Below are 72089 nucleotides of genomic sequence, written 5' to 3' on the forward strand. Positions count from 1 at the left end.
CAAGTCTAACCTGAATCAGCAAAACAGTCATGGCTCCTCAATTCTCAGACTTGAGCCAGTTTATAGACTCAGAATCCCTTGAGTGAAGGGGAGGCTGGGTTCCTTTGGGGAAGGATGTTGGTATACTGTGAAAAACACATACTGTTAATCTTCCTCTTGTCCTTCCCTAAAGGGATCTATAGCCTTTACCAGGGTAATAGTACATTTGGGCAAAGGAAATAAGTTGATTTTCAGGAATGACAGGACACTGACCATAACTGACACAACTCCTGGAGACCCAAAACATCACTGTGATTCACCAGTCAGAGTAGGAGTTTATTTATTTATTTTTTATTTTATTTTATTTATTTTTTATTTTTTTTCAGAGTAGGGGTTTAGAAGTCAAATGGCCAATGGAGTTTTAGCTTATGTCATCTCACAGGGGGCTCTGTGCTTCTTCAAACACTTCTTATGGTTATTTCCTCAGTTCAGGCATGCATGATAGAAACATAAATTCAGAACCTGAAAGAATCCCTTTATGGGCTCCTTCACCTGTGATGAGGACAATTAATGGTAGGAAAGGCCAAGTAGAGGCCACTAAAGGTGACTCTACCCAGGAAAATAGTAGGCTAAATGTGATATTGCTTCTTGGAGAGATTGTGCCATAATCAAGGACTTGAAAGAAGCAGAGATGGTGGTTTCCTTTATATCCCCTTAAATTCACCAACTTGATTTTCTTTTGCAAATATCATACTAAAAAAACAAATTCAGTAGATGTAGTATAATCTGGAATAAACACAGTAAAAAAAATAACTTGGAAGACAATGCTGTAGAATTTATTCAGAATAAATGTGTTAAGAAGACAACTAAATTGGAGTGACTTCTATTAAGGCCCGACATCAGTAAACCAAGATTTAATACCAAACCTACCTACAGTTTCAACCGTCTCAAGAATATAACCTTTAACCAATCAAATTGGAATTTTCTGGTCAACATTCAGAGGCAAACTCTGGATGACATTCTCCCCTTAGAAGAGTAATCTTGCCTAACCAATGCATTTCTTGTAAGAATGAATGAAATAAAAAAGATACAGAGACATAAAAAACAGATACATTATAACAAGTTTATCATTATCATCTAATACCAGAATAAATTGCCAAAAGGCCAACTGATAAAATGACCACTCATTTGGCCAATTGTCTCATGTGCCAATAATGTAAAATGTATTACTGCAGGTTACCTGACACACAATGATGAATGCCATATACGAGAAGAGAATGAAAAGTAAATATCTGCTTATAAGATAATTTTTAGAGGTTTATATAAGTATATTTTGGAGCTAGGCAATTTTAGTTTCAACAAATACTATGATTAAGAGTTACAAGTAAATATATAGTCAGTTAAGCAAGGTATTAAAAATGTTGGTTTTATTAAAAATGTTACTTCTAAGTTTTTTTCAATTGCATTTCAATTCATGTGAGGTATAAACTATTGTGGGTCAGGATTTATGTGATTCTAACTTATACACACATAAAAAGTTAATAATATTCAATAATAATCCTTATTGTGAAACACTAATGTTAAAATACTATTTTTCTTGTAACAGATTCCTAAGACACTTGCATTATTTATTTCTAAACAGTATTACTACATTGGGAAAATATATTACAAATAAAACCTATCCCAGCACTATTTAAATTATCTTTATGATCAGTCAATTCTTGTATTTAAATTAGTTTGAAAGACCAATTTCTTGAACATAAAACTCTCCTCCATTTTAATAATGTTTTAGTGAGATTTATTTTTATTTTTTAGAGAAAAAAAATCAAATTGCTCTGGTTAATATGCAATGATTGCAAAATACACAGGAAAACAAGAGTGTAGGGAACAATTTCAGCATGTAGCCAGGCCTGAGGATTGTGATAAAGTTGATTCCTCACATTTTAGGAATGCAGCAATAGGATGAGGTCCTATTTTAGTGCTAGAAGATTCTACCTTTTTGCTCTCTACTGTCTAGCTTTAGCTGTGACTTCTAGTGCATTATTCTTTTGATTGACAGTCCTCTCTTTTCATGTTTTGCTTCCAAATGTTGCTTTTATTTGGTTATCGCTGTTTATCTTAGATTCCAGGTCCCCAAAAGAGATTATTTAATTGGGTTAAGTTTTCAGGGAAAGGTAGATTTCACGACAGAGCTTCTAGGCCAGGTGTCTTACAAATGGCTATTGTTAGGTGAAGTGCTGAACCCTGGTCTGATCAGTTATGATCTTCACACAGTGATGTGCGACACCTTAGAAAGATGATCTAGGTGGGTCAGAACCACTTAGACTTTCCTGAAAAAGCCAGAATAATGCAAGCACCTTGAAGAGCTTCTCTAATACAAGCAGGATGTTTAGCTATACCAATGTCTAACCTATTGTGTATGTATTAGTAAGACTATTTTTCAGTATCCTACTCACATCAGATCCAGAAAAAGAAATCTAAGAATTGAGAAGAGCAACTGGACATAGTGACCTTCAATAAAAGTAATAGAAGAAGGCTTTGAAAACTTTCCAAGATCAGCGTGTGATTTTTTTTTTTTAATATATATGAAGAACTGGGCAGCCTGGTGGCTCAGCGGTTTAGCACCACCTTCAGCTCAGGGTGTGATCCTGGAAACCTGGGATCAAGTCCCACATCCCTCCCTCTGCCTGCCTCACTGTCTCTCTCTCTCTCTGTGTGTGTGTGTGTATCTCTCATGAATAAATAAATAAAATCTTTAAAAGTATATATATACATTATATATATATATATATATATATATATATATATATATATATATATATATTGTGAAGAACAAAGTTATACTAGAATGAGTGACATGATTCTTACAAGCAAGCACACACTATGGCTTCAGGCAAAAATTAACTCTCATGGGAAGAATTACATGGATTTTTAAATATTTCTCAGACACTAAGAGAAAAAGATAGCAATCTGAAAAACCGACAGTTGAGAATCATTTCAAAGCCTGTTATTCTTGTTTCTACTCCAGAGTCTTAAATTTTTCTCCTCCTTTGTATCTGAAACGGTATAGAATATTAGGAAGGGGGCAGGCTTAGTTCTAACTAATAATACTGTGAAAGGTGAAAACATTCATGTGACTGAAGAGGAGACACAGGACTGGCTGAATTGAGGATGCAGGAATAATGGGCCAAATACAATAGAACAGAGGGAATTCTAGGAAGGAGGACTGATTTTAAAGGATGGAAGATAATGAGGAAAAAGAGACAACATGATCAAGAATGAACATGTAGTACAGTCATAATCTGAATTTGCAATTGGTGATTTCTTGTGTTTTTACCTGGTCATTAAGTGATTTTCACATCATCCCTTGACTGCACGGCTTGAATTTGGTATTGGAAATATTTAATAAAGATGCTTAAATGTTCAATTTCCCCCATGCCATGTTTGTATCTTCCAGTGACCATAGAGAAGGAAATATTTCTCTCTTATTCCAGGTAATGGTTTGTAATAAAGATAACTTTTTTTTGGGGGGGGGAGGTAATATATTATGGGAGACCCACCAAATAAACATGGCTCAAGAAAGAAAAAGAATGGCAGTGCAGCTTCACCTTTCCATAACTGATGAGCCGATAGAAAAAGAGTCTATTGCACAGGTTCCATGAGCACAGAGAGATATAAATGAAATTAGGAATGCAACTTAAAAAAAAAATACATATGAAGAAAGCATGTTCTTTTAACTTTTACTTGTAGAAGGTACACATCTTCCTATATTGCCTATATTTTATTTTCTATATTTTATATTATGATTATAATATAATCATATATATTATAATCTATATTATGATTATAAAACCTCTTATCTTAGCTACCCTGATGCATCCTAATCATACACTCAAAGAAATACGCCATTTGGAAATTATAAAATCTAATTTCATTGCAACTGAAGCTTGCAATCCAGGCAGTGTCTGAAATGACTTAAAACATGTAACAACTGTTGGGGTGCTTGGATGGTTCAGCTGGTTGGGTGTCTGACTCTTGGTTTTAGTTCAAGTCATCTCTCTGTCTCTCAAATAAATAAATAAATCTTTAAAAAATGTAACAACTTTAGCTTTATATTCTATCATGTATTCCTTATTTCTTTAAGGTCCTTAATTATACTCCTAAAACAAATGTTTCCCCCCCCCTTTGGATTTAAGTATTAGAAAGTTCTGTATATTGAGTATATGTCTTATAGGAAATGCCAGCATTACCATAAGGGATTGAAAATCATGTTCCCAAGTGAAACCATAGCAAATAAATTCTGTGCCCATGTAGCCCTTGAGCACATGAAAGGGAATGTATGATTAATATACTCCCTCAGCATATACATTTGTCTGTAAGATGTACACAGACCTTTTTTAAAACAATGAGGAGCACCTGAGTGGCTCAGAGAGTTGAGAATCTCCCTCTCCCTCCCCCCTCCCCATACTTGTGCATTCTCTCTCTCTCAGATAAAAAAAATCTTTTTTAAAAATTATAAAATAAAACAATGATGAAACATATTTGGATTAATAAATACATGTGAAAAAGACTTTTTAAATATGAAATAAGGAAATGTTTTTATATTGAGACAAAAGGAAGATATACCATTATTTGGTGTTATAGGTGATTAAAATATGTTAATACATATACACATATACATTATATATATCTCATATACATTATATATATTCTCTCCATATACTATATATGTATATATCTTCTATATACATTATATATTCACCTTTATGCCTTAAATTTCTAAATAGCTAAAAATAGGAAAAAAGAAATCATTCATAGCCATCTGCAGCCATTATTGGTAACACAATCTGAAAGTTTAAATATGAAACCTTGTTGCTTTTCTGTCCCAGATCCCTAGGATTCAGTGTTTTAGAAGAGCTAATGTAGTGATCATAGACACTAAACCCAGAACCAAGGAAATTGAGCCTTAAAATCTGGTTTGGTTTTAAGCTGAGGCACCATTCCTCAATAATGCACCATTTGCTCTATGGGAGAAAATAGCAGGAAAAAATGTGTCTTTTAGGCCATAAATGCTAGGCATAATAGTCAAAACGTTTCACAGTTTTTCCACACTTAACAATGTTTATTACTACTAGAGCAACCCAATACACTATATATAAAATAAGAATACACTTCTCTATTATAGCAGTCAGTTTTGATGACTGATCCCTAGCATAGTTGTTTATACTTGGTTTTCTTCTCCTCCAGTAAAATTCTTTTCATGTGCTATAGATGGAGTATGTGTAGAGAATCAAGTCTCATTCTTTTCAACCATCTAATACTTGCATGTAAAGATACTGATTTAAAGAGAAATTTCTCCATTAAATATGTATTTCCACTATGATAAAGCTGAACTATAAACCTTGTTTTAAGAATTATAAGAATTAGATGAAATCGATGATTAGTATAGTCCTGTTAGTTTAGCAAGAGCTCTGAAAATAACATGCTTAGTTAGTGGACCCTTACATCTTAACAATATTAAATATGAAATATTCAACCTAATAATGGCCTTATTTGTGTGGAAATGATTTATTCACATAAAGCCTGGGAGAATAAAAAACAGCAACACTCCAGGGCAATGACAATGTCACACATCAAACTCCTGGGAGTGCAGACAAAGAAAGTAGAAAACACAGATGGGCAAAGGCTGTATCTAAACATATAATTAAAGCAAAAACGGATTTGAATTGAAGGAAAAAATACTTTTACTTTTCTGAGAATATCAGGTACCAAGGATAAGGAGAAAAAATTTCATTTGAATTATGGATGCATGCTTCATATTTTACCTATACACACAGCATCAGTCACCCCAAGGATATACTGCCTGGCTCTCAAAATACTTCTTAAAATATAATATTCTTCATATTTGAAAGAATTTGTTTTCATTTCTGATGTGAATAGTTCTCAATAATCATTATTATGCATTACATAAAAAGGAGCAAATATCTGGGAATCTGTAAGACATTTAAGGTCACTTTGCTCTTCTAAATAGCATATCTTCTTAGAAAAGTTTATGAAATTTTGAAATTTCTGATAATAGGTAGGAAATCATACTCTGAGTTTTAAATTTCCCAAGTATACTCAGTAGCATTGTTTACTTGCTGTTACAATGAAATTCTATCCAATAAAAAGAGCTTAAGCAAGAAATCACCTCTGCTAACACAGCTGAAGTACATGGCCTGCATAAACATCCAAAGTTTTAAAATGCTGCATCCTTGTTATTTCAAATTCCCTAGAGTGAAATATTTGTAGAATGATGTGTTAAAGGAAAGAGAAAATAGTACCCATCACATATTTATGAAAGAAATATTTAATTTACCAGAAATATATAAAATCAAAATTAAACATTTTGTTTGATGGAAAAGAAATAGAAATTTTTACCAACTATGGGTATCTACTTTTGCAACACCCAAATTACCCAACTTAAGGTTGTTTTTCTTTTCACCCAACTAATAAAAAAACAGATTTGATATCTGGAAGTCAGAGGAAAATAGTTCTGACATCTTTTGTTTATTGTGAAGATTTTCTCCTTTTCCACACTTACGGCTAAACTTCCATCATTCTTCTATAGATCTCTATTATGAGATCAAAATGAAATGTGGCTTTAAGATAAATCATCCTTAAATATAAAATTGTGTTTGGTCCTTCCTTCTCCTTATGTTAGCTATAGAACAGGAAACAAGACATAACCACAGACATATATATAACTTGCACCTACAAAAGAATTAATGCAAAATGATCATCTAGATTTTGCTTAGAGTGAAGGATCATTTTCTGATAATGAGCAATTTACTTGGTGTGAAAAAAAGAAAAGATTTGAGATGAGATGCACAGCATATACTCATGTTATTTTGTTTTCAGAGTCAACCAGAGCAGCATTGTATGAAGTTCATTTTTCTATGTACAAAAAAAGAAATTAGTCCAACTCATTGTATGATCCATTATGACCCTTATACCAAAATCAGACATGTCATAGGAAAACTATAGACAAATATCCCCTATGAATACTGAGACAAAATTCTCAACAAAATACCACTGAAGCAAATTCAGCAACATATAAAAATAATTTTACAACATGAGTAGGTAAGATATATCCCAGGAATGCAAAGTTGGTAGGACATCCAAAAATCATTTAATCAAATATATCAATAGTATGAAAAACAAAACTACATGATCATCTTATTAGCCACAAAAAAGCATTTGACAGAATTTAACACTGTTTCATGATTAAAAAGAATAAGCAAATTGAAACTAAAAGGGAATTTCCTTAACCAGATAAAAGACATCTATAGAAAATCTTTAGCTAACATCATATCTAATGGTAAAATACTGTATATTTCTTCCTATGACCAGGAACAAGAAAAGAACATATGCTTTCTCCACCTCTACACAACATTATACTACAGATTTTTAGCTAGGGAAAATTATCCCAGTAAAATAAAATATTTATTTGGGAAGAAAGAAGTAAAATTATCTCTATTTGCTGTGGACATGATCATTTATATAGAAAATCTTAAACTAATAAAAAATGATTAGAATTGATAAATGAGGTCAGCACATTTGCAGGATATAAGATTAATATATAAAATTCAAGTTTATATCAATACACTAGTAATGAACAATCTGAAAAGGAAATTAAGAAAAACAACTCTATTAATAATGGCATTCTTTTAATAATAGGCATAAGTTTAACAAAGAAAAATGCAAATAATATTGTGAAAATACACAAACCTTAAGGTTAGAACAGTAGTCCCACCTAACAATACATATTTGGCAGTAATTAGTGCAATATATATAAAAGTCATTAAACTGAATTACATTACCCTCAAGAGAATTAGCACAGACAAAAATTGGAATAAATGCAAGGATTGAGTTTTGGGGCTTTTAACTTAAAAGATTAAAGAAATGAAAAAAAAGAGTGAAGAATTAAAAAGAATTGAGAGTGAATAGTGTAATCAGGAAAAATGAGAAAACAATGCCTTTATATATATTATATATATAATATATATTATATATTTTTAATAAAGAGTTTTCAATAAGTGGAAAATAATCCACTGTTTCAAATGCCTTTGATAAATAGAAAACTAAGAATTGGACAGTATAACTTAGAAGTAACTCAGACATTGATAAAAACAGCTTTGATAGGGTAACAGAGAGTAATAGCCTAGGTGGATTGTGTCCAACTATGAATGGGACAATTTAATTGTAATTTTATTACATTACTGAAATTTAAAGTAAATTATACCTGTGTATATAGAGTAGGTGTGTTAAGCACACATGGAACAATTATTTCGAATAAATTTAAATTAAAAAACTTTACTGCACATGGCTATTGGAATATACCTTACCTAGAGTGGAACTGCTGTCCCATTTTACCTGAGTTTGATGGAATTCTAAGAACAGGAGAATTTCAGTTATAAAGTCTGAAAGCAGAACTTCCAATGCTAAAAATATAAAAGTCTCATAATAACAACCCCCCAAAAAAGCATAAGAAACAAATAAATAAATTTAAATGATGCTTTTTAGCAAATACTTACGAATTATATTAATACTCTGAATCTAAAAAGTTCTATTAACACCACCAGTGACCAGCATTTTCTTTTTCTTTTCTTAAGATTTTTTAAAAAAATGTTCATGAGAGACACAAGAGGCGGAGATATAGGCAGAGGGAGAAGCACGCTCCCTGCAGAGAGCCTGATGCAGGACTGGATCCCAGGAGCCCGGATCACTACCTGAGTCAAAGGCAGATGCTCAACCACTGAGCCACCCAGGTGCCCAGTGACTAACATTTTCAAGTAAGAAAAGTAACACTAATACGTAAGCAAAACCTTAGGTAAACACAAAATTCCCAAAATTGAGCTGAAGAATTTTTTTCTTTCTTAAAAATATAGCTGTTTAAAAGCATTCTGTATGTTGACAAATTGAACACCAATAAAAAATAAATTTATTAAAAATATAATAATAATAAAATAAAAGCCTCTGTTCATTGAAAAAGATCAATTACCAGTTTAGTAACGATGAGCATCCCTAGTGTCCTGGTTATGGATCTAAACCATATTTTGCAAGAAAAATAGCAAGATCTCCATAAAAAAAAAAATAGCTAATCCTAAAACTCTCATACCAGAAGGAAATCTGGTAGCATCTTTATTATAAAAAAAATGAAAAAAAAAAAAAAAAACTGTTAGTGGCTACTAGGGCTACTTCATAAGCACTTTGGAGCCAGCATGGAGAGTCTTCATTAGCCAATGTCAGGAGAACTGTAGTATCAGTGAGAGCAATAAATGCACTTGAAACATATCAAATCTTTTAAAATTCTTAAATTCATAATGATGCTCAAGAAATAATTACTGATGATCTTTTAATACTGCTAAAGACACAATATTTGTATACCAATAAATAAGGGAAAGAATCAACCAATAAATAAGGGAAAGAATCAATCATTTAAATTTCATTTCTTATATATAAATCCTAGAGTTCATTTATGGCAACCTTAAATTGATGGGAGACCATTTCCCTCTACGGAAGAAATCCAGTGAATAAATTAAGAAAAACTAACAGAATGGTAAAAATCAAGATTTTTTGCAAGCCCCTAAAAGAAACAGGGATGTAGGTAAAGGTCACTGGTGATTGACAACATAACAATAAGACTGATCACAATCTTAGATCTAAATACTACTTATCAGGAAATGTGTGACAGAAACCAGTTAGCACAATGAGAGTGAAAACAGCCAAATGAAGAAATATTTTGATGACTAAGTTGGGTTGTTTTTTCTTTTCTTTTCCTCTTTTCTTTTCTTGTCTTTTCTTTTCTTTTCTTTTCTTTTCTTTTCTTTTCTTTCTTTTCTTGTCTTTCTTTTCTTTTCCTCTTTTCTTTTCTTGTCTTTTCTTTTCTTTTCTTTTCTTTTCTTTTCTTTTCTTTTTCTTTTTTTCTTAATTAAGGAGAGAAAGAGAGAAACTATAGATCAAAAGATATAAAATTAATTTAAATGTGTAGGTCATTGTTAGATTCTAATTCAAACAAATCAAACTAAAAAAAGGCAGAAAATGGGATATTTAAACAGTGACTTGATAATTAACAATATTAAGATACTATTGGTCTTTTTTAAGCTGTAGTGACATTGTTGTGATTATATCTTCTGAATAATTGCTCTTCCTTAAAGATACATATAACCATATATTTGGAGATAAAATTCTGACCACTGAAGATGGAAATATATGGGAGGTATAATGAAAGAAGATTGGCCATAAATTAATAATTGTAAAAATACTTGTAGAAAATTTGTAGAAATGCTTTCAGCCTTTTTCTGGGTTGATTTGCACTGTGATGCAGTTTCCTGAATGTTTACAGCTTTGTATCCTAAGAACAAATCTTTTTTTTCATCTCAGCCTGAGAGCCTTCTCCCACATAGTAGGAGTTTTCTTGATCCTCCAATGCATAACCCTGAATTGTGTGGAGATAATGACTTTGAGAACAACCCTCAATCAAACCAATGAGAGATAGGAAGAGAGGAATAAATGCCAAGGCCTCCCCAAAAACACTTCTGAGTCCTAGTGGAAGAGCCAGTAGCCCAGAGCAGTAATTCATTCTACTACACATCCCTTATTTGCACATCCCTGATCTTTCCTGGATCTCTCATTTGTGCTTCTTGGCCTCAACTCCCAAACAAACCACCCTTGTTTAAGGCCTTTTTTGGAATATCTGCTTTAGAAAGACCTAAAAAATTTTAGACGGCTTTCTAAAATTACATTAGTTTAATGTAATTTTAGAGAGCAGACATGCCAGATGAGATTCTGGAATTAGATCAGTCACTACTCAGAAGGCAACAGGGACCCGACTGCTGATGGTACATGGGATGGTGATAGCCTACATCACAATATAGCAAGATTCTCATTCTTAGTAAATGAGATAAGATGTGGATGGAATAGAAAGCACTGGCTTGTGGAGTACCACTAGCATTTGAAAGATACAGAGGTAAACAATAATTATAAGGATTGTGGAAGTGCCTTAGCAGTTTTAAAGATGAATGAAAAGCTCAGATCAGACAATTATCAACTGAGAATGGTGCAAAAGCAAGGTGTCTTATATAGCAGCATATAAGACATTACTTGCAGTGAGGAATTTAGACCCAGAATTGGATCTTAAGTAACAAATTTACAAGGGAGAACAAATGGAAAGATTGGCAAATCTTTCATGCTAATGTTAGGTCCTAGATATGGAAGAAATAGGAAACTGAGACTTGAAATTGGAACTCTTAAGCACTCTGGTCCAGAAGAGCTCCATTTAGAGGAGAAAAGACTTCCTTTAGCTAGAGAACATGCAAAGTCTTCACCTGAGATAGATGCTTCATATGACAATGGTTAATCCTCTCACAATCTGTCCTTGCCAATTTTGATTTCCTCTAGGCCAGTAACCAGGATCAAGAGTCAACATAGGAAACATTGTCCCTCTTGCAGAAGAAAATGTATTACTTAGCAAAATAGCTGCAGGTCTTGCACAATATAAAACAGTAAATTTTTGGAGAATATAACTGGAAGTTGATCTTGAAGATGTTGGGCTCCAGCATTGGGACGTGAAATAAAAGAAGTAGATTGGGGAGAGTTTACTGATACAGTGACATTCTCCTATGATTCAGAAAATGATGTCCTAAAAAAAAAAAAAACACCTGGGGTTGACCCTATTCTCCTGCTGGGATGGCTCCTTGAAACTTAGTAATGATAATAGTTTACAGCAAATGAGGTAGAGATTACCAAAACTGCCTTCTTAGAGTACTGAAGAAAGGATTTCATGGCTCATAGACTTGAGCATGTTGGAAAAGATTCATTGGGGGACACTAAAATCCACTAGCTCATTATTTTCCCTAAGAAGGACCAGAGGACTCTTTGCTAGAGTAATAAGAAAAGCACTAGTAAGAGCATTTCATGAGATGCTTTTTGGTGGTCTTCTGAAGTCCAGGATTGAGACAGTAGATTGAAGATGGCACCTTGACATGAGGTTCCCTAGTGCCAATGGGATGATAGGACTATAGAAAATCTGATGCCAGATGGTGATAATTAACCAATGTAATTAATCTGCTCATAATTATCTAAATGACAGCCTAGATTACAATGATAACAAAGAGTTCTTGACCTGTGGCAATAATAAATTGACAGCGATATTCCTAAGGATAAAATATAAGAACAAACACCAAAAAAATTACTGATTTATGCAGAGCTCAGGAGTAGAAGGCTGACGTCAGTCACTGAAATGGAAAACATATGATCCTTTATCCAATTTTTAGACCTCAGCCATTGATTTGACATGGAACTCATCAAAAAGAATTAGGGAACTTTGTAGGGGGTCTCTACAACAACACGAGTGTCAGTTCGCCTAGTTCTTTGCACAAAGGGGCCTTTGGTCATTTTCTCCAGATTGTGCCTTGTATTTTTAATCTTCTACGGTACTTAAACTCATATTCGTAGAAAAAAATCATGAGATACGCTTTAAGTGGAAAGAAAAATACATTATTAAGTGTATAAGACCAGTCCTGGAAAACAGGACTGTATGGAAGATGTAAATAGTCCTAGAATTGTTGATTTTTATTTTCTTCTTTGTAAACTTGCTTTTATTTTAAAAACTGTTTTTACAAAGATCATGCATTCTTTTTATATTGTGTTGGCAAGTATCAAAATACAAATCTACTCCTATTACATTTCCATAAGGAAATAAAAGTTTCAGAGCTATTTCCAGAAGTGACTTCCAGAGTTGAAAATGAATGCTGAAAATTTAGCCAATGAAGAGTAATGATCACACAGAAAAGGCAGAAGCTGAGTTTCTCGGGGCTTCTCTGGAAGCCACTGTCCAACTTTTGGCTCTCATTTTGGCATCAGAACTAGAAATCGGAGAGCAAAAGTCCAGTCCAGCTGGCCATTTTAAGAGTCTGTAGATATCTTTTATTATTACTGTTTGGAAAAATATATGAGCTGAAACACTGTCCTTCCTGGAGATAGTCGGAATCTGCTGTATGTGTCTACTCTATCCATTCCTTTCTTTGCTAGAATGCCCAAATGTTTGTAATAATAACCAATGCTTGCCAAATATTAATCAAGTACCAGACAATTTTTGAGGGCTGTTTCCATGAATATTTAGTTATCTGTACATTTAATTATCTGATTTAACTAGTAGGCATTTTTCAGACGATAAGGTAGAAAGTCTAACAGTAGATTACCTCTGCCTACTAACAGACCTGATGACCAAGAGTTCTTATTCTTTTGTGGACATATATAGGCACTAAATTATGACGGGTTCTTTGTTTTATCACAATCTATGTAGTAACAGATGTTCACTCCAAAATTATAGCCTTTATTTTCTCCATTGCAACCACCTACAAATCTCTTATTACTGTCCTATTATGTGTCAGTGAGCTCTTTTATAAACATGAGCTATCCCAATCACCAGGATTCCAAATAAGATTATTAATTTATACTCCATTTTTAAAGGAGGCTTCTAATAGCACTCCGTGTTTTTAGCTATCTAATCATGACTTACGGGCATTTTCTGTCATGACTTAAACATTTTCAGTGTATAAAGAATATTTTAATACAGATCTAGAAGTATTTCTTTAGCAACTATTTATACTGGAATTATAGTTCTCACTTTATTTTTTCAGTATCTTATTATCACAGCTGTTATACTAGCAGCCAGATAAAATTTAGACTTATGGCTACACAAGTGGTTTTCCAGAATATTTTGTGTGTAGCAGTAGATTCCCATTGATTGCAGGTCCACTTCAGATCGGAGGAGAGAAAAGTGTCTTATTAGGGCCCATCACTATCAAGGATATCCAAAAATTCATGAAACTAGATTATTCTAAGTGAAGAGGGAATCAGAGGAATAACAGATACATATGTGATACTTGATGTGTCTATGGGTATAATTATGTGCCATCACTCCACAACACCCATCCACTGCCAACAAACTTAGCCTACAAGTCTGTACCCAGAGTTTATGAAAAATTATGAGTGTAGGGACCTCTTAAGTGGTATCTTTATCTCTTCAGTAAATGGTGCTAGGAAAGCTGGATATCCACATGCCAAAGAATGAAATTGGACCCTTATCTGACACTGTAAACAAAAATCCACTCACATTGGATTCAACACTTAAACATAATACCTGAACATGTAAAACTCCTTAGGGGAAAAAATATAACAGAAAAATCCTCTTGAATTGTCCTTGATTCTTGAATGATTTCTTAGCTATGGCATCAAAAACATAGGTAACAAAAGCAAAATAAACAAATAGGATTACATCAAACTAAAACACCATGAAAGTGAAAAGGCAATCTATTGAACGGGAGAAAATATTTGCTGACCATATATCTGTGAAAGGGTTAATATTCCATATATATGTATGTATGTATGGAACTCATACAATTCAATAGCAAAAAATATAAATAACCTGATTTAAAAATGGGTAAAGTGGGGATCCTTGGGTGGCTCAGCGGTTTAGCGCCTGCCTTCAACCCAGGGCGTGATTCTGGAGTCCCGGGATCGAGTCCCACGTCGGGCTCTCTGCATGGAGTCTGCTTCTCCCTCTGCCTGTGTCTCTCATGAATAGATAAATAAAATCTTAAAAAAAAAAATGGGTAAAGTATCTGACTAGACATTTCTCCAAAGAAGACACAGAAATAGCCAACAGGTATATAAAAATGTGCTCATAGTTATCAGGGACATGCAAATCACAACCATTATGATACTTGACATCTATTAGAATTTATTATCAAAAAGACAAAAGATAAGAAGTGTTACCATGCATGTGGAGTAAAGGAAGTCCTTGTACCCTGCTGGTTAGGATGCATATTGGTGCAGCCATTATGAATTTCTTCAGTTGAGAAGTAAATCATGCACCAGTTACTAATGCCAAGGGAATACTCCAACTACGGGAAGGATAGCAGAGATCATTACTGTACTGACTACTAGAGATAGAAGTCCAAATGTTTATGCTCACTGCATTTTGATATTGGAGTCACCAACAAAAACATAGCATAGTCAAGCATTAGATGGAACAACACTTTTACTCACACTGAGAAGAGACAGAGCAAATTCAGCTCTAATAGCACCTTTGGGCCACTCATGGCTATCAGGTCCTCTGGCAGACAACGTGGGACAACTGACCTACATGTTGCTATAGTAGAACCTCTCTTCCCCACCACTTCCCCAGGAAGTCTGAAATACTGAAAGCTCACAGCTTGCCAGAGACCCATTGATGCATTGATGTTAAAATGAACACAGTGCACTAAGCCTGAACAGGAAAGATATTCCCACATAAAGTAATAAGCCTGGCAAAGGCTATGTGGGCTCTCTACTTTTTGCATAAGAAATGTTCCAAGGCCAGGTCTTGTTCTTAAGCAGTCAAGCTGGGGCAGAAAGACTGCACACAGGAAACTGCCTTTCCCAATTTGCAAAAAATTAAAAATAGAACTACCATATGATCTCACTTCTGGATATATATTTCTAAAAATTTGAAATCAGAATCTCGAATAGATATCTATGATTCCTTGTTTATTGCTGCATTATTCACAGTAGCCAAGACATGGAAAGAACTTAAGTGTTCATTAATGAATGAATGGGTGAAGAAAACTTGGTACTTACATATAATGGGCTATTATTCAACCTTAAAAATAAAGGAAGTCCTGCCATTTGTGACAATGTGGATGAAGCCAGAGGACATTATGATAAGTGAAATAAACCAAAAGCAAAAAAAAAAAAAAAGCCATATGATCCCACTTATATGAGATATATAAAACAGACTCTGAGAATGTGGTTACCATGGTGTCTGGGGGAAAGGGAAAACAGTAGGTGTTAGTCAAAGAGGACAAAGTTGTAGTTTTATACAAGATGAATAAGTCCCAGAGATCTACTGTACAGCTTAAGTTAACATAGTGTACTTAGTGCTTAGGTTAACAATACTATACTGTACACTTAAATTCTGCTCAAAAAATTTGCTAAGAGGGTATGCCTTACATTACATGTTCTTTTCACACAAAAATAAAAGAAGGTCAAGAAGATGGTGATGGTTTCACAGGTGTATACTTGTCTTCAAACCCATGAAATTGCATACTCTATGTGCAGATTTTGTATGTCAATGATACCTCAATAAAGTGCTTTTTAGAAAAACAAACAAAATGATTCTGGCCTATACACAAGGGTAATTGAACAAAAACTGAAGAAATAGGGAAAAACCAGGCCAGGGACTACGGTCATTAATCTGGAAAAGAGCATCCAAAAAATGTGCAATGCAAGAAATATTACTTTACAAATATAAGAAAGGAGAAAATCAAGCTAAAGAATTATATTTCCATGTAGAATAAGGTAGGAAGTAAAAATTTGGTGGTCAAATAACAAGCAAATAACAGGCAAATCCTTTGAAATTGGTATCTTTATTTTTTTAGACTTATTTCTTTATTTTAGAGAGAGAATAGGAGGACAGACAGAAGGGGAGAGAGAATCCTTAAGCAGACTCCCTGCTGAGCATGGAACCAAAGGAGATGAGGGACTCAAGCCTCGGACCCTGACCTGATATCAAGATATCAAGATACACAATCTACTGAGCCACCTGGTACCCCCATTGGTAGCTTTAAAGACAAAACCAGAAAAAAAAAATTAAGAAATATGATGCAATATGATGAAGCTGGTCCAAGTTTAATTAAATAATGGTGGAATAAAAAGAATGGAGATATTTATATTCTTGAAATGAAGCATAAAGAGTACACTTTGAATTTACAGTCCTGCCATTAATTTCCTCCTTGATTTAGACAAAGTCCATCAATTTTTGAGGGCCTCAGTTTCCACATTCATGAATTAAAAGAGCTACACAACATGACCATCAAAGTATCCTTTGAGACAAAAAGCCTATGTTGTAGGATGTGAATAAACTCTATTTGGCTTTTCACTTATATCATTGGAAAAGAAGCTTGGAACAAACAGCTGGGATCACACGTAAAAATATTCCAACAGCAAATCTATCAAGGAGAGAACATCACACTCCTTATTTGGCATACTACTGGCAAGGTAATACATAGGGTATTGAGTGACACTGAAAAGAGAGTCGAGTGAGTTCAATTTGTATAATGGATAAAAAGACAATTGTTTTTATTTTGTAGAACATAGTTTATGGATTCTTAGAGACTGGGAACATTTTTAGTGCAATATATGAAAGTTCTAGTATTCAGCGATTGACAAGTGATTTCTACTATCCTCAATCAAACATTTAAAAATCACAGAGAAGTCATTTGGCTACTATTTGGTATTTATTCACTTGCTGGCTAAAATTGAACTGTCTATTTAATTTGTGTCTCTATTTTCCTTTTATAAAAAAACGAGAAATATTTTGAAACTACCTAATAAAAGTTGCTATGTAAATGCAGAGTGATGTTAGCTGTATTGTTACATATTACTGAAACCCACCAAGTTACATGTTTTTCAATTTCTTCTTACCACCCACACATATTGTCATAAAGGAAAATGCACCAAATTAAAATTCAAGACATTTGAAAAACTATTCAGAACTTTGCAAAACTGTCATTATTTAAGCAGTTTAGAGAAAACTGCACTTTACAAAAAAAACAGCCAACACACATAAAAAAGAATTAGGTTGGTGCAGAGCACCTCATCTAAATTCAGAGAGAGGGAGGACACTAAACAAGTCAGATTAATATAGAGAAATGGGTTGTTTTCCCAGAATCATTTTGTAATCAGGTAATGTATCACATTATCCAATCATCTCTGACAGGAAGGTTGCTTTATCCTACCTTGATGAAGAAGAGCAGTGTAAACTGCATCACTTGAAATTATAGCTTTTCAAATTGAATTATATTATTTTACATCAGCTATGTCAGGGCTTTTACAAATTGTTAATCTCCTGGTAAACATTCTCACATCTAAAACACAAGTATTATTTACAAGCGAAGTGAATGTGTTAGGGAAATGTAACAGATAGTTATTATGCATAAATTGCCCGCTGTCCCTTGGGACTAGGAAATGAGACACTGCATCTCCTAGGGGCATTCTAAAAGGAATATTGATAAGTAAATAGAATCACTGAACATTTGGTAAATTGCCATTTCAATGAATCATGTCCTTTCTAGATTCAGGAGGTAGCACCTTTCAGGAAAGTAGGAAAATTGAGAAATGGATATGAAAGCATTCTACAAATGAATTGAGAAAACTTTGACCTTTAATACTGAGAGTTCACATTTAGAAATGAAAAAAGGAATTTTTTTCTTCGTATATAGCAAACTGTATATATTACGTAAGCATGAATATCGCAAAACATAGCACTTACTCAGCCTTCTCCTTGATCAAATGTATACTCAAAAAAATCAAAATAGTTCTTCCAAGCAGGTATTGGAACCTACAAAGGCAACCTGAAGGCTACTCAGTTGTGATTCTTAAGTGATATTTATACTAATATACATACATAGCAAAATACCTTGCATGCCAGGTGAATAGAAGAGACTCAGATCATCTTCAATCAAAACTTAAAGGTCATGGATTTCAGCGATTGAAATTGTTTTATTTTTCTTATTTTCAATTGTATATCTGCTACTTAAGAGTTTTACACTCTTAAAGGCAATTATTTTAAGTGTTTATGAATTTTCATGGGCATTTAAGCTCATTTTTATTACCCCAATTTTTCATTGACTTTAATAAAATACTAATGAATATTCTTGAGCAATTTTTAAAGAATTCTGTATTTTACCATAGGAAGCACATCACCTAAGTTTTCTAAGGAAAAACTTTGATATCTTCCGTACAGTTTTGTAGAAATTTCACAGAGGGAGTTGTGCCTTATTTGACTTTTGATACTGAAAAGGAACCAAAAGTACACATTTGGCAAAATCTATCTGAATGTTCAGATAAGCCACACCATGCATTTGTTACTCTTCACTCTGCATCTTTTCACTTCCACAAACTCAGTTTTTAGCTTTTCAATTAGGATGCAATAATCTTAAACAATCCTGCCAGGCATTTTATTGGCTTAAGTCACCTACATGGAGAAATAAAGTATTCAAAATGCAAAGATTCCTCAATAAATATGTTTGGAATAAACTGTATTGTAATGGAAGATTGTCACCCTCTAGATTCTAAGTTATATTTATTTTTATTAATAAATCAACTCCTTTGGTCAACAAAAATTTTAGTGCGTTTCATCTTTCAAGCACTGAACCCCACCCTGTAGTTGCAGTCATGAGGATTGTCCATTTGCTCTCAAGAATTCCCAAGAATGGTTTGTCTGTAATCATTTCAAACTGTACCAAAGCACGAAGTGTGGAGCTGTTTAATTATAATGATTTCCTTATCTCATTCCATTATACTTTATTATGCAACCAACAGTCTCCATTTCTTCCAGTGGCAGATTAGCTATCAAGTGTATTCTTTAGACCCCTGTTTTTTTTTTTCACTTCCTTGCCTTTTTTTTTTCTTTTTTTTACTTGTCTGCTTCCTTACAGCTTCATTGAGTCCTCTGAAATTCAGTATGTTAAACAGATATCCAGTTACTGCTAGCCTGCTATAATAAAGCAGTCACAGAGCACCAAGCAGGAGCGTAAGAACCACTGCTTTTAAAATCACCTCTAATACCTTTCTGACTACTGTTGCAATCAAAGCAATTTGACAGAGCAACAGTGAATGCAATGAACCAGTCTGTGGCAAATAAGGCATTATCTTCTGTATATAGAACTTAAGGAATTATCCTGAAGCTAAAGCAGGGCAGGTGACAAGCACCTTCTTAGTCGCAGAAGAGTTAGGCTTATCTGAGTCTAAATAAATGAATGAATGGGATATGTGCTATTTATCTTTTGCTACCCAGAACATATTATTAGGCCTGGCATATAGTTGATGCTTTCCTCTTTTCTTACGGTGAAGGCCATTTGAAAATTAAAACATTCAACTCCTATGAAATATCACTGGACTATAATAAAACACCCTTCTTTGACACCAAAATGCCCATTCTCATATTTCTTTTTCTTGAAGTTTTGCAATTTGACAGGACTCGTGCTTTATCCTTTTTTGGAATTGCCTCTTATTTTTTTCAAGAGTTTTTCATAAAATAGAGCAAGTCTTCAAATAATATTCCATTTCTGGTTATAAAATCTAAAGAATACAAAAAGTAGAATCCAATTTGAAAAGTCTTCAAGATAAACATTTTCTTGTAAACAGAGCCATTCCTTCAGGGATAGTTCTATAAGCAGGAGAGCATGAAACCCTGGGGATAATGAAATGATTTCATTTTCCATTTGTTTAGGAAAGGCCAGAAGGCTATTTATGTACTAATAGGTTTATTAATAAAACTGAAAAAGCAATAACCTCACCTGTATAGTGATCAGTGAAGCCAGAGATAATGGAAAACCCACTTTATATAAAAAGAAATTTTATGGCTTTCGTGACTACCTTTGATTTTTTTTCTTAATAATGATTGTTTGATGAGCCTCTCTTTTTTTCTGTTTACATATGTCTCTCTACATTTTTTTAACTAAATGAAAAAAATATTAAGGTAAAACATTTTTTCTTTGCCTGAATATTATCAAACTCAAAAAAAAAACCCTCTTGTAAATTAATAAAACTCCCGTACATTAATGCTGCTCATTATAATCATCTTGTAAAGCTATTAATTTGATGACTTCGCTACGTTATGTCCTCATCAGCATATGTCCTTAGCCAAGTTTGCAATGACCATTATAATCAATCCTTTCAAAGTAAGTTATGCATTTTAATGAAAGGTCTACAAGAAAAATGAACTGGCTAATTCCAGCACTTGTAACTCTGTGGCTGGGCTATAAAAGGAAAAAAAAAATGGAGGAAGGAATTTTGAAAATCAATTATTCTATGTGTGCAAAAATGAAATATAGATTCATCAGTTATGTTTATATGCATGAAACTTAGTTTAAACAAATTGTTAATAATATTGAATTTATCTTCAGAAGAAATGGTATTGTATATTAAAAACATTATTTTGCCAGGTGTTTATTCCTGGTTGATAGGAAATAATGATAAGTAATTCATTTGCCTTTAAAGCTAAATGTAGATCATTATCATTAAGTCTAGATCTTAGTTCGAGATAGATCTCTGACTCTATTCACTTTTAGGCCGACCCTGTCCAAATAAGGCTCGATGTATATTGTCCAATAATTTATTTTGATTGTGTTTAACTAGTAAATAGCAACCTGATGAAATATGCCACAAATGCCTTTTGGTGAGTCATTGTTAATTTGATGATTCCATGTACAAATAGTTCAAGACAATATGGCAGTTAAAAACTGTTAGAATACTGAGTAGTGGGATCCCTGGGTGGCGCAGCGGTTTGGCGCCTGCCTTTGGCCCAGGGCGCGATCCTGGAGACCCGGGATCGAATCCCACGTCGGGCTCCCGGTGCATGGAGCCTGCTTCTCCCTCTGCCTGTGTCTCTGCCTCTCTCTCTCTCTGTGACTATCATAAATAAAAAAAAAAAATTAAAAAAAAAAAAAAAGAATACTGAGTAGTTAGATCTAAAAAGTGACTTAAAATAAATTTTTAAGAAGTCAATTTTGATAAAATATAAATATGTCACAATTAACAAAAGAAACACCTTAGAGGTACAGTAAATTCAAGAGAACGAGAAGGCTAACTTGAGTTGAGCTATATATACAAGAGTAGCAAAGGAGTTGGCTAAGCAAAGGAATGTGTAAAGCATGAGACAAAATGGATTCAGTCAGAAAAAAATAGAAATGGGACCAGTGAAGGTAGAAATACCGAGATACTTCTGAATCATTTTAGTATTAGACGAAGAGACATGATTGTTAACTTCTGATATGAAATTTTCACAGACTATTCAAAGAAATGTTTTAAGTACTTATAACATTTATTATTTATAAATATTAAAATAATACGGTGCAAACTTGATCCTTTTTTAAAGTCGGCATGGAATATATAGAAAATATTTTTCTATAAATGGGGCTAATAGCATAGTATCTCCCACTTAAAAAAAGTGCCAAAGGGGTACAGTGTGAACAATTAAAGATAAGGCAAAAACATGTTGTGAAGAGTGGTGACATACCTGAATTTACTACAGAGAAGCAATGTTTGACAGTAGATTAAATGATACTTTACTACAAGCAATGTGAGGGAAAATGTTTTCAAGGTGAATAACGAATTCCATATGGTAGTCACTGGAAAACACATTCTGAGACTGTAAGGAATTCTGGATCATTATATAAAGAAAGATGCTAGATTTAATTCCTAGGACTCAAAGGAAACATTATTACTTTTGAGATTTAGCACAGTCTTTCTTAATATCTATTCCAGTTCCATGATTCCATGATTTTATGAGCAAGGAACCCTAAAAAAGTGTAAGCATGTAAACACAAAGTGTTTTTATTCTTGAAGCATAGTATTCTTTTCCTTCTTTAAAAATGGTTTATTTTTAGTTTCCAATGTTTTCCAACACTTTTTGGAGAGTCATGGCTGCCATTTATGAATCTGATTAAAATATCCATCTTCCCCCCCCCCGAAAATTGGATATTTGCCAACTGTATATCCTCTGTTACCAATATGAAGAGAATATTCGAGTATCTTCCTGGATGAGGCTTTCTTTGAATAATCTAGAGTTTCTTTCAGCATAATTCTATGTCCCTCAGGTAACACTTATGATTAAATCATATACAAAATAGCTGCAATTCTGTGCAATTCAAAATAACTAGTAAACACTATTTTAAAGCTAATAAATCTTTCAAGTACCATAATCATTATTTGATTTTTAAAACTTTTTAACTTTCTGTTTTGAATTGCACAGTACAAAACATATGCGTCTTCAATTGAAGCTATAATAAATTGATAACCCTGTTATGACTCCAGTCGTATTCCATATGATTTTAACAATGTAAAACACTTTCCTTTCCTAGTGCTCAAATAGTTCAACACAGTTAATAATTCAAAACTTGAAGATTCTGTAAGAGGTACTCAAGGTTAAGAAGTTTAATTCTTTTAAGTTTTTAAACCAAATTTCTTTTCTAAATCTAAAACACCAGTTCAACTAAATACTTTCAAATAAACCCTTTCAAATAATTAAAAGATGTTTGGATGAATTACATTTGCGTTAAGAAGCTTCAGAATCAGGTGAAGGGCACAGTACAACTATTTCGCTTAGCATGCTTTCTCATTTGCAATTTCTATAGCACTATTATTAGTATGACACAAAAGAATGCTGGCAAATGGTTTGGATGCTCTGGCATTTTAAAACAGTAAATGCAATTAAGCCTGAATAAATAGATCACTTTTCAAACACTTGGCAACCTTTTTAAAGAAATGCAAAAGTAGAGAAAAGTACTTAGGGGAGCTTTCTCAACGACTTTTAGAAAGACTGGAGTAGGAAACACTTCACCAAATAAAAGATTCCTCACATGCCAATCAGTGCATTCATTACTTTCTCTTACTGAAAATATTCTGTAAAAGAGGGCTTTTTAGTATTCAATAAACTTTATTGTTTGTGACAAAGCTGATATGATAAAACATCATATTTCCTAAAAAAAAAAGTTTTTCCAAAAAAATAAATAACCATGTAAAATGTTTTATTCATATATCTATATTTAAAAGATCATAAAGATCGCTGCCATTAGTAAAATCTATTTTCCATGGATAAACTGACATTAGTATGGAGAGTCTTTGTTTCTATGTTTATTTTTAATTAAAATTACTGAACTTTAGTTTTACACTAAGCTAACAATGGCTATGGAACATTTCAGGCAGGTGGAAGTTCTTGCCCTCCGTGAATTACCCTGGGAATCTTTGTATCCCCTGATATCCTTAGTATTTATTAACATTGTAAAATATAGTCTTGAAACATTAATTTTAAATATGTTCATTTGGAGGCAGTTAATATCGTGGAAACAAATGAGCTCATTAATAAAATCAATCAATCAAACTTTCATTGAGAAACAGAATCGAAAATCCAGTGGTGAGCTATGCTTACCTGACTCACTGTTTTGGTGAGTATGAAGCACATACTAACAACTTTTACAAATATCCAGAAACGTCAGGTTTATATCAGAATAGCAACAGAAAATGTCCCTTTAAAAACTGTGACATTTGTCTTAGGGGATCTGTTTATTCTCATTCATGAAACTGTTAGGGTCATGAATGAGAACAAACATGTAGCCTACTTCTAGTGTAAGTACATAATTACCCAAGGGCACTTATTTAGCAAGCATGTATTACACACCTGCTATACACCAAGTATGGAATTTAGATTTTAGTGAAGGAGACATTCCATAAACAAACAAATGATAAAGTTAATAAATGAAAATCTGGAAAGTGCTAGGTGGCTGACATAGTACTATCTCAGAAAATAACAGGGCTCACACTTAGCTAAATATTTAAATAGAAGAGAAAGGCTTACCTAAAAAAGTAATTTTTAGGCTGATTTCCAATTCTAGATGAGAAGGTCCTAGGCATATACAAAGTTGGGGAAAACCATTTCTATACAAAAATAATCATCCAAAAAAGCATGTAGTACTGACTACATCTTGCTGTGCTAGACACTATACAAGGTCAATGCAGAATTGCTTTTCATTACACTTTACTCATATTTTTTATTATCTTATGTAGCAAGTAAAAAATGGAACATTGGATTTAAGTGATTCTGTCTTTGCAGCTTTGTAGAGAATATTTTCTCCTATCTAGGCCACAAATCCTTTCTTCTTAGCATCATGGACTATCAATTAAAACTAGGTCAGCAACTCTAGAGGTTTAAAAAAGCCACATTAATATCTCTGACATTTTTGCTGATGTTAGTCGTACTTTTTTACTCTGGTACAGTGGTGAATGCATTCTAGAGTCTCAAATCATTAATGACTCCATTCTGAAATTAATAAACCAGGTAAATGACATTAGATAGTAGAATCTAAATTGTATGCTCTGCAAAAAGCTGGACTTCACACTAATATATATTTTGTTGCATTTACATTGGAGTTTCTTTCCATGTAAAAATATTCTTTATTTTAAGAAGGAATATGATTCAGGATTAGAAAACCCATTGTTTCTTCTACCACGTAATTAAAGTTATTACTTCTTGGATTATATAGTTATATGAGAAGAGTAAGCTTTAATTATTATATAAGCAGCCAAAATAACATCTGATACCAGTTTCTCTACTATCTTACCACACACAAAATGTTTCAAACCTCATTCAATTTAGATAACATGTGTTTTTATGAAGTTTTCATTTAAATTCCAGTTAGTTAACATACTGTGTACATACAGTGTAGTTTCAGGTGTACCATGTAGTGATTCAAGAATTCTATACATTATTCAGTGCTCTTCACAAGTGTACTCTTAATCCCCATCACCTATTTTACTCATCCCCCCACTATTTCCCCTCTTGTAACCATCAGTCGATTCTCTAGTTAAGAGTCTGTTTCTTGGGGATCCCTGGGTGGTTCAGTGGTTTAGCGCCTGCCTTTGGCCCAGGGCACGATCCTGGAGACCCGGGATCGAGTCCCACGTCGGGCTCCCGGTGCATGGAGCCTGCTTCTCCCTCTGCCTGTGTCTCTGTCTCTGTCTCTGTCTCTCTCTCTCTCTCTCTCTCTGTGTGTGTGACTATCATAAATAAATAAAAATTTTAAAAAAAAGAGTCTGTTTCTTGATTTGCCTCTCTTTTCTTTCCCTTTGCTCATTTGTTTTGTTTCTTAAAGTGAAGTCATATGGCATTTGTCTTTCTCTGACTTATTTCATGTAGCATTATACTCTAGCCACATCCACATCATTGCAAATGGCAAGATTTCATTCTTTTTACGGCTGAATAATAATCCATTATTATATATATATATCACCTCTCTTTATCATTCATTGGCCAATGGACACTTCAACTGTTTCCATAATTTGGCTATTTAGAAAATTCAGCGATAAACATCAGGGTGCCTGTATCCCTGTTAATTAGCATTTTTGTAATCTTTGGGTAAATACCTAGTATTGCAGTTGCTGGATTGTAAGGTTGTTCTATTTTTAACATTTTGAGGAAACTCCATACTGTTTTCCAGAGCGGCTATATCAGTTTGCATTCTCAACGGTGCAAGAGGGCCCCCCTTTCTCCACATCCTTGTCAACACTTGTTGTTTCTTGTGTTGTTGGTTTTAGCCATTCTAATAGGTGTCAGGTGATATCCCATTGTAGTTGTGATTTGCATTTCCCCGATGATCAGTGATGTTAAGCATCTTTTCATGTGTCTGTGTTTTTGAGCAAGAAATTTTGTGCTCCTTTGGTAACAAGTACTCAAGTTATGGTCATGAGTATCCTGATTCAGGTCATTGTTCTTTTTACATCATACTCATGTCAGGGAGATGAAAAATGATACTGAAGACCATGGGCTCTGCTGTCAGGCAGATAGAGTTTTGAAGCCTGACTTTATTGCTTACATCTGTGATCTCAGGCAAGCTAGTTAACATCCCTAAAGCTATTTGCAAATTTGTGGAATGGAGGTACCTAGTTTATAAGATTGTTCTCAGGATTAAGTTGCATAACATATCTGAAGTACTCAGTACAGTGCTGACACATGGTAAATATTGAAAATTGAGAATTATTATTAATTACCCTTATTGTAGATTGAAAGTAAGATTGTGTTCATATAAAATACTTAGCTTTTCTTGTACTTTCCAGTACTTTTCCATGTGTTGTAATCAGCCAAATCCTATCTATCATTTAGAATCCCTAAAATTGCAAGCTTGAGTAATAACATGGGTTATCTTCCTTTATTTCAACTCAATGTAAAAAGAGGGGTTGGAATTAACAATTAAAAAGGGATTGGTTAAAGGATTCATGGCAACCTAAGAATACATTAAAAATAAAGTGATTGGGTTGCTTTAATAGTTTTTTTCAGAGATATTAGAAAAAATTCTCAAAAGTTTTAATCTATTCCTTTTTTTTTAAATTTTCTTTTTAATTTATTTATGATAGTCACAGAGAGATAGAGAGAGAGGCAGAGACACAGGCAGAGGGAGAAGCAGGCTCCATGCACCAGGAGCCCGACGTGGGATTCGATCCCGGGTCTCCAGGATCGCGCCCTGGGCCAAAGGCAGGCGCCAAACCGCTGCACCACCCAGGGATCCCTAATCTATTCCTTTTAATGACTTTTCAAATGAGGAGATATTCTCTTTTCAAGAATACTCTACTGTAATAAATCATTGATTTTAGTCAAGAAAACAAATGGGAGGAGGCACATAGGAAATACTTCTGGAAGAAGTTCACCTCTATACTATTGCCAAAAATAATTGTTGAAATTGTCATTTCAAATGACATTAAATAATTTTAAAACACACAATCTATTGCTAAACAGAAGTGCAAACTTTTACTTATTATCCAGTTGAAGTTTATTTTCACCGTAGTGTCCTCCTTTCTGTCATTCTACTATGGATTCTTTCTCTTTCCCTGATGGCTCTCATCAGGTCCATCTCACCCTCCAGAGTCCAGCTTTAATACTGTTTCTTCAAAGAAGCCTTCTCAGCTCACCCACCACCAAGTATCTAAATCAAAAGATTTGCTCTATCCCAGCAAGTCAATTATTTTACTTCATCTCACTTATAAAAAGTGATAAGATGGAACCATTATTTTAATGTATGACTTAGCAATCAAGTCTTCTCCATGCAGACAGAGACCACAATTATTTCTTCCACTGGTATATTCCTAGCGCCTGGAAAAGTACTAAGCTTATATCAAGTATGTAATTTAAAAAAATCAATTTAATGGATGGAGAAATAAAAGTGGCTTTAGTTTAGTTTCATCCTGTCAGGAAAGGGTGCAGGGAAGAAAATTTGCATGGAATTTGAAGCAAGAATTTTGAGATGCTTACAAAACATCTAAAGGGAGACTACCACATACCAAGCTGGCTGTGTAGGACTACACTAACGAAACCTATACAGTTTGGATACATAGGCTTGGAAATCCCTGCTTGAAAGATAGGCGATGAGTGGGTATGATATACTCATGTTTCCAGAATGTAGAATGATAATAGCATACCAAAATATTACAAGGAACACCCATCTTCAGAGGATGGATAGAGAGGAAGCTTGTTTAGCAGACTGGAAAGGATCCCCAGTGATAGGAGGAAGACAAGAAAGAGTGCTGTGGAAACTTAGAGAAAGAAGAATATTTCAGGAAGCAGAGGATGACTAACTGAGTCCAATAGTGCTCACAGATCAAGGGAGAAAAGTAATGGAATACATCACTTGAATTTGTCAATTCGGAAATTACCAGTTACTTTAGCAAGCACAATTTCAACAGAGAAGGCTGGAGTTAAGTTGAATGGTGAACTGGAGGCAATAAAGTAAAAATAGCACGTGAGAGGAACTATCTTGAGAAGTTTGAGGAGGCGGGAAAGGACAGATACACAGTCCCTTATGAGGAAATCCAAGGGTCTGGTGTTTTGAAATTCTGAATATTTCAATTTAAGAAAAGTAAAGAAACACCTATGTCATTGACACACCATAACTTCTTAACAGCATTCCCAAGTCAAAGATTCTGTTAAAAATTCCAGTAATTTTTCTGGAGTAAAATACATGAATATTCACTGTAAATTCAGTAAGACTATAAAGAGACTTGCCAGTTAAAGTTGGATAAGGTTTTGACCAGCTAAATGAAATTTTAAAAAAACTTTTGCTTTTTCATCTTATTTGGATATCTGGATTGTGGTAGAACAATTATGTAGAAAAAATAGGAGCTAGCTGGAAAGAGATTTGCCTGTAAGGATTTGTTTTCTCTTGTTTTGATTTGGTTTTCTACTAAAGCTACCAAAAAATATCTAAAACACTGATTCTGGGAATCCTAATAAAGAAGCAGCTAAAGATCGAAGCGAGATAGGAAATTTCTAATAGAATTCAGGTCTCTGAGAAGTCAATTTGTAGGAAAATCCAGAGGACACAGAAAGGGGCTAGCACTTCACAGAGAGATGTCATGCCTTTAAATTAAACCCAGAGAAAGGAAAGAGAGGGTATAGATTCAGAGAATTTATTCATTTTGTAGAGGGAACATAACAGGATTCATTTTTAATAATTTTTATTTTTTTCTGTGAAATGTGATAAAAAGATATGCCAGAGAGTTTAGAAAGCAGAAGTCCACTGTTTGTGAAATAACTGTATGAAATAGTCTTTGAGGAATATAGGAGAACAAAAATTTCTAGAAAAAAATGCTATAAGATGCATTTGCATCAATCTAGTTAAATTTAATAAATTAAGATTAATCCAATCATTCTCGATTTGTAAGAGTCTGTTCTTATAAATCTATTCAAGGATTTAAAAAAGGGGGGGGGCAGCTAAGATGAAGTCACCTTCCTCCCTGTAAATCAAATCCCAGTGTAAGAGAAGTTTCAATCTATAGTAAACACATTCAGCAATTAAACTCTCAAAGATAAACTGGGAATATTTCTTAATTTGTTTGAGCTTATTGTGCAGAACTGTATGAGAACAGACTCTAGGATCAGAATTTTCAAAACTGGTGCTCAAATATAAAATTGTTATAGCCAAATCAGAAAAATTGTAGCAAATTAGGAAAATGCTTCATATAAAATCAATATTTTGACCTTACATAATTACAGGATGAACATTTTTGTAGAGCCATATATGTTATTTAATTTTAATATAAAAAATGAAAATATCAATATAATGAATGGCTTATTTTTCATAAAAGTCATGATCTTTTAAAAGTTCCCATAACCTTCCATTGCTGTGTGCTGTTCTGATAGAGTGTTTGAATCATGTATTATAGAAAACTGATTTTATTTCACAAATTCATCTGAGACAGGCTCCTGAATCATATTAGCAATTACAAATCATGTAAAACACATTTCCTTCACTAGCCATGGCATTTTCTCTGTGAGCAACATCTTTCATCTCCTCCTGAGGGAACCATATAATATAAAAGAATCTCACTGAAAATGTGTATCAAGAATTGTTTTCTGATTACAGTGTCATGCATCATGGTACTGTGGTTTGAAGTCTTTGTGCTTCCCTTCAAAACACTGGCTTTTGAGCAGTTCTATATCAGCAACTCAAAAGGTAATGTCCTGAAACCTGGCACTCGAATTGCAAACTGAGATGAATACTTTTTCTGTAAGAATTAGTGCAAGTTGGTCAAGCCATTTCATTTTTTTTTAAATGGAGTTTCTAGGACTTTTCTAGCCATCCACAAATAAAACATATTCTCAGTACTTTTAAAGATTAATAGTTCAGCAATATGTTGTGCAACAGCAAGATAAAAATTAAATAAAGGCTGATGCCAGAAAAACTTACTTTTTTTTATTCTGGGATATAAAGAACAAAACAGACCAAATATTGGTCTCGAGCACTTTTCAAATAGCAATGGGATAGCAACTATTCTCAACATACTAAATACAAATCAAATTTATAATCTCTATCTCAGATCCTCAAGTTATTTAGGTTTTATTACAGTGAGTGCATTAAGGCCTATATACACACCACACATTGCAAAAGCAGATCTGACTCAAAGATTCAGGTAATCTGTGGTAGGGTAAGGCAACCCCTATCTGAGGACACTGTTTTAGGCTCTCCAGTGTTTTCACAGCAATTAATACAGGAAAAAAATAGATAAATGGAAATTTTTGGACTGTCATCATATCCTCACAAACCCTAAATATTTGAATTTAAATAAAGATAGGGAAATTCCAAGCATGTCTCACTTTTAAGAGTACCACCCCTCTGGATGTGATATGTTCAAGACCACAGGTGACTCCATTGGTTCTACTCCCTTGTGCCATCTCCTAATGGAGCAATATGACTATCTTAGACATCATTTTTTAAACTTATCATATGGCATGTCAACTCAATTGAGACTTAAACTTATAAAGGAATATGAACTAAGTGCTGAGTGAACTGTCTTTATTCAAGACTATAATTCTGATAAGAATGGGTGACTTCACAGAATCATGAAACAGATCAAATGCCTTTCAAATCTAGGTTGCTTTTCCCTGTTTTACTTAATTAGCCTTCCAAATGTCCATCAATGATTGTTTTTAATTATCATGTCAACGGTTTTAGTCCATTTCTTTCTATATTAGAAAAACACTACACACTGACATCCTCAAAACAAACAAATAAAAATTAATTAAATAAACACAGATTGTGAAAAACTCCACTCTAAATACCCTTCATGTGATCGCAAGGGGGGAAATATGTTTTGAAGTGAAATGTTTCATTAACTTATTTATTTAAAAGATTTTTATTGGGGATCCCTGGGTGGCACAGCGGTTTAGCATCTGCCTTTGGCCCAGGGCGCGATCCCGGAGACCCGGGATCGAATCCCACATCGGGCACCCAGTGCATGGAGCCTGCTTCTCCCTCTCTCTGTGTCTCTGCCTCTCTCTCTCTCTCTCTCTCTCTCTCTCTCTCTGTGTGACTATCATAAATAAATAAAAATTAAAAACAATTTTTTAAATTAAAAAAATAAAAGATATTTATTTATTTATTTATTTATTTATTTATTTATTTATTTATTTATATTTGAGAGAGAGAAAGCACACATACATGCACAAGTGTGACCAGAGGGGGAGCAGAGTAGTTGAGGGGAAGAATCTCGAGCAGACTCCCAGCTGAGTGTGGAGCCTGACGTGAAGTTCATTTCACAACCCTGGGATCATAACCTTAGCCAAAACCAGGAGTTGGCCACTTAACTGACTGAGCCACCCAGGCACCCTAAATTGTTTCACTTATTTATGTAGTTGTGAAAAAAAGAATTGAAATAAATATGAATGTATGTATAATATATATATGAAAAATTGATTCCCTTGTTCTTGCTGTCTATTTTCCCTGAATTCAATCAGTTTAATATTTAATAATAAAAACATTTATAGTACACTTACCCTGGGCTAGTAATTTTCAAATGTGGGATTTGAACCCAAGCAGTGTGGCTCTAAAGTACACATTCTTAACCAATAAGTCCCATCACAAATACTTTTTAAGACTTTCATTAATACCTCCTGAAATTTAAATTTAACCACCCCCCAAAATGTTACTGAGCAATGGCTGTAAAGCACTGTACTAGATGCTTTAGAGTCTCCAACATGAAATGGACTCCGGAATCTCACAGTCCAGGGCAAGGAAAAGCTATAACTAAATGCAGTCTAAGTAGTGGAAAATAGGGTATCATTTCTGGATAGTATAAATAATTCTCCCTAGGAATATCCAGAAAGAGTTCCCCAGTTCAACCCTTATTTGTCTGGACACTGTTCTAGCTTTAGTGCTGAAAGGCCCATGTCTTGGGAAACCTCACAGTCTCTGGCAAACATGGATGATTGGCCTAGCAAAAGGAGTACTCAACCCAAAAGAACTGAAAACAAGTACTCAAAAAATTGTACACCAATGTTCATAGCAATAGTACTCACAACAGCCAAAAGTGGAAGCAACCCAAATGCCTGCTAATGAATGAGTCAAGTAAACAAAATATATACATACAATGGATTATTCACCCATAAAGAATTAAATTCCAATATAGTACAACATGGATTAATCTCAAAAGTGAACTAAATGAATGAAGCCAGATACAAAAGGTCGCATATTGTATGATTTTATTTATATGAAATATCCAGAATAGGTAAATTCATAGAGTCCGGAAAAAAAATAGTGGTTGCCAGGAGCCAGGGGTAGGGCTGGGAAACAACTATGTAATGTGTATGGAGTTTTTATATCTTTTAGAATAATGTAAACATTCTGAAACTAGACAAATAGTGGTTGCACAATATTGAGAATGGACAAAATGCCACAAATTTTTCACTTTAAAGTTGTTAATTTAATATTGCATGAATTTATCCTAAAAAAAAGTATCACTCAAAATTCTAGAGAATAGAACAATTATAGACATACACTAATGCATAGTACTTTACACCAAATTAAAGAATTAGTCTTACAAAGTAGATAAATATCATTAACTAGAAGAATCAATCAAAGTTAAAGGATCAAAAATATTAATTATTATAAAATATGCCAACATTGTACTTTTAGTTTTGATATATGTTCCTATGAAAAAGAAAAAGAATCACTTCTTTAAGTCATATTTTGATGCTAGATTCTTAAGATGTTCATGAAGAGAGGTCAATTAAAATAACTGGTCTTAATTTTTGCCTATTTTATAACCCTGCCACCAATGAGTGGTCTACAGTGTTACAAGAAAATATAAGAAAGTCATCATCATGCTTACTTAAAAGCATCGTGAAACAAAAATACAGGAATAGCCTTTGACCAAAACTGACTGACTTGCTAAAAGCCCTATGGTAGTTTGGCAAATCCCCTTTAGGAAAATAATTTCACTCTTATTTTTAGGATTTAGTGAGAAAAAAGAATGTGCAGCTACTATAATCTGCATCAACTGAAGCATTAAATTTCATGATTCACTTGTTCATGGAAGCATATGAAATCAGATATAATATTCCTACCAAGAAACAATATTCTTACTAACATGTAAAGATTCTTACTAAGCCAATGGGAAAACTGAAAATTAACCTTAGTACTTAATCTTTGTTACTATAAATCTTGCCTTCCAGGTTATGACCTTCTTTTTCTCAGTTGAAATGCAGTTTCCAAACGCACCATTGATTTTTCTTACAGCATATCAACTCATCTGTACGTGAACTAATAGGCAAGTAAAATTCTAGCTCTAAAATTTGATTTGGTGCTCTCACTTTAGTTCCTAGTGTTTCACTACCGTCCCTTTGCTGCCAAAACACATTACTTCAAAACTAAAGCATATAATGATTAGAGATCATTATACCAAAATACATTTGTCTTTATTTGGGGATGCTGTTGTTTTTATTATTGTTAAATATTCATCTTTTGACAGAACATCTGATTGCTTTTTTGGCAATGTTTTCTGTGAGTCTTCAGTTTATACTATTCCATCACACTGACTGAATTAAATATAATTATTTATCAGAGCACTCACAATATTAGAGAGAGCATTTTATTATGTACAACTCTGATTGGCATCCTTGGATTTGCATCCTGTATAGCTCTGACATGCTTCTTATCCTCAAGTAAGTAATCAATGTAATTCAGGGCAAAATCATTCAAAATTATCATCTCATGTACTTTTATTTATGCAACAGGTTTATTTTTTCCTTTTTGTTCATTTTATTTTCTTGTGACTTTGATATCTGCATAATGATGCAATAAGTACAAGATAAAAGCATATAAACAGATGGATTAGAAATTGTTACTGATCCCAGATGCTACAAATGATAAGAAATTAACAAAATCAGTAATAAATAATTTATTATGTGATGTGTTATGTACAATATACACTACAGGAATTCTAGGAAAAGGAGAAGTGACTTGTTAACCATGACAAAGTATTCATGAGGAATTTGAGATACTATAAAACAAATTGTGGACTTATGACCACTCAGGCTATATTTGCATAACAATAAGACCAGAGACATACATTGGAGGGAAAGGTAATAAAAATAAATGCAATTAAAAACAAGGCCAAAAAAAATAAAAAAATAAAAAAAAATAAAAACAAGGCCAAAAAAAATTTTAAAAATTAAACAATAAAAAAACGAGGCCAAAACATGTTTTGGCATGTTGCCTAATATATAAATATATTAGATTTTATTTATTTACTTACAGAGAAAGAGTAACAGGGAAGAAGCATAGGGAGAAGAAGGGAGAGAATGCTAAGTAGACTCTATGCTGAGTGTGGAGTCTGACACCGGACCCTATCTCACAACCCTGAGACCATGACCTGTGGGGAAATAAAGAGTTAGACACAACCGGCTGAGCCTTTAAATAATTAAATTAATTTTATTTATTTATTTATTTATTTATTTTTAAGATTTATTTGTTTGTTTATTTATTTATGATAGACAGAGAGAGAGAGAGGCAGAGACACAGGAGGAGGGAGGAGCAGGCTCCCTGCAGGGAGCCCGACCAGACCGGATCCCAGGACTCCAGGATTGTGCCCCGGACCAACAGCAGGCGCCAAACCACTGAGCCACCCAGGGATCTCAAATTGATTTAAATGTAATATATTTAAATGACAAAGTTGAGAATTTGAAATTTAATTACAGGCTATGATTATTTTTTTAAAGCTTTTCAGCTTCCCTTAAAATAAATCTAATGAATAAAGTTTAATATGACAATGTAAAAACAATCTATCATGGGTAGGAAGAGACTAAAGGCTGCAAAGTCAGTGCAGAGGCTATTATATTGTGTACTTGAGGTAACGAGGCCCTAATGAGGTGGAAGTGATACATTTTGGAAAAGAAAAAGTTATTTGCCTGAAAAGGACTCACAATTGTGCTTAGTAAATTAAGTGCCATGGCTATAGAAGTATTGTGCTGCAATTAGAAGTGTAGAACTGAGAGAGAGACAGGTTGGTTGGTGGGGACAATGATGGGTTTTAGGTAGAATTGATATAGAAAATGCTGGGATTCAGAGCTGATGGCCAAGAAAGAATTCTTGAGATGTCTTCAGTGCAAAAGGTTAGTTTTATTAAAGCACAAGGACAGGACCCATGGGCAGAAAGAGCTGCACTGGGCTCATGAGGTGTGGCCCATTATATACTTTCAATTTGGTAGGTGGTCAGGGATAGTGTAAGTCTCTAAGGAATTTTGGAAACAAAGTTTCCAAAACCTTGAGGGGGCTAGTCAAGCTTGGGAAAAGGTCATTTATTACCGTCTGGTAAAATCATAGTCATGAGACCCTTTAGATATGTATCAGTGGGTCATATGCTTGGGGGATGATTGCCAACACATATCTTGAGGGTTTAGAGATAAAAGAAATTTTTAAAGGAATTTTTATATGTGAAAATAGACTTACAGGATTCTAGGTGATTGGGAAAATGTTAAGGTAAGATTGCCTTTTGCCCTTAAAAGTATTAACATTGAGGAAACTGAGTTCCCAGAGGAAGGTCACTCTGCCTGTTTCAAGGACTTGTCAATGAGTAAGGCAGTAAGGAAATTTAATTTTTTCTTTTGCTTTGTTTCCCACATCAGAATGACCATATGTCCAGCTTTTCTGGGTTAGTCAGGTTTACATCTGTTGCCAGATATGATTATTAATAAGGATTATTTAAAATACTTTCTTGAAAATGTCATAGTTTGATAAATTATGTGAGAACCCTATACTTAATAGACTAAGCAAAATAAACTGTAAGATACGCAATGAAAAATGTGAGAAATTTGAATACAACAAGTTTAGAAAGAAGCATTTGAGATTCATTTATACAGAGGGGCTTTTTTCACGGGAATAGACTAATTTAGTGAATGAGAAGATAAAAAGTAGAGGTTGAAATTTGTTTTTGTAGCATGAAAAGAAAACAAAACAAAAAAATTAAAAACAAAGCAAAAGCATTTAAGGATTAGAAGAGTTGTTGGTTGTAAGAGGCAAATCAGAACGGTGCAGCCTTGTCGAAACCAAAGACGAAGATTTGAAATGACAAGTAGACCCCTATCAAATAATGCAGATATCAAGGAACTAAACACCTAGAGTAAGTTCAATGATTTTATGGCTAAAACAAAACAAAACAAAACAAAAAAACTGTATAAGAGTAAGTCTCTGGAATCTGAAGATTATGATATATATGACATTATATCCAACCTAGTGTCTACCATCATGGGTGACAAAAAAGAGCTGAGAAGCTAACTTTATTGTCACTATGAAACAGTTATTTCCTCCTCCTCTATCCCTTCAAAATGGTGCGATATTATCTGCAACTGGCTAATGGCATCAACCTACACACCACTGCCAAATGTTTCCCATTTTAAAGGTAGTTTTGTGGAAAAGGGTTTGTCTCTTATACAGTCAATCTGATGATATATGTTTAAAAAAAACAATATTTTTTGCTGAAGAATGTAGATTTTAAGTTGTTACTGAGTAAATGGTTAGTGGTGATTTGGAAATAGCAATTTTATGCTTAAAATTCACAGTTTGGCTGTATCATGATTAAAAAGACTTAAAGACTGAAAGATTAAAAAGACAGCTGCTTAAAAGAAATATATATAGAAGAGAGTGAGTAAGTAACAAAGAGAGATAAACTGGCACTGCTGAATGTTTGAGGAAGGGCGGTCTCAGAACAGGCAGGAGGGGATGGATTCAGAGGCTGAGATGGAGAGTTCATAGAGGACAGGAATGTGCAAACTCTTTTTCTAAAACAAGGGGAAAGTGACAATACATAAAGATAAAAGAGAGGAAATTTTGAATTTGGCACGAAAAAACTCGTATTTAATGAGGTTACAGTTTGTTCAATGAAACTGAACAGATCTTTTGAGAATAAGAACTGTATATTATTTAAAACAAAAAATAAGGGGGCCCTGGGTGGCTCAGTCAGTTAAGCAACTGCCTTTGGCTCAGGTCCTGCTCCTGGGGCCCTGGGATCAAGCCCTGGAGTCAGGGCTCTCTACTCAGTAGGGAGTCTGCTTCTCCTTCTGCCTCTGCCCCTCCTCACCTGCTTATGCTCACTCTCTCTGGCTCTCTCAAGTAGGTAAACAAAATCTTCTACGAAAAAAAAAAAAAAACAATAAACAAGTTATGCTTGGTGATAATAACTTTATATATCCCCAAACACACCAAACGTACCTTACATGAGACACTGCTGAGCAGCTGTACCCGGCATACTCTCTCCAAACCTCTCCATCTATTCATGTGTTGATTATTGTTTAAGACTCTTCCCAGGTCTTATGTTCTTCCCCAAATCTGTCTTGACTGCTCTGGCACACAATGATATCTCACTCCCCTGAATATTCACAGCATTTGCTGCATGCCTCATACATTTGATACTTCATCACCTGTGGCTCTGTATTGCTCTTTCCAATTATAAATATGGCTTGCTTATATTTTCAGAATGAATGCAATCTCATATGGGTTAAAGACTACATAATTTTTTGTTTTATGCCATGGTGATCCTCTAATTCTTCTTGTGTAAACTAAATAAAAATACAATATTCACATACACGCATCTGAATGACTGGAAAACTATGTGAAAATGAAGATTTTTTCTTCAACTGTGTAAATGTTGTTAACTGACATGAAGTAAGATAGAAAATATGTTTGTATTATTTCAAAGGCAATAATAAATAATTACGAAGGCATCCATAAAAATCACAACGGTTTTGTTCACACCCTGAGAATTCTTAAAGTGCTTGATCATGCTAAAGCATTTTATGCAGGCATTAAATAATCTATTACAAAAGAACATTTAATCACATGAGATAACATTTGAGACATTGTTTTTAAAAGCAGGTTATAATATATTTTCCTTTAATATTGTTTTGGTAGTAAAATAAATATATGCCTCGAAATGAGACTGGAATATATACAATACAGATTTTGTATTTGGTATCTAAGGATGGAGAATTATAGGTGCCTTTGGGATTTTGTACATACCTTCAATGTTTTCTAAAGTGAATGTGTAACTTAAAACGATTGCATAGATAAATTTTAAGCCATTTGCTCTTCATCTTATAAGAGTTATAAAATTAATCAAATAAAAGATATATGAATTTATCAGCACAAAGTTGTGCTGAACAGAAAGTATACTGTAACTATATGGGAAAAGTACAGCGTACCACATGTAACAAGTCCATATTATTATAATGTAATTAATAGCTCAATAATTTTATTCCTCCCAAATAAATCAAAATAGAATTTGGTGTGACAGATTTTTTTATATAGCACTTAATCATACAGTTACTTTTATATGTAAGGCCCTTGTATTAGTCACAAGAAAGGTTTCTTGGGCATCTGGGTGGCTCAGTGGTTGAGCATCTGCCTTCAGCTCAGGTCATGATCCTAGGGTCCTGGGATCGAGTCCCGCATCAGGCTTCTCTTGGGGCCTGCTTCTCCCTCTGCTCTTGTCTCTGCCTCTCTCTTTCTGTGTCTCTCATGAATAAATAAATAAAATCTTTCTTGACCAGAATTTATTCATAGTATGAAAAGATAAAACACACATATACATACAAAACACACACACACATAAATTAGCTCTTCAATATATTGTGCTAAATACCAAGGCCACATGTATAAGATACCAGTGCACATTTTTAGATGAGTTTAAAAGATGATATTTACTGAATCGTGAAGATTTTTTTCATAAAAATATCCAGTTTTGTTAGAGTCAAAGTGTTTATTTTCTAATACCATAAATTCTATAAGGATGCTAAGGTCAGTTATATCAAAATACGACTTTGGAATTCCATGTTGGTACATGATACAATTACTTAACTGGAAGGTTTACATGAGTTTGGAAAATTTCAAATGATCTGAATTGTAAAAGGTGCTATAGGAGAATAAGTTGTTTGTATTATGTATATAGGGAGTAGGAATCAATGAGAATTATTTAAGTAGAATGAATAATCTGAAAATATTACTGTTTTGGAAAGAGCACTGTGTTACTAGTATGGAAAATGGAATGCAGGGCTTTGAACCTTAAACAAGAGAGAGCAGTTAATAAGACCCACTTGCATTTGGGAATAGATGAAAGAAACAAATAACAATGAATGAAGTGAGAAAAAAAAAAAAAGGCCATGTTTTGGAATTCTAAGAAATGGCCAGAAAGAGGAGACTAGTAGAAGGACTCCCTGGTAGGAGAGGATGGCAGTGATGCTGAGAACGAATAACCAAACATAAAGAAAGCTTTGCATTCATTCATTCATCTAAACTATTTACTGAGCACCTATTATGGGCAGCTCTTTTTCTCAACTCCGGGGATATTGAATGGAATAGGATTTATATCCTCAAAAAATTCATTAAGCTTATATCATAGGTAAACTTTATAATTAAAATGAAACAAATAAAATATCAAAAACCAATTACGGATCTGGACATACATACATACATACAGAGGATTGGAAACATAGACTTGGGAAAGCATATCTAAATAGAGCACTAAGCAGAAACCCAATGGAGCAAACCAAATGGACACAACAGGAACCATACTCCAGGCAGAGGGAACATCAGTGATCAGGCACTGAGATAGGAACATACTTGGGGTATTAAAAAATACAGTCAAGAAGCCACAGATTTGGGTTAGGGTGTCTGAAGAGGAGAATCAGAGCAGCTGAATTTAGATATTGAGAATGTCTAGATCATCTAAGTCTGTTATCATTGTTAAGGACTGTGGCCTTTTCTCTAAATGAGATAGAAAGTTTTGGAAGATTTAAGCATGAGTAATGTGATTATAATTTGATTTTGATTTGAAAAACAACTCTCTGACCTCCTGAGATGAAGATGTAGACTGGAAGACATGGAATCAAGGGAGGCAGTAAGGATACCACCAGTTATGAGGTATATTAAATCCAAGGGATAGACCACAGTAGGGGGGTGGGGGTAGCAGTGAAAGTAGTGAGAAAAATGTTAGATTATGAAAATACTTTTGAGAAGACAAATGACAGATGATGGCATATGAGAAAGAAAGGGATGTGATTTTTAAAGCAGTAAAATAGAACTTATATTCCTTATTTTATGTGATGTTTCAGAGATCAATTTTTTCAGAGAAATATAAGTATAGTTATGCATGTAGAAATTGAGAACAAATACAAATGTGTGCTAGATGACTTTTCCATTTTTTATCCAGCTCTATGAAACCATGTCTATCCCCTATTCTAGAGTCATATGTCTCAGTTACCACACAGTTTAGGATATATACTTTATTTTGTCTCATACACATTAGCTTTGCATCACTTTTATTTTAATTTAATTTATTTTTTAAAGATTTATTTATTTATTTACCTGAGAGAGAGAGAGAGAGGAACAGGGAGCATGGTGGAGAGGGCGAGAGGATCTCAGGTAGATTCCACAGTGAGCAGGAGCCTGGCACATGATCCCAAGATTATGACCTGAGCCAAAACCAAGAGTCAGATGCTTGCTCAACTGTGCCACACAGGTACCTCTCATTGTTATTTTTTTTAAAAAGGAAGGAATAAATAAAAAGAGATGCTGTGTAAGGAAGATGTCATAGAGAAGAGAGGACACAGAATGGGTGAAAATTGATTAAAATCTTTGTCTGTCAGCATTCTCTTACAAGTCTGAATGACCAGATGCAAATCAGGATGCTTGGCTGAGTGTGTGTGGAGGAGGCATAGTATGATGAGACTACATCTGGGGAGCAAAGACTCCAAGGACACGGCATCTTAGTGACAATGTGGTCATTTGAAGTGGAAGAAAACAGGATAGCAGGGAGAACAAAGCTGTAAAACAACCAGAGATAGAAGCAACAAAGTGGTGAGACAGGCTACAGGCTTTGTAGGAATCCCCCAACACATCTTGGCAGTAAGAAGAGAGAATGTATTAGGGTCTAGCGGTAGTTTCTTTTCTTCCCACCCAGTTCTATCTTTGGAATCTGTGATAAGCAGAATGGTGGCTCCCAATAATGCTCACATTCTGATTATTTACATGTAAAAGCTGAAGAACATCAAAGACCTATGCTCCTGTCCCATATAAGGTAGATGAAAATATTGTAATTGTTATTTCTAGAAGTATTCTCCACGCACATGGGTTTCATACTGGTCTTGTTTGTAGGGTATTTGTGAAAAAAATTACTAGATGACTTTTCTGATGATAAACATCTTCCAACGTGTCTTTTTTTTTCTCTTACAGAAGCACCCAGCACATATCTCTGAATCTGTGATATAGATTCTAAGATTTTGAGTAACTCACTGGAACTGGTGGTGGGAGTGCAGAGAGGGGGTATAGATGCTAAACAATGAAGCTAAAGACATGTGGAGAGACCACTCCATGCATAGGCAAGTATAACAAGCTACTGAGTTTGTATGTGATGCTCGCACAATGGGGATCCAGGAGAAGACTGTAAACAAGAAAGCACTGTGGTCAGTAGTATAGGAGGGTAAACATAGTCCAGGGAAGAGTTCAATTTTGTCCATGTTAAGACTGCTCTACCTTTTGGACAAATACCTGGAGTTACTCATAAAACAATTGAATAAACAGCTTTAGAGCTTGGAAAAGTGTTGTAGGTCAGTCAGAGGAACTGGAGTGGCAACATTCACACATGGAGAGAGTACACAGGGAGGCTAGAAAGGCCTAGAACAAAATCCTGAGACATACACACAGTTAAGGAAGGTAGAGGAGTAGGAATTTATATACAGTCACAAATGAGCAACCGAGAGCAACCTGAGCAAATCATAACCAAGAAAAAAGTCTCTCATAGAAGCCAAAGAGTTTAAAGAAGAAATCATGATCCAAAGAGACAAATAACCAGTGATGTCTTCATAAATGTTGAACAACCCACTAGGAAGTGGAAAGAGAGCTATGATTTGTAGTGCTTGCTGATTTTTGTGTTACAAAGATTCCAAATACAATGGATTTTCAGACTACCAACATGATGTCAAGTGGCTCTCAAAATTCCTGAAATTTTAACAATCGGCCCTTTTGAGTGGGTGAAAGTTGGCTCGTGCATGCAGATACTGGAGAGCTTGGTTCTTGTCTCACAGAGTCAAAGAATGAATCTCGTGGACAAAGGAGTGTGAGTAAAGGGATAGAAGTTAATTAAGTAAGGATAAAGAGAAAGCTCTCAGAATTGAGGGGGGTCCCAACAGGGTTGCCACTGAGGGCTTGGAGGGCTGGTCTTTTATTGAAAGTGAACTAGGGAACTTAAATCCTTTTAACATATCTATTGATATCACCATTGAGTAGAGACTAGTGATAACATCTTTAAAGGCTCACTTCCCTTTTACGGTCCTGTAATTTTTTGTTGGTCACAAATAGCTGATAACAAGACTCCACCTCTGGCACCTCGGACAGGATGGTCTGGTTTATTTATCTCTGGTTTCCTTTCATCTCCACATTTTGGGGATTTTTGTGAGCCTGATTACCTAGCCATGCCTAGCCCCATTCGTCCCCAACTCAATGCCACTGCATGAAGTTTAACTAAAATGGGCTTCAGAATTCATTAGAGTTCAACTTTGGGTCATTGAGACACTTTTCTATGTGTATGGGGGACAGATACCTGGAAAGACTGAGAGAGGAGTGGTGCCTGAAAGCGCTGAGTACATGTCCTTTTGCATCACGCAAAAGTCTTTTCTCCTGCATTCTCAGTCATGGTGATTATAATTGACCCTGATAGAAACTATGTTGATGCTCTACTACACTAAACAAGTCTTCCTTGGTTTTTCAAATGCTTGTGGTTGTATACATTTCTTTTCTGTCCACTGACTTACAAATAGGCAAATTTTTTAATTCCATAGATATATAAAAATACAAATAATGACATTTGTATTAGAAATAAGAATACAAAAAGAATTTATCTCATTTTGAAGTTTAGTAATAGTGCACCATGTGTAATTAGTACTTAATAAAATAAAGACCTGATGTTTAGGTTGCTATTTATAAATCTTTTTCACAATTTGAATGAAGTCTACATATTGGAAAAAATATAATAAAAATGTATATATACTTGGACCACACCTAGCCTATAATCTTTTATAGGACAGAGACCACATTCTCCATGTCTGAATGAAACTATACAATATATACCAGAGAGATTTTCACATATCAATTATATATGCATCCTCCCATTTAATTCTATATAATATCTAATTTAAAAATTTACAAAGATTTCTGCAACATTCAATAAACTTGCTAAGTGGCTGATTAGAGGAAGGGAAAGGAAACTACCCTACAATCCAGCAATTGCACTAGTAGGTATTTACTTGAATACAAAAATACTGAGTCGAAGGGATATATGCGCCTGAAGTTTTTAGCAACATTATCTACAATAGCCAAGTTATGGGAGCAGCCCAAGTGTCCACCTACTGATGAATGGTTAAAGAAGAGGTGGCATATATAGTAGAATATCACTCAGTCATAAAAAAAAGAAGGAAATCTTGCCATTTGCAATGACATGGATAGAGCTAGAGAGTATAATGCTAAGTGAAATAGTCAGAGAAAGACAAATACCATACGATTTCACCCATAGGTGTATGAAGAAACAAAACAAATGAACTGAGCAAAAAAGAGAGAGAGAGAGAGAGAGAGGCAAACTAAGAAACAGACTCTTAACTGTAGAGAACACACAGAGGATTACCAGAGCAGAGGTGTGTGGTGGCGGAGGGATGGGTGAACTAGGTGATGGGGATTAAGGAGGGCCCTTGTTGTGATGATCACCGAGTGTTGTATATAAGTGTTGAATCACTAAATTCTACATCGAAAACTAATATAACACTGTATGTTAACTCACTGGAATTTAAGTAAAAACTTTAAAAAAGGAAATAATGAGCTACAGGGATAAACTATTTGTCTGGAAAACCATCCAGGTTTGCATATTCTTTAAGAATGCCTCATATATATAAGACTATCTTCTATTAAACCTAAAGGATTCTGGTGTTCAGATGTTTTCATTTCATTGATTGAACACATTTAAGCAAAGCCCAACCTTTAAGTTTCTCTGGCAGTCAGTCAGCCCCATAGTGTGGTAAGAATTTATCATTTTTAAGAATGACTGGCTTGACACTGTGATTTAATATATATATCACCTACCTGGCTCATTTACCTGGCTCTAGCTCACAAGGCCTCCTGTCACCCAGCTCATCTTCACATACTTCATCTTTTACCAGAGTACACTTTTTTCTACTTGGAAAGAGAAACAACACATTTCATATAAGCTAGAGTTTTGTATATGTCGTTTTTCTTTTTCTCAGTGCCCTAAAATCACTTCCTGGGTGCTGTACCACACAGGAGTTTGACTAGAGCTTTCATCACGGGCCCAAAAGGATTTCAGTTGTATCTCGCCAGATCTCAGAGCTCATTCTGAAACCACTACAGAGAAATATCCTTTCTGTTATTACTGGCATTGTCCCCTGGGTATTTTATTATATCATATTATCACAACAAGAAGGGTGAGGACAGTACAACAAAATATTTTGAGAGAGAGATCGCATTCACATAACTTTTATTATACTGTATTGTTACAATTGTTCTATTTTATTAGTAGGTATTACTATTAATCTCTTACTGTGCCTAATTTATAAATTAAACTGTAAAGGCTAATTCTGAGTAGCAATAATCACTTTCATGGTCTTAAGACAAAAGAACTTTCAAATATCAAGTTAATTTCTTACCACAATGCTTTCTCTGTCATATTAACAGTGACTTGATTTTTGTTGAGTTTTTCCTGTAACTAATTTGTACAGTCAGTAAACTCTTTCTGACATTGTCCCTGATAATATTTTGCTTTTGACAGCTAGTGAATTTACAGGATTTTTTTGTTTGGACTTCCAAGGGTATACCTGTCACTATATTAATCTTTCCTGTGTTCCGTACAATTGTAAAACAAATATACAATGATAACAAAAACAAAATTCAATCTGACAGGTAAATAACTTTTTAAACCTACAGTGCTAAAAAGAGAATCAATGAGAAAATGTTCTATTAACAGAGTGTCTCCTAAACAGACAGATGATATTCTAACTTGAAGCACTTTCCTAAAAATTTTATCATGTGCAGATAGAAAATGATTTGCTAACATCAATTAGTATATCCATACTCTAAGTTAGAATCTTCACATATAAGGCACATTGTCTTTTGAATATTAGTTTATTGACATCAGTAATTTTTTCAGCGTCTCATGCAATTTGATATTGCTATTTTAAAAAAAATCACTTTTATCTATTTATATAGTCCTAAAATAGAATACTTGTACCACACTGACAGGTAGACAATATCAGGGGAGTTATTCAGACATTAGCTATCAGGTGCTTTGGGAAAAAAACACAGTTTTCATTGTCAATGTCAATTATTTATTATTTTGTTGCCACAGCCATCATGTACCACAGCTGTGGGATTTCTTTTGTGGAATATGGCCTATTTTATGATTTAATGTCAAAGCAAACTTCAAATAGAATAATACACCTGAGTAAATGTAACTCTCAGTAAGAGGTTTAGTGCTTTGCACATATTATCTCCCGCTCTTTCTAAATATCAAAAAAATAGCTAATTGACTTTGTTTCTAGCCCTTATTGTAATGTTTTGAGGTAGTTAGTTTTTTCTATCTGCTAAGAATAGTTTTTTATACATGATTTAAATATATTTGCTTTTTGAGGCACTCTTCTTTAAATATGTTTAGGATAGTAACTTTATGTCTAAAAAGCCTCAAAACAGAAGTCAGACCAGAAAAACAGAACTCAGACCAGGCACATAAACTGTGATTGCTAATTTTCTCAGGGTCTATTTTTTTTTTCCATACGCTTATACCTATAGGAGTCAATATGTTTAATGTAACAATGTCTGAAATTCCATCACTAGAAACACCTTTTTATTAAATGTAACTTCTTTCAATAACAGACATTTACATTTTTCAATAGAATATAACATGACAAAAAGATCCATATATAAATGTTGCATTTTTTTAATTCATTAATGGATCTATAATTAGTATACTAGGAATGGAACTGTTTCAAATATAAACCACATATGCAAAGTTATCCATACTTGGGTTTATTTTGTTAATTCTTTACATTTGCAATGTAAAAGAAACAGTAGTCCAGGCAGTTAAGCCCTCTTCAACTCTCTGATAAACAGTGCAACATATTAAGTAATACATGTTTTATTTAAAAAAATGTGTTAGCATTTCACAGCTTGTATCAGGAAAACCATTATGGATGACAGGTTTCATATTAGAATTGCAGACACAGGGCTTGTCTTAGAAATTGAATCTTATTACATAATAGAATACAGGTTTCAGAAGTGTATGTAGAATTTTAAACAATAGCTCAAAGGCTTCCTAAAGGAAATAAGTAGACATTAAAGCAAATATGACTGGATTGGATTCTTATGAAAAAGTAATCAATTTAGGAAAATAAACCTGGAAATGATGGGTTTGTAAACAAGAATGAGGTAAGGATTGATATGAGATCATGGTAAGAACAATGGAAAGGGAATTACTAATACCACAGAAATGATGGAACAAGCATTCATACAATAGAAACAAGAAAAAGAAAGCTGCCAAGAATTAATACAACAATTTCTCTCAGATGGGACTATAGAAGGATGTGAAAGAAAGACTTTTACATCTGTTAAAACAGAACATTACCAGATAAACCAAACTATCATAGTAACTAAACACTGTAGATAAAACATTCCAAAGGGATAAGACTGCATGAAATTTTCCTTTCTGGATGAGCACAAAATGGAGAAAGGTTTCATACCTGAGGATTATAATAGAAATTGAACTCAGGACATGCAAAAGAGTGTAAAGGATTCTTATACATGGGAAATCTAGGCAATCTTCTGATCAACCTATGGAGTGGTATTTCAGATTTAAATATAAATGAGATAAAAAAATAAAAAAATAAATCTAAATGGGATCCAGTTGCAAGGACTTTTGCTGAGTAAGTAAAGGCTGGAAGTGGGACTGTGCACAATCTTATAATTTTATAATTATTTAAGTCTAGCAATCTCGTGGTTTTGATGTTTTGTGTTTTCAAATTGCTATGGCCCTGGTCCTAGAATACCAAAGTCTCAGAGTCTTGAAATCTCATGGCTTCATGGTTTTATGTTCTCTAGTCTTCCAGTCTCCCATCTTGGGAAAAAAAAAAATCTTGAATTTTTAAGGTTTCACCATGCAGCTACAAGTTCTAAGAGTAGATAAAGTATTTTCTCCTTGAAAGAGAGGCCTAAACTCAGAGTTAACATATTTTAAAACAGAGGTAAGTTGGGTTTAATCAAAGTTGCAATTACTACTAAACTATATTTCTGACGTTAATGAGTTTATAAGTCCTTTGGTGGTGCAGAAAGTTGAAAATGGGTTGGAAGCAGAGATTATCTTAGAATCCTTATGCCTAACCCATAGCAGAATTAAAACCATAACTTCAGTCCAAAGTTGCCCAGCATCTAATTATCTGGTTGAACAGAACATCATTCTGTTATCCTAGCTCTTAAGTTGTCTAACAAAGTAAAGAAAATCAGAATGTGCTAGCTGTATAAAAGCAAAATAAGACCATTAGATATGCATACAAATGCTATAATTATCAATAAAGAATTTTAACATATTTTTTATAAAGATCTAAAAAGTATTATAAAAATAAATATGTTAAAGAGAAGAATTTCAGAAGAGATTTGAAAACTCTAAAAAAAGAGCCAAATTGAAATTTTAAATTTTAAATTAAAAAAAAATCATAGGACGGGATTGACAGAAGAAATACAACAACCAATAGAATGTTTAAAACTAAGAACAGAGAAAAAAGAGATTGATACATAATGAATAGAATCTCTATGATTTGTGAAAAAATCTAACAGTTAAACATATAATTGGAGTAGATTTGAGATAATACTGCAGTAAAAATATTCGATAAAATATTAAATTAATTTTTTTCAAGTGTGAAGAAACAATACAACTTACTAATCTAAAAGTCTTAGCAAACTACTGGCAGAATAAGTATAAAGAATATAATTTTCAGCAAATTATAGTCAAATTGCTAAAACCAAAGGCAATAAAAAATCTTACTCAGAGAAAGAAAAAGTGAATACATACATAAAGTAAAAAAAAATAAGCAACAAAGTGTATTTCAAATCAGAAACTACAGACTCAGAAAAAATGAAACATCTTTAATGTGCTCAAAGGAAAAATACAATAAAATTTAAAAAGGTCAACCTAGAGTTATATATCCTGCAAACATTTCTTTCAAGACAAAGAGAGAAGTCTTCATCTCTTACCAAAATGGAGTATCAGGAATTAGGTTTCTCTTCCTGCCTGAACAATCTAAAACACTGGATAAAACATAATTCATAAATAAAGGATATAACATAATGACCATCAAATCATTAAATATCAGAAAGGGGAGGGCCATATCCCTAAGAGATGGGAAATCAATTAAATGAGCTTAATGACCAGAAAGTTTACAGGGCATGGCATAGAAAAGCAAATTCTGAACAGAGACTTTCATCACTGTAGGTTGAAAAGAAAGAAAAAAAATGTTCTGTTTGAAGGAAAAATAATAACAAGAAATTGGAGATTTATAACATCTGTAGAAGGAAAATACATGACATTTATAGCACAAAATATAGAAGGGATCTAAATGGAATTACAGTATTGCATAGAAAAAAATTAACTATATTAACCATTACTTAAACATAAATAACCATATTAAACATTACTTAAACATTAGTTAAAGCACTCTAATAAAACGAAAAACATCAGCAGATTGTATGTAAAGTGAAGCTCAACTATGCTCTGTTTTTAAGAGATATGTTAAATATATACTACACAGATTGAAAGAAAACGTAAAAATAAAAAGCTTAGCAAGAGGATGATAGGGTAGCAATATTGACATGTTACAAAACAGACTTCAAGACAAAGAGTCTGGTCAGAAAAAAAAAATTTTGGTTTGTTTTTGTTTTAAATAATAATAATGGTGAATTGCCCAGGAATTATGCTAATAATTATAAATAATAAAATATAATAAAACTATGCTAATTGTGTAGTTACTAATGACATAGATCCAATATGTATAAAGCAAAAATTGACAGAAATAAAAGAGAAAAATGTAAATCAATAATGTTTGAGTTTTATTAACTCCCTCATGCTTATGAGAATAAGAAGATGGATCAAAAAGTAGCCTCAAAAAGTGAGGCTACAGATGACAACACTGTCAACCAACCCAAGTTAACTTACACTTAATGAACATTACACAAAACAAATACAGAATGTGGAATAGTCACTATATATTATATAGAAACAAGTTTTAATATATTTTAATAATAATAAACATACAACAGGATCTCCAAACACAACAGATTTTAATTAAAAAACTCTGAAAACTTTCAAGTATTTAGAAATTAAGTAACATACTTCTAAATCTGGATCAAGAAAAAATTATGAGGAATTTTTAAAATCAAAATAAATATTATGAAACTACACATATCAATCTTTGTAAGATTCAGTCAAAGTAGTGATTAAAGGAAATTTATAGCTTAAAACACTCATATTACAAAATATGAAATGTTTAAAATCAATGATCTACATTTCAACTTTAAAAAACCTATATAAAGAAAAGCAAATTAGAAGAAAAAAGTAAGCAAAGGTAAGAAATTTAAAAAGATAAAAGGGGACCTCAACAGAATAGAAAACAAGTCAGAGAAAAAAATCAAAACAAAAAATTTGTTTTTAAGCAAATAAAATTGTCAAACTCATAAATAAAATGACAAAAAAGAAACTATATTATCGGTATCAGAAATGAGAAAGGTAACATCACTGCAAATCCTAGAGGAGCTTTAGGATGTAAAGGAGATATTATAAATCCTTTTACGCCAATAAATATGGCTATTTAGATGAAATGGATAAATCATTTAAAGAAAACACGTACCATAATCAGCACAAAGAAATGTAAGCAATTGTATATATTTTCTCAAAAATAAATCTGAAATTTGAAAACATGTCCAAAACAGACTCCTATAGCCTCAACAATAAAATCTATCTAGCCTTTCAGGAATCCTTATTTTTCACAAAGTTTTCCAGAAAATAAAGAAGAAAGGAACATCTCAATTTGTGAGGCTAACCCTAATGCTCAAAATCAACAAATCCATTAAAAAGGAAAAATTTGTAGCCTGATATTATTCCTAAACAAAACTACAAAATTCTGCAATGTTATTTTAGTAAACTGAATACAGAAATAAATAAATATTATACAACCAAATGGGTTTATTCCATCAACAGAAGTTTGATTTTTACATTAAAAAATAAATACATGTAGAAATCCACTTCTAAAATGTCATGTGAGTACCTCTATAGACCTGTTCCCTAGAGAAATAACCAAAACTGGTGAAAATTATTTTGAAAATAATCAATTTCAGTTTCTAGAAATAGTCCCAAAGTCATCCAGCCAAGGAAGAAATGTAGACTCATGAAAATCTACCATCAGCAAGAACTACAAAAACCTCTGGTTCTTAAGCCAAATCTGTTCCTCTCTCTCTATGACAGTTCGAAGACAGAAACTCCACTCTGGGACTGTGTGGCCAAGAAGGTAAGACTCCCTCCTCCTCCCAGCCGCTTGTCAAAAGGTATGATATGTCAATGGGAAGGATGGACATTTCTTATCTTCTCTAACTTTAAGTTGCATAGGCAACATTCATGATAAGAATGATTGAAAGATTGAGGGCCCCAACCCTACACCCAGTCCCCACTCACAACTGGGAGGCATGACTCCTCATTTATTAGGCCGTTAGTACTATAGCTTCAGTAACTTTGCTTCAGTTCACTTCTAGAGCACAGTTTCCATAGCAACAGAGGCCAAATGAGAAGACCAAAGGCTACAAGTCACTAGCGCGTGGTCTAAAGCCGGGGTGTTATACCTGCTGCTAGCTCCAGAAGTTATTCAGAGATTTTGCCTAGAATGAACAGAAATGCATAAGAACAAAGAATTCTGGCATTCTCCACAAGTAAACTGAATTTATTTAAAAATGTGTTTGGGGAACTGCATGCCCTAGGATGCTCTTAAGAATAATAGAAACTTAAAAAAAAAAAATACTGGAAACTTTGGTAGTAAACAATTATATAAAGGCTAATGGCTATATGAAACTAGCAAACAAAACCATAGGCCAGCTAGTTTGCCAGAGAGAAATAGGTAATGAGACACCTAGAAAGAGTTCTCCAGGGATTGAAACAAATCTCAAAGATCCTCAAAAAGGTCCCTGCTAAAATCAATGCCACCCTGGAATGACTGCATGCATGAATAATACTATACTCTTAAAAGACAGATATCAAAAGCTTTATGTATTGATATATGTGTGTACGTGTGATAGATTTAACTAAAATGGCTTAAGCATTTTTAGTTTTGGAGTAGACAAGAACCAAATCAAGCAGACAAGAACCAAATCAAGGCCTGGAGGAAGGATAGGTATATAGGGTTGCTGCCATAATGTATGGCATAAAATGTTCAGTTTCAATACAAAATTATTAAATGTGTAAAATAACAAATACAAAAAGACATGACCCATACACAAGAAGAGAAGAAAGCCGACATAGAAACTGCCTATGATAGTGCCCAGAGAATGGGTTTAATGGACTAAGACTACAAAGCAACCATTATGAATAAGTTCAAGGAACCAAAGAAAACCTACATAAAAGAATAAAGAAAGGTGTGATGATAGTGTTTCATCAAATAGAGAATATAAAGAGATAAAAATTATTTTTAAAAGAACCATATATAAATTCTGAAGTTGTGAAGTACAATAAGTGATATAGAAATTCATTAGTTTCACAATATTAATTTGAATTAGCAGAAGAATCAGTAACTTTTTAGACAAACAAATCAGAGAATATACAATCCAAAGAAGAGAAAAATATTGAAAAATAAAGAGCCTCAGAAAGATGTTAAACACCTTTAAGAACACCAACATATACATAATGGGAGTGTCAGATGGGAACAACAAAAGAACAACAACAACAACAACAACAACAACATTCAAAGAACTGATGTGGAAAAATTTCCAAATTTGATGAAAAACATTAATCTACATATCCAAGAAGCCCAGAAAACAGAGTCAGATAAAAATAAAGAGGTGCGTATCTAGGTTCATCATGGTAAAAATACTGAAAGACAAAGACAAAGAAAAAATTTAGAAAACAATGAGAATCAGGATTCATCATTTATAAGTAAACTATAATGAGAATAGCACCTGACTTCTTACCAGAAACCATGTAGAATAGGTGACAGTGGTATGACATACTCAAAATGTATCAAGAAAAAATTTAACAGTTAACCAAGAATTTGCATGCAACAAAAATATTACTCATAAATGAAGTTTTTAAACACTTTACATTATGAAAACAATTACACAGAATTTGTTGCCATTAAACCTGCCTTACAAGAAATACTCAAGTTCTTAGAGCTAAAAGCAAGTGATCTCAGACAATAATTCCAATCTACAGGAAAAAGCAAAAAGCTCCAGGAAAGGCAATTATGTAATTATAAAAGAGACTATATATGCATATTTCTTCTCCGTTTTTCTCTCTTAACTGATATGAAAAGCAGTTTTGTAAACAGTAAGTATATAATTAGATCGTTAGGGCTATAGTACATAGAAATGTAATGTATTTGACAATCACAGCATGAGGTGGGTGGGAACAATGATGTGTTAGAGTAGGAATATGGCATGAATGGTAACCTGAATCCACAAGAATAAAGAGAGAGACAAAAATGGTAAAGATGATTAACATAACACATTGTGTAACTATTCACTTGCTTTTCTTTCTTTTCTCAGTTTCTTTATTGACATATTATATAAAGTAATAGTTATAATAACATATAGTTCAGTTTAAAACTTATATATAAATATAATATGTATAAAAATAGCATAATATAGAAGGAAGGATAAATAGAGCTATAAAGAGTAGTGTTTCTACATATAACTGGAATTAAGGTAGTATAAATCTGAAATAGATTCTGGTAACATTTGTATATTAAGCCTTAAAATAGACAGTAAGAAAATAACTTTAAAAATAGTGAAAAATTGGGATCCCTGGGTGGCGCAGCGGTTTGGCGCCTGCCTTTGGTCCAGGGCGCGATCCTGGAGACCCGGGATCGAATCCCACGTCGGGCTCCCAGTGCATGGAGCCTGCTTCTCCCTCTGCCTGTGTCTCTGCCTCTCTCTCTCTCTCTCTCTCTCTGTGACTATCATAAATAAATAAAAATTAAAAAAAAAAAAAAGAATGTAATTTGTTAAAAAAAAATAGTGAAAAATTATTAAAGCAATAGGACATAGAAAATACTTGGTGCAAAAGAAAATGCTAAAACTCTAAAAGAGGAAAAGCAAAAATAGAAAAAACACGAGGTGGTATGCCTGGGTAGCTCAGCGGTTGAGTGGCTGCCTTTGGATCAGGCATGAGCCCAGGGTCCCCAGATGGAGTCCCACATTGGGCTCTCTGCATGGAGCTGCTTCTCCCCCTGCCTGTGTCTCTGTCTCTGTCTCTGCCTCTCTCTGTCTCTCATGAGTAAATAAATAAAATCTTAAAAAAAAAAGAAAAGAAAAAACACATTTAGAAAAAAGAGTAAAATGACAGATTTACATCCAACTATATTGATAATAATAGTAAATGCGGATGAGTTAAAGAATATAAACAAAAGACAGGTAAAAATGAGAGAAAACAATCCAACAATATTTCATTTACAGATAATACTCTTTAGATTAACAAGTAGGAGTAGGTTGAAAATGAAAGAACAGAAAAAGATGTATCGAGCAAAAAGCAACCATAAAATCTCTGGCGTGGCCATAAGAATATCAGATAAAGTAGATTTTAAGACGTGACTGTTACTTGACAGAAATAAGACATTTTGAATGATAAAAGGATTAATCCATCAGATACACACACAAAAAAGCAATTATTCACATATGTACACATAACAACAGAATCCAAATATACATGAAGCAAAAACTGACAAAATTGAAGGGAGACATAAATAAACATAATAGTTGGAGACAATACCCACATTTCAATAACGGATAAGAAAACTAGAAAGAAGATCAATAAAAATAGACAATTTGAACTATACTGTAAACCAGTTAGACCTCTATAAACCAATTAGACATCTGTACTAACAACAGCAGGATGCATACTCTTCTCAAGGACCAATGGACCATTCTTCAGAATTGACCATAAGGTAGGCCATAAAATAAGTCTCAATAAATGTAAACAAATTGATAACAAACAAAATATGCTCTCTGGCCATAATGAAGTAAAATTAAAAACCAATAACAGAATAAAATTGAAGAAACTCAAAACATATGTGGGAATTCACACACTTCTAAATTCCCAATGGGTAAAATAAGAAATCACAAGGGAATTTGAAAATACTTTCAAATGAATGAAAATAAAAACATAACACCAAAATTTAAGGAATGTAGCTAAAGCAGTGTTCAGAGACACACATATATTTGCAAATAAGTATATCAGAAGAGAAAGTAGATATCCACATTCAAAAGAATGAATTTGAAAGCTTGCTTCAAAATGTATAAAAAATTTTAAAACAAAAAGGATTAAAAACTGAAATGTAAGAGACAAATCTATAAAAATTCTAAAGGAAAACATATTTTTTTAGCATAGATGTAGAATTTCATTATCTAAGATTAGGTTATGGCTTCTTAGATTATGATTCCAAAAGTATAAGCAATGAAAGAAATAATGAATTGGACTTTATCAAAAGTAAAAAAAAAAAAACAAAATAAAAAAAAACTATGCTTCAGAGATATCATTGAAAAGATGACTTATAAAATGGAAGGAACTATTTGCAAATCCTATATCTAAAATTGAACAATAGAATAAATTCAGAACACATACAGCTCAACAATAAACACACACACACAAAAGAAAACCAGTCAAAAATGTGCAAGGCATCTGAATAGACATCTGTCCAAAGAATATAGATAGTCAATATGCACATAAAAAGTTGCTCAAAATCATTAGTCATGAGAGAATTAGAAACCAAAACTACAAAGGGATACCACTTTACACCCATTAGGGTGGTTATAATAATAATAATAATAATAATAATAATAAACAATAAAACTATTGCTGATGAACCTGTGGAGAGATTTGAACTTTCATTCATAGCTGGTGCTAATGTTGTATTATTCTTACTGTTTATTTTCTCTATCCTGATGTTTCAACATCTTGGGTTTTGCTGACCATGGAGGGATCACTCCTTCCAGAGTTAGCTAATTTCTAGAGAGATAGCAAATAAGTTGCATAGGAGTCTGTCTTTCAAAAGCAAATCAACTAACTCAGAGCCCGTATTCCCAACTACCTGCTTTACCTGGCTCTTAAACTATTCGGTGGCCCTAATAATCTGAGCACCAAGTACCAGAAAATGAAGGATACCCCTATGCCCCAGAGTCCACTGAAATTATTCAAACTAACCAATCCTAAATTTTCTTACCCTGCTTCACTTTTTCCTTCTCATGGACACTACAAAAAGTCTCTTGCACACATTTTCTCCTCACTACTCTCTGGCTTCTGTCCAATTCTGGTGCTTCCTCATATGGCCCCATGATGGAGCATGCTGTGCCTCTTAGGATCTGTGAATACAACAAACTATCTTTTCAATGTCAGTCATCTCCTGATCTGTTGGCCTTGTCATACTTAAATAATAATAAAACTTATATTTAAAAACAGATGAAAAGTGGTGCAGCTTCTGTGGAAAAGTCTATCAGTTCCTCTAATGGTTAAACATAGACTTATCATATGTTAACAATTTTACACCTAAATATACACCTGAAAGAAAAGGAAATATATGTTCACACAAAAACCTATATGTAAACGCTCATGACAGCATTTATAGGTATCCTTGCTTCCTACCACATCACTTTTACAAAAGACCTACATTAGTACCTGCTTTTTTGCTTTTACAAAAGAACACCGTTACCATACTGATGTAGGTCTTTCGTAAAAGTGATCTTGCATAGCACACACTTTTGCAAAGCAGGGGATACTCTTCACTTACACCATTTGGCTTACAAAAGTTTTTATAGGCATATTCTACTTTCAGATAATGGGGACATCTGTGCTCCTCATAGGCAAATACAAGGAAACAATTCAAGCATCCATCAACTGATGAATGAATAAATAAACACGGAACTATGCATACTTTGAATAGCATTTGTCAGTTAAAAGAAATGGAGTCAGCATATATTCTGCAACTCGAATAAACCTTGAAAATATGCCAAGGGGGAAAAGTCAATCATAAAAAGCCATGCATTGTCTGATTCTATTTACATGTAATATCTATGAAAGGCAATATCTGAGGTAGTTGGGGGGAAATAGAAATTGAGTGTTAATGGGTAGGAGGTTCCTTTTTGGTGTTCTTTTTTTCTTTTTTTAAAGATTTTATTTATTTATTCATGAGAGACACAGAGAAAGGCAGACAGAGGCAGGGAGGGATGCAGGCTCCATGCAGGCTCCATGCAGGCAGGAAGACTGAGCCAAAGGCAGATGCTCAACTGCTGAGCCATCCAGGTGTTCCCCTTTTTGGTGCTCTAAATTGATTTTAGTGATAAACTATTCTATATGAACTAAAACTATTCAATGGTATACTTTAAATCAGTGAGTTATATGCTATATGAACTACATCATAAGTCTGTCATAAAAATAAACGTATTAAAACAGTTTACCACATTAAAAAAGTATAGGAGAAATATAATAATCTTAATAGAACAGAAAGAGCATTAGACAAAATTCAGCATACATTTATGATTGAAAAAATAGAGAACTCAGAGCAAACTAGAAGAAAAATGACAGTTCCTCAATTTGAAGAAGTGTCTATAAATAACAACAAACATATCATATCTAACAGAGAAAAAGAAAAAAAATAGACCTGTCTGTAAGATAACACATAGTACATTGATTCATGACAGGCAATAACTGCATAGAAAACAAATGTTCACTAAAGGAAAAACTAATGAAATCAATTGTAGTCTCTTCATGTAATGTAACACTATAGAGCAACACAAGGAGCCAACTACTTACAGATGCAAAACATGAATGGATCTCAAAACCACATTTAATGAAAGAAGCTAGAAACAAAATGAGTACACACATGGAAGATGTCACATGAAATTCCAAAGCAGGGAAAAACAAGGGTTGGTGATAAAATTAAATTAGTAGTTCCGTGGTTTGGAAATTGGGATTAACTTGGAACTTTGAGAAGTGCTGGGAATATATAATATTTTGTTTTCAGTGGTGATAACATTGGAATGTACATTAGACAAAATTCATTGAACTGTATACAAAAATATGTGTATCTTCTCCTACATAAATATACTTAAGTAAAGCTGGCAAATAAAATTACTTGATAATCTCAGGACCGAAGGGCAACAAGAATGGCATAAATTACTAAAATAGGACATTTACAAAGTATTAACTTTGGAGAGATTCCTTGTAACTTCATGATCCAAGGACATAATTGCTGAACATATGGTCAAATGAAATATACAGTTTCAATCTTTTCCCTCAAAATTCAGTCCACAACTCAGTGCCATTTATATTACTAGTCCCTTGATAAATGCCAGCTTTCATTTAGTTATAGAAAATATTGTTCCAGACAATAAATGTGTGTTATGTGCTCACCATTCAAAAAATAAAAATAATTTATTATTTTTACCTTATTTTCTAAAAACTAGTACAAATATATGAACCACATATTTTAAAACCCAATACTTGAACTGCTTCAAATACTCTACATTTCAGCTTCTCTCAGTTGAATTTCGTGTCTTAGTATAAAATTGAATTTAAATGAAAAATAAATAAATAAATGAATGAATGAATGAATAAATAAATAAATAAATAAATAAATAAATAAATAATAAATAAAATGTGCCTTGATTCCTTTTAGGAAAGCAAATACATATCTTAACACTAATAATAATATCAAAACAAGGCTCATCTCAGCACATTGTTCAATTTCAGCGAAAAAGAATATACTTACATAACGTGTAGTAAAACACTTAAGTAGTGCTTCTCTGGTGTTTTGAAGGGCTAAGAACATACATAAATGGTCAGAAGCATCCTTTGAAGAGGTTTATACTTAAGTTTAGTTATAGTTCTCTGGTGATTGATTATGGTTGCCACACTAGCAGGCTCAGGGGGAGAACTAGGGAAGTTCTTAGAACTCAGGAAAGATAAAGATGATTTGTTTGTGTTTTTTTTTTCTTTTCTACTCTCATTTTAGACAAACACAAGCATAAATAACCACATCTGAAGACACACCAGGTGCTGCTCATAGCAGCTGCTGCAGCAAGTCAGAGGCCAGTAATTCTATGTACGGAAAAATGCAAAAGAGCTACTGGTGATCAATTAGAATCCTCAATACACACTTTGCAGATAGATAATGAGCATGTTGAGTAGCATCAGCTTTAGGAAAAAAAGAACAAAATATACAAAACATAGCATTGGGAAATCTTTTTTATATATTTTATTCAGACACCAAGATTAAAGACACTTTAAAAGATACAACTGCAGTTGGGGAGTAGGATATTTTTCTTGGATTTTGAGCTAATGTGATAGTGTATGAAAAAACTCTATGTCTATCTATCATCTATCTACACATTTATATACTATATTAATTAGTAGTGTTCAAATACATTATTGGTTTTATTATTTGCTTGTAAGTACAGACAAGTAAATGAAAGACTTTAATTCGCTTAATCAATTAGTATTCTATTTCTCATTAAGAGACATATTAGGGCCTATAACTATGACTGGGCTGGTGAATTTGTAAATTGGCTTTATATCTTTGAAAGGAAGACTTATCATGCTACAATACCTTAAATATTCCTTCTGACTCCTAATTCTGTTGGGTAACTCAGGAATATGTCATCGTTTTTGTTGGCTATATGTCAGAAAGCCTTACTTCCTTTTTTTCCACAAAGTATATATTTGATACTATCTCTATTTTGTGAGCACCCTAATATAACTTACAGACAGCAAGTCCCTTAAATGGTTTCCTTCTCTGAGAAGTAGGCTGATCAATAACATGTCACACATTGTTAAGTCTTCTACTGGTTTCAAACTTGAAACAAGTCTCACATCTTACTGATGAGCAATCTTCATCAAATCATGAATTTTTCCTATCATATTCTATGCGAAACAAGTGCAAAAGGAAAACATTTTCCCCAAAATTACTCTGCAAACCTAATATGAAGTACATACTTATCTTCATTATGTGGCAGAAGTTATTTAAGCTACTTAGCTCGTAGGATGACAATGATTTGAATTTGACTTTAATGTAGAAAACAACTACAGTACATTTTCCATTTAGAATGAATGCAGTTTAAATGAGGTTTAATTTTAGAACATAGTTACAAGGCACCTTCTGTTTAGAAATCCTGCTGTTTGGATGTGATTTTATTTCAGAAAATCTGCAGTTACAAATTCCATTTTCTTCAGAATGCTGCCGTGTGAATGAGGCTTTTGAGTAGAACACTTGCTGTTACCAGCTACCTTCCATTCACAGGACTGCCTTCTGAATGTTCTTTCAATTAGGAAATCTCAATAAGTTCATTTTAAAATCCAAAAACCCCGATTCAACTCTACTGCTTTGAATTATCAGGCCATTTTGAAACCCAGTCCCTACTGTTCTTGATGTCAAGAGCCATCCAAATAGGAAAAAACTAAAATAAAATAAAAATCATGTGCTAGAAAATAATTTTTTTAATTTTCCATTTTTAAAAAATGTGTCAAGAGGACAAATGGTATTATCAACACACACAGGGGCATGCATCTTTGGAAATCTAATCACAGTATCTACTTTCTATCATAAATAATTTTGTCTGTAAGCTCTTGTAACAATATTGAAAGAAATGAAACAAGTAAGTATAAATCTGTGTTTTAATCTTTCCGAGTGCAGAGAACGTAGCCCGAGAAGTTAGGAAATAAAAGAAAGAATAAAGGGCAATAAAGAAGTGTCACAAGCATATCATCCTTGCATTCAAGCAATTGAAAAGCACAAGGATTTACAACATGAAAATCCATGCCACTTTCAATTTGTTGTAATTCCTTCTTCATCTAGTTCAAATAAGCCCTGTTTCAGAAAAATCTCTAGTAATCATCCTATTGACACTTCATCTAGATTGAGTGCTAATGAGCCAAGATTCTTCTGCCATAATTTTTACCCAAGAGTTCACATTGTCACAGCCTATCAAAGAAATGGTGCCAGGTACACTTTCCATCTAAAAATGCTTCTTTCTTTCAGAAGCTTCGTTTTCAAGTGTAGGGGCTTATTTGTTCCTGAATGTCTTTTTCCCTACTCTATTTCAATTGTCTACATGACTTTAATGAAATGAAGCAAGAAGAAAAATATTCCCTTCACTGTCAATTTGTGTCTTTCTTTATTCTTTCCTAAATCTGATGATTTTCACTTAGACCAAGCTCTTTCTAAAGAATTCTTTAACAGCAGCCATGTATATTCCTGATTTTAAAATAAATTACAGAGTGAACTGTCTTGGGTAGGGGAAAGAAAAATATTGTGATGAAAGGAAGACAAAGAAATTTGGGTTCAAAAAAAGAAGCCTCAAATGTCTAGAAAGTACTGAACAAATCTATGCCATATTAGTGGTATTTTCTTGGCTATATCTTGCTGCTATCTTTTTTCTTTTCTCCACTTTATAAGAATTACCACTGCCTTACAATTTTTCTTTCTCTTTTTCTGCTAGTCTCTTCAGAGCTGTGAAGCTGACTTAAAATCCTAGTGGAGATAGCCTAGCCTTACTTTTAAGGTGAAGACTCCTGTTATTCTCTGTTAAGGTATTTTGATTGTTTACATGGCAAAAATCCAAATAAAATCCTTATGCTGTACCATTGTAGTTCTTGCCCTTCCAAGAAACAACAAACACAGTCATCTAAACTGATAAATATACATATATTTTATAAATAACATGGTAATCTAAATATATATACATATATATACTGAATATTACTGCCAGCTGTTAGGGAACTACTCCCAAGATCAGTATTTTCCTAAGTCTACAGATGTTTCTCTATCTCTTTTCTAATTCTTTGGGTCACTCAGCTTGGATCACAGTTATTCTGGGCATCTTGAGAGGAGAGGGGAGCCAATTGCTTTTCCCCTGAGTTCAGACCACATGGAATTGAGAAGAGAAAAAATAATAGTGATTTTCCACCAAGCTCTGTGCCAGTCGGATCAGAATTGGACTACATTTCAGCTATGGAATTGAACTCTGGAAATAGAGTTGTTTCTATACATTTTTGTATTTTTCTGTTGTTTTTCTCTTACTAGCCTAGTAAAAATTGCTGTCAAAATATTTCAGTGTTCAACTATGAAGAAATGAGACCTTTCTTTCTCCAAGTCTGGACAGTTTGCAGTGGAAAGACATCAGAGCGGTAGAATGTTCAAAACACATGCACAAAAATCCCCAAAAGCCAAAAGCAGGTAGAAATAGAAAGTGGGATATAAAAATAAAGTAGATGACACCATATCTTTTTTTCTTTTAAGTTCCAGTGATATTGGTAATATAATGTATCACCCATTGATTCATGAGTTAGCACACTGAAGTAATGTTAAGCATTTCAAAATGTACTTTTTCCTAAGTATTTTTTAGACATTGACCATAGGATCTCATTTGATTTATAAATTAGCACAGTAAGAGATGAACAATAACTAGGAATAAAACAGATCATAACAATATAATACAATAAAAGTTATGTGAATGTGACCACTCTCTTAAAATAATTTTTTGTACTGTCCGCTCTTCTTTGTCTTGTGATGATGTGAGATGATAAAATGCCTGTGTGATGAGACGAAGTGAGGTGAGTGGCATTGTGATGTAGTGTAGGCTACTATTGACCTTCCAGTGATGCTTCAAGAGGAGGATCACCTGCTTCCAGATGACAGTTGACCATGGGTAACTAAACGGTGGAAAGCAAACCAGCAAAGAAAGGGGGACCACTGTATACAGCTTCTAAAAACACTTGCTATATTGGCTGCCTCCATTACACATCAGTCCATTCTCTCTTAAATGTACTCTAAACAGGTATCTGATGCATCGCTCCACAAAACTATCCATATTAAGGTCACATCGCAGATTTAATGACCAAGTCTGAGTCCACCTTAGTCCACTTAACAACATGTGATACAGTTGATTATTTCAGTAGCCTCAGGGAAACCACGCTGGCTTTGTTCTCCTCCCCCTCATTAACATCTCCTTTCAGTCTGCTGTTTCTTTTCATCCATTCAACCTGTCAACATTGTAATGACCCAGAATTCAAGACCCAGAATTCAAGACTGGAATGTCTCCTCTTCTTAACCTACACCCAACTCTTACGAAACTTCATGCCATTTCCTGGCTTTAAATGCCACACTGAAGACTTCCCAATGTATTTCTTCATCCTAGACATCTTTCCTGAATTCCAGACCTATGTACAGTCACTTGGATTTTTGCATCTGCACCTGGATGTGTAGGAATCTCAGACTTAATATAGAGGCAGCAGAGATGACTTGGTGATTGAGAAAGGTTCATGTTTTTACCTACAGTCTAGAGCTGCTGAGAAAGCTGCTCAGTCAGGGACTGCATTTCCTATATCCCACCCCTAACCTCATTTCTAGATGTACTTCTGTCATTATGTCTGGGCGGTTGAGTGTAGGTGGAAGCACTGTGGTTCCCTTACAGGCTAGGTGTGGGTATAGAATGTGATTTCCAACTTTACGTGCTGGTAGAGAACAAGGTGATCCTGAAGCCACAGGGTGGTAAAACTACATAATAGAAGCAGCTCAAATCTTAGTCAACCCTTAGGGTAAAAGTTTTCCAGAGAATTGTGCAATCGGAACATCTATGTTGGATTTTATGTGAGTGAGAAAGAAATATTTACTGTATGAAGTCATGAGACTGCTAAGAAATGTGTTACTGCATTTACAAAAATACCCTCATCATTAAGGTCTAATGCATATACAAAAAGCAAATTCCTGATTTACTTACCCGTCTAACATACCTCACACAGAAATTCTCATTACCTGTCAGTTGCTTAGGTTAAAAATCTTGTAGTCATCTGGACTTCTCTTTTCTCTCATGCCTCACTTCTAATTTACCTCCAAGTCCTATTGGAACAACCGCCAAAATAAATCCAGACAGTAAGCCTCTTGTCACATCTTTTGATCTAAATATCATCTTATCTTCTTATCTTGTATCACCCACTGTGACATTTCTCCTATTCATCCTTGTTGCTTCCACAATTACCCAACTACGATAATCTTTGCATCTAGTGATGTTTGTCATAAGCAGGCCATATAATGCTGGTCAGGTTCCCAGAGAAGCAGACTGCTGCAGAGATGAGAATAAAGGAGATCTATTAGAAAGTGCCCTGGCCATCAACAGGCTGTGCAGACGGAAGCAGGATTGGGCAGAGGGAAAAGGTGAGCTTCCGTGAGTCCCAGTGAAGGAACCCATCCCAAAGGAACTCTGAAGTTGCTGTGGCCTTCCATAGGTGTGTAACGTTTGAGCAGTAAGAATGGGGCTTTCTAGTCTCACGCCAACCACTCATTATGACAGCCTGCCCCAAGAGTGACACATGCCTTGGCAAGGGCAACTCTCTTCTTAAGGTTAATTCTAGGAGAGGACCGATAGCTGAGCGTTTACTACTGGCAACGTTTTCATCCCCTGAGGGAATAAAATCTTCACTCTTAGAGGGGGATCCAGGAAGCATGTCACAGTGCCCACTACATCAAATCGTGTCACTTCTATACTGAAAATCTTTCAGTGGCTTCCCATATTGAACTGAAACATTCAAAGTCCTTTTCAGAACTAAGACCCCTGAGTAAGCTCACAACAAGTTATTTTTATATTATCTCTCAAAAATATCCACCTCATTCATTTTTCCTTCAGCTCCACCAGCTATTGTTCTCCCTTGGTTATGCCAATCATAACCCCACTTCAGGTCTTTTCCACTTGTTTTTCCCTCTGCCTGGAAAGATTTTTTTTTTGTCAGTATATCACATGGCTTGGTCCTTTATTGTAGCTCGGGGTGGGGGGAATCATTTTTCTGTAAAGGATTTGATAATAAATATAGGTCATATGGTCTTTGTCACAAGTACTCAATTCTGTTGCTATAACCCAAAAGTAGCAATAGACATTAAGTGAACGAGTAGGTGTGGCTACGTTCCTATACAACTTTACTTATCCAAACAGTTGGCTGTTCTGATTTGGACTACAGGCAATAGTTTGTTGATCTGGATATTATCAAAGCTCGGCTCAAATCTGGCCTCCTCTGAAAGCAGTGTAGCAAGCTGATTAAGAGGTTTGGTTTAGAATCTACTTGTTCAGTGTCTCTTCCGGCTCTGACAATTATTAATGGTATAATCTTTGCTTTATCTGCACCTCAATTTCCAAAGTGGGGATTATGATCATTCCTTCCACATACGGTTATGTTAATGATCAAATGGAGGTGGTACATTATAAAACAATTGTAATAGTGCACGACACAAAATAAGTGCTCCATATACGGCACCTGCCCATCACTCTCAGTTTCTTCATATCGCCTAGCACTTATTACCTAACATCTATTTGGTTATTGAGTTAGTTATTTTTCAGATATTTTCTTTTCGCCTTCCCACACTAGAAAAAAGATCTCTGACAGCCAGGATTGCTTTCTTCATTCACTGCTGAATTGTCTGATCCTCCAAAGTATCTCAATAAAATTTTTGAGTAAATAAACGAACTTAGAGAGCTCTGTACTTTGTCGACTCTGAAATTAGATCTAAGTGACATGAGTTCCCAATCCAAATACATTAGTAATGTTGGTTTGGGCCAAGTCACTTATCGGAACCTCACCATCTTTATTTTACAATGGAGAAGAACAAATGCTGATCAACTTAAAGGAAGCATCAGTCTTATACTACTGCTTTTGTCTGCCTCCTTAGGATATAATACATTTTACAGGGTAGGATTTGTCTATTTGAGTAACTGATATGTCCTGAGAACTTACAACAGTGTCTAGCACATGGCTCAGTATGAGTGTTTTTTTACATATTTTGTTGTTAACACATGGACATGCCATTCATCGTTCATTTCATTCCTATTTTGCAGTAATGAAATGTGTGTGTGCTTATTTTCTTTCCAAAAATAGACAAAATATTTGAGGAATGCTGAATCTCTTCTCAATATCCCCCAACTAAATGCCAAGAACAATATTACACAAATATTAGAAACTCAATAAACATTTATGAAATGATTGAATAAGTGGATAAATGAATGGTGCCTTACGGCTTTCACAACGTTCATGGAGCTAAATCCACAGTTTTCTGTTGTTACTTGTTTTTGTACCTAATGTACAATAAATGTGAGCTTTTATTAATATGTTATACTATTTTCTTTCAAGAAATAATAAGATATACACAGGAACAAGTATTTAACTCCAATGACCCTCAGTAAATTATTCCTGTAAGTGAGCATTTTCAGAAGCTCTGAGGCATCAGCATAGCTGGGCCAAAACTAACGGTTTTAGGGAAAGAAATTATTACCCCAGAACACTTGTTTTCCAACCATTTTTTTGGAAAGCATTCAGCAACGAAGAATTATATTTATTGTATCAACTTTCTAAGAGGTTGACTCTTATTTTCCTTCTCATTCTCTTCAGGAGAAAAAAAAGGTAAATTGTATTGTTGTTATTGTGAAACTGAAGAAAGTGGATAAGATCTATAAGTACAATAATTGATGGATTTTTCAGGAAAATAACTCAAAATACAACCGATACCATGTTTTTCAATAAAAAAGATGTCCTTATTATAATATTTAAAAACTCCAAAGTCATCAAATGATACAAATGTTACACATACAAATGGATTTTTAAGCTCTAACTGGACCTTATAGAATGTTGGGAATATCACATGAATTGTAAAGTTACAATCTCAAAAAATACATTTTGTAATCAAGAAGAAAAAAGGTCCACATTCGTTTTTAGTGACTTTTTATATTCAAGGCAGATGGGATATGGAGAACTATTCATTCTAGTTTTAAAGAATTTTTTCAGAACAGTTTTTTTTTTTTAATTGAAGTGTAATTGACCTATCACATTATATGAGTTTCAAGTGTAGAACATAATGATCTGATATTTCTCCACAGGCAGTGGGTGCGCACAGTGCACACAGGGCATGGCCCTTGAGGACTTGGCTCTCGTGGACCGGGGCCCTGTGACACAATCAGAGAGACAGTTCTTCTCAGGCTACCACCCTGAGGCACTACACAGGTAGTTGACTGAAGCATCCCCAGGCTTCCTGTGAAAAAGGACGATTTCCTTGTCCCAGGACTTCAGCCTGAGGGGCAAACCTCAGGTTTTCCACACACGTAGAGGCTTCAGAGAATGTAGGCAAGGCCGGGGATGCCACCGTCACATACTAAGCTGACCTTGCTCCAGCTCACCAGGACCTCCCAGCATGGAGTTCTATACTTATCTGCATTGGATACTGTTTAAATTATTAAAAAAGGAAATTCCAGGGTTTCTGAATCTAGCTTCCTATTTTGAAATTGTGTCTAAAGTGGGATGCCTGGGTGGATCAGCAGTTGAGTGTCTGCCTCCCGCTCAGGTCGTGACCCCAGGGTCCTGGGATCGAGTCCCACATCAGGCTCCCTGCATGGAGCCTACTTCTCCCTCTGCCTGGGTCTCTGCCTCTCTCTCTGTGTCCCTCACGAATAAATAAATAAAATCTTTTAAATAATTATATTTAAAGGGATAAAAGTAGATAATTGTTTATCCTATTCAAATAGATTTATGAGAAATGCTTTGCATTTTTTAAGTTTTAAATTGTAAAGTATATGCAATAGTACTTCTATGTTCACATAAATTATCTCTCTCCATTAATATATTATCAAACTCTGAGGAAAAGAGAGCTCAGTGGTCTAAAGATTTAAAAAAAAAATGGTATAACCTTGGGCTTACTATAGTTTTAAAATAATAGGTAGATGAGTTTAAATGCAGCAACAAATTGCAAATATATTGTTTGAAATGGTAGAATAATTCTAATCATCAATTCTATTGAGATCAATACAAATCTACTTACAGAATATTAAAGTTTTCCCCAGACAACTTCCGAGAGTGGTTTAGATTATCTATTTTTTAAATAAACTTCAAAGTAATTTCAAAAATATAGTCTGCATTTTTAGACTATTATTTTTAACATTATATTTACTTATTCATGAGAGACACAGGGAGGGTGGGGGAGAAACACAGGCAGAGGGAGAAGCAGGCTCCACGCAGGGAGCCCGACATGGGACTTGATCCTGGGACTCCAGGATCCCCCCCTGGGCCGCAGGCAGGCGCTCAACCACTGAGCCACCCAGGCGTGCCTAAACTTTAATACTATACCTTTAATTGGGAAATATTTTTTTTCTAAAAAAAAAAAAAAAAAACCCTAAATTTTTTCGTAAGTGTAATAAAATGCATCCAAAAGCACAAATATATTCTAATGTTTTATTTAAGTGAAAATCTAAAATTCAACGCCTAACCCTGCCACTCCCAACATTACGCCCTGTGATTCTACCAACAGTATAAACCTGAGCTGTTTCTCCCAGGCTCCTTAGTCCCTGAAAAGAAAAGTCCCTGAATAGTGTCTTTTCACCTTTACTTTTCACTCGAGTTTAATATGATATTCCAGACAATCTTAATTATGCAGATTTACAATGGTGTCTAGTATTCCATGCAAATAAGTGTAAGCTATGGTCGGCATATCACATTTTATTGTGCTTCACTTTCTTGCACTTCACAGATATTGGTTTTGGGGTGTTTTTTTTTTTTTTTTGGTTGTTTTGTTTTGTCTTGTCTTGTTTCTTTTAACAAATTGATGATTGTGGCGATCTCCTGTCAAGCAAGGCTATTGGTAGCATTTTTCCAAATGGCATTTGGTCACTTCATGTCTCTGATGCATTTTCATAATTCTCACAATATTTAAGACTTTTTATTGTTATATTTGTTATGGTGACCTGTAATCAGTGATTATGAATCACCGGAAGTTCAAATAATGGCTAACATTTTTTAACAATGAGATACATTTTAACTAAAGCACATATGTTTTTTTTTTCTAGATATTAACAGACTCAGTACAGTGTAACATAACTTTTATATGCACTGGGAAACCACAAAATTGTTATATTCACTTTATTCCATTGTCTGGAACTGAACTTGCCACATCTCTGAGGTTATGTCTATATTTCTCATGCAGAATCTAAGCAGATACTAAATGTTACAAAATCTATTTATTCTTCCTCTTTTACCCTCATCCTCCCTTCTCTTCATCACTCGACTCGTCTGTCCCGTCCTTCCTCTCTTTCTGCTATCCTTCTTTTTGTTTTTCGATCTACCCATTTTATTGTAACTGCACTTGACCACCTTAGCCTTTTCAGATGAAACATTTAATAAGTTCAATATTAAAGCTCTGGAAGGAGCATTTAGTTTTTTTTTTTGTTATTCATTATAGGTTTTACAATCTATAAATAAATTCTGTCACTGTGAGAGATTTGGAAACAAATGCAATTTTTACCACATTTTTGCCCTGTATAATATTTGAAACAACTGATATGCTTAAAGAGTACATACTGTAGACATACTAGGATGACTTTCTTATAAATACAGCAAATAACTACTAAACATGCACACAATGCTTATATAAAGACAGTACTATCTATAATCTGTCAATGTTAACATTTCCAAATTAACAAGCTCACGCATTAATTGATGCATTGAATATCAAATGAAAAACTCTCTCCTGAAGACACTTGGGAAAATACATATAAGATTTCAGTAAGGGTAGATAATATAGAAAATGACAAACTGACATCTGGAAGCCATTACAGGCCAAGGTCCCTCCCCTGCAACACACACACACACACACACACACACACACACACACACACTCACAAGTAACTGGGGTGTACGGGAAAATCCCATGCTAATTCATAAATACTAAGTATCTCCTCTGGTTGGCCACTGTATATGGGATGATCTCTTTATTTGCTCTGGGTGCTAAATCTGAGCTTCTTGGTGTGTTTGAATAGTGAGCATGTCAGGATTTGAGCTTCTAATTCTGTCTAGGCAATCTGTTTTTCAAGAGTATTTCTTGAATATGGGCTGATCAATGGGTTTTGAGTGTCCGGTTTCTTTCAAATAGCCAATTTCTCGGAAACAGTTCTTCTGTTGGAAACTTTGGGTCCCAACATGCAGTGTTTTTTTCCTTATGAAAATTCAGTCTCATCCCAGATTCCACGGTTGGATCCTATACTTTTGCTCTGTTCATACATCAACTTCCCTCTTGACTGTTCCCCACACTCAGGAGATAACCACAAGTATGGAACAGGAACCGTCATGGAGAAGAATCCGCCGTAGGTAGTATGGTTTACTTCATGACTTCATTTCTTTATTTCATGACTTGCCTTTATTTTCTGACCTTCAGAAATTGCTACTCACAAAGCAGCCCTCGTCCTCCTCTCAGCCACCTTCTCACTTTTGCCTGCAAGGTAGGAATGAGGTCCTCTGCCCAGCAGATTAAAAGCAACGTGGATTCCAGGGTCAGATATCCAGGGTGAGACGTGCTTGTTTACTTCTTACTAGTTGGCAAGTCACTTCAACCCTCTGTCTTAGTTCTCTCACCTTTGTGATTGTGATGATAATACCTACCTCAAGGTTTATTAGGAGTTACATGAAGTCTGACTAGCAAATCCCTTTGCACAGAGCCTGAAATATGGAAAGCACATAATAAGAGGTACCTGGTGTCATTTTGAATATGATAAATTTATATGATTATTCTTCTTAGATGCTTAAATATTAATGAGCTGGATTGATCAAGCCTAGCAGATTTAAAAAAAATCAGTGGAAATTAGGTATAGCTAAAATTTATTGGCATGATGTAAAAATACACCCAGTGGAACCTCAAAGAACTATATCCAAGCATTTTATAAGTGGATTGGTTAGAGTCAGCTTCCTTGAACTGTTCCTCTATTTCAAATTTATTCTATCTACTGCAACAATGTGAAAATAAACTATCTTGAGATTTTTCATTCAGGTGGTGGTATGATTTCCCAAAATATTCCACCCTTGGTCGCCAGCCTTTATCATGTCCTTGGGCCCTTGGACTCTTTCCTTTACTACATCATCTAGGTCCCAATTTTATCCCTTCCACAAATCCTCCTCACATTCACAGGAACATTCAGCTCATCTTTTTTCATAGGCATAATCCATTGTGAATTTGTGCAAAAGGATATTTTTCTTCACACCATCTTACTCTGTCATCCTCTATTCCAAAACAAGAGTTAGAGGAAAGAATAAGAACATTGGGAATTTTATAAACCATAAGTCAAATAACCAAGCAATATTTAGACTCACGTGATTAAGTTTTTAATATTTGCACTACATAATTCCAGTTTAATCAAGAATACTTTAAGTGAAGGTGTGGTTTATAACACTTTTGAGAACCAGCCAGAATAAATGGTTCTATATTCAATATTAATTGAATATTACAATTAATTTTAATAACATTTAAGACTACATCTGATGTAATAAGAAGTATATAAAACCCTTTGGAAAACTTTTATTTCCCATTGTTTTGCAGGAATAATGGTTAGTTTCAGGGGATCCCTGGGTGGCTCAGAGGTTTAGTGCCTGCCTTTGGCCCAAGGGCGTGATCCTGGAGTCCCGGGAGCAAGTCCCACTTCAGGCTCCCTGCATGGAGCCTGCTTCTCCCTCTGCCTGTGTCTCTGCCTCTCTCTCTCTCTCTCTCCCCGTGTGTGTGTGTCTCTCATGAATAAATAAATAAAATCTTTAAAAAAAAAAAAGGAATAATGTTTAGTTTCAATATAAGTTAAGATATTATGAATTATAACCCACAAAAATTAAAAGCGCTTAAAGTCATACACTATTATGTAAAAATTATAGTCATGATGATATCTACTATGTTGAAAATACAATGTTGTTTGTATTTTCAATTGAATTTATTGGATAACTATTTAGATCTTACTTTGAATATCTGATAAACATTTGAGTCAAAAATGTGTTCTTTTCATTCTATAATTTAATTTTTAGTAAACAGTTGGCATTTATTTTGTGTGAAATTTGAATTTAGTATTCAGTAAACAGTAAAACAGCTCATGTTTTTACAGCCATCAGTGAAAAAAATCGACCCAAATTATGTGTGCTATACATGAATGAAAGTGAATGACAGTTTAACAAATACATTAAAACAAATGCAAAATGTGTCTTTCCACATTTTGATTTAGCTAATTAGAAACACTGTGTATCAGAAGAGTTATTCAGCAATCAAGGAAAAGCTTAGTTTTAGGAGCCAAACTATCTTGATATTTAGAAAAGCAGCAGAGCAGTAATTTCACTGCTGTCTTTATGAGTGTCTTGCTTAAATTGGGTATTGATGGGTTGGGTCCCCATTGCTAAATGGAAAAAGAAATCTTTGCTCAGAGCAATTAAAAGGACTGAAGGGATGATAAATAATGAAGTGTCCATGAAAAAGGAAAGTGGTGTCTAACAGGCCTGCCAACTAACTGTGCTCCACAATAGCCTCCCTAGCTGGAAGATTTGATTACGTTTTATGCAACAATGCCAGTCCCTGAGGACTGAATTGCATA

The sequence above is a fragment of the Vulpes lagopus genome, chromosome 23 (genome assembly GCF_018345385.1).
Source record: "Vulpes lagopus strain Blue_001 chromosome 23, ASM1834538v1, whole genome shotgun sequence".
Lineage (NCBI taxonomy): Eukaryota > Metazoa > Chordata > Mammalia > Carnivora > Canidae > Vulpes > Vulpes lagopus.